The sequence below is a fragment of the Mercurialis annua genome, linkage group LG3, assembly GCF_937616625.2.
Source record: "Mercurialis annua linkage group LG3, ddMerAnnu1.2, whole genome shotgun sequence".
NCBI lineage: Eukaryota > Viridiplantae > Streptophyta > Magnoliopsida > Malpighiales > Euphorbiaceae > Mercurialis > Mercurialis annua.
The window spans coordinates 10,256,043-10,328,131 of NC_065572.1; the positions used below are offsets into that span (position 1 = coordinate 10,256,043).

The 72,089-nt window shown below is 30.3% G+C and overlaps 5 protein-coding genes, 1 long non-coding RNA gene and 4 other non-coding genes across 10 annotated transcripts; 2 read left to right on the top strand and 8 right to left on the bottom strand.

The window, feature by feature from the left end:
• Window positions 1–582: 582 nt before the first annotated feature.
• Window positions 583–3,098, top strand: LOC126675554 (uncharacterized). The gene is made up of 4 exons (XM_050370208.2): window positions 583–652; window positions 1,323–1,813; window positions 1,907–2,132; window positions 2,212–3,098. Exons 2-4 carry the CDS (start codon window positions 1,328–1,330, stop codon window positions 2,652–2,654), a joined length of 1,155 nt encoding a protein of 384 aa, XP_050226165.1. The 5' UTR covers window positions 583–652; window positions 1,323–1,327; the 3' UTR covers window positions 2,655–3,098.
• Window positions 3,099–4,747: 1,649 nt separating this feature from the next.
• On the bottom strand, window positions 4,748–6,480 carry LOC126674327 (AAA-ATPase ASD, mitochondrial-like). The gene has a single exon (XM_050368766.2). The coding sequence runs from the start codon at window positions 6,428–6,430 to the stop codon at window positions 4,856–4,858; it is 1,575 nt and encodes a 524-aa protein (XP_050224723.1). The 5' UTR covers window positions 6,431–6,480; the 3' UTR covers window positions 4,748–4,855.
• Window positions 6,481–11,066: 4,586 nt separating this feature from the next.
• Window positions 11,067–13,715, bottom strand: LOC126674335 (uncharacterized). Its single transcript, XR_007639510.2, has 4 exons — window positions 12,730–13,715; window positions 12,549–12,609; window positions 12,130–12,180; window positions 11,067–11,956 (listed from the first exon to the last, which is right to left on the bottom strand). It is a non-coding gene; the product is annotated as an uncharacterized LOC126674335 (long non-coding RNA).
• Window positions 13,716–24,639: 10,924 nt separating this feature from the next.
• On the bottom strand, window positions 24,640–28,764 carry LOC126674214 (ferric reduction oxidase 7, chloroplastic-like). The gene is made up of 9 exons (XM_050368629.2): window positions 28,419–28,764; window positions 28,126–28,219; window positions 27,843–28,043; window positions 27,479–27,713; window positions 26,543–26,870; window positions 26,181–26,454; window positions 25,615–25,870; window positions 25,101–25,527; window positions 24,640–25,008 (listed from the first exon to the last, which is right to left on the bottom strand). Exons 1-9 carry the CDS (start codon window positions 28,642–28,644, stop codon window positions 24,839–24,841), a joined length of 2,211 nt encoding a protein of 736 aa, XP_050224586.1. The 5' UTR covers window positions 28,645–28,764; the 3' UTR covers window positions 24,640–24,838.
• A 4,074-nt stretch (window positions 28,765–32,838) lies between these two features.
• Window positions 32,839–32,934, bottom strand: LOC126676030 (small nucleolar RNA R64/Z200 family). Its single transcript, XR_007640207.1, has one exon. It is a non-coding gene; the product is annotated as a small nucleolar RNA R64/Z200 family (small nucleolar RNA).
• Window positions 32,935–32,996: 62 nt separating this feature from the next.
• Window positions 32,997–33,085, bottom strand: LOC126676028 (small nucleolar RNA U54). The gene has a single exon (XR_007640205.1). It is a non-coding gene; the product is annotated as a small nucleolar RNA U54 (small nucleolar RNA).
• A 63-nt stretch (window positions 33,086–33,148) lies between these two features.
• LOC126675967 (small nucleolar RNA SNORD18) lies at window positions 33,149–33,233 on the bottom strand. The gene has a single exon (XR_007640147.1). It is a non-coding gene; the product is annotated as a small nucleolar RNA SNORD18 (small nucleolar RNA).
• A 47-nt stretch (window positions 33,234–33,280) lies between these two features.
• Window positions 33,281–33,360, bottom strand: LOC126676023 (small nucleolar RNA Z199). The gene has a single exon (XR_007640201.1). It is a non-coding gene; the product is annotated as a small nucleolar RNA Z199 (small nucleolar RNA).
• Window positions 33,361–45,805: 12,445 nt separating this feature from the next.
• LOC126673937 (thaumatin-like protein) lies at window positions 45,806–47,447 on the bottom strand. The gene is made up of 2 exons (XM_050368266.1): window positions 47,340–47,447; window positions 45,806–46,641 (listed from the first exon to the last, which is right to left on the bottom strand). The coding sequence occupies exons 1-2, from the start codon at window positions 47,401–47,403 to the stop codon at window positions 45,920–45,922; spliced, it is 786 nt and encodes a 261-aa protein (XP_050224223.1). The 5' UTR covers window positions 47,404–47,447; the 3' UTR covers window positions 45,806–45,919.
• Window positions 47,448–54,325: 6,878 nt separating this feature from the next.
• On the top strand, window positions 54,326–57,449 carry LOC126671054 (serine/threonine-protein kinase D6PKL2). The gene is made up of 2 exons (XM_050364751.2): window positions 54,326–55,209; window positions 56,495–57,449. The coding sequence occupies exons 1-2, from the start codon at window positions 54,635–54,637 to the stop codon at window positions 57,363–57,365; spliced, it is 1,446 nt and encodes a 481-aa protein (XP_050220708.1). The 5' UTR covers window positions 54,326–54,634; the 3' UTR covers window positions 57,366–57,449.
• Window positions 57,450–72,089: the final 14,640 nt, after the last annotated feature.

Consider the following 72,089-nt stretch of genomic DNA (forward strand, 5'->3'; position numbering starts at 1 on the left):
ATTTTTCATAATATTTAGCAGCGAGAAATCTGATTTCTCGACTCCAGCCTTTTATGAAAAAAAGGTTAAAGGATTTATTTGCACTTTTTTGAATGGAAAAGAACATGATTGTATTTTTAGACTTAATTAATTAAATGATTTTGTTCTTAAAGTAAAAAAATTATCGAAAATTAAAATTTTGGGGTGTAATTGAATTCAAAAAATGCCAAATTGTGTAAAATTGACAATTTTTTAACGTCGGAGTAAAATTAAAAAGGAGTTAAAAGGTAAAGGTTTTTCTTGAATCCCTTTGGAATGAATGAATTCCTTAAAAAAAGCTGGAATTCATTTATAATTCCAATTTTTTATGTTTGGAATGAATGAATGGACAAACACAATTCTTGGAATTAAAATCTGGGAATTAATGTTAGTTATAATTTTGGATTTATAAATCCAAGCAAAATAGATAGAATTTACAAATGAACAACACATGACAAAAAGAACAATTCTCTTTTGACCATAATACCCTCATTTTTTTAAGGGTTTTGTCTTCTCTTTTGGCATATTTGCCGTCACTTTCATATCACCATTCTTTCTCATTTTTTCATCTTCTCTATTCCATGTTCCACAACCAATAATAATATCTACTACAACCAAATCTCAAATCGAAAAGGTTAGTATCATCACTCATCTTTATTTTTTTAATTAATTATTTTTATTAATATTTTTTCAGATTTTTATAATTAATTAAATAAACTAGTGGGTAATTTTTAATTTGTTTTCTTGCCATATATTATGTATATAATTTTATTTATATGTGCAATTTTTAAATGGTTTGGATTCTGTATATTTGTTGTGATTGTGAAGGTAGTTGCTGAATAATTTGCGATGTAAATAGAGGCAATGTTTGTTTTCTTGTTTAATTAACGGAAAATCTTTTTTGCTACAATATTTTATCACTGTCCAATATATGTAAGGCTAAAATGTTTGGGTTTTGAATTTGGTAAATGACGGCATGAAAATATAATTACAGTGTGCATATTAAACAAGTAATGAGAAAGAAATCAAATAATTGGATAGAAATGGTTTCCTGGTTGTGAGATTTGGAAAATTGTTCAAACTGAGGAAACAAAAATAAATTTGACAATAACAGCTAGAACCAAATTGAGACAGAATATTATGTGAAAAAGCAAAATATGATTTTGCTGTCAATATTGTGTATATTAATTTTTTTTATATTGGTTGTTATTTTGTTGCTCATGTGTATGGTTGTATAATGATGTGCATATATTGAATTATTCATATTAAAGATTAATAGTAATTCTCTTAATTTGTTTATTTAGGAAGTATGAGGAACATTGACAAGAATACTTTAGCCACTTTCATGGCATATGCCGCATATTTGATGGTATTGTTGCGTATGTATAAATCTTCTAAGAGGCCATCACAAGAAGTTGATAGCAAATATTATGTTAGAAAAGAGTTGATGGAGCAAATAGAAAATAATGATGACTCCCGTAGTTTGATACGTATGACACCACAAGCATTTAAAACTTTAGTCAATATACTAAAACACAAAAAATTACTTAAAGACAATAATTATAGTTGTGTTGAGGAGCAAGTGGCCAAATGTTTGTGGATTTTGGGACGAAATGAAAGTAATAGTATTGTAAAATTTATCTTTCGCCGGAGTGGGGAGACTGTAAGTCGTCATTTTCATCATGTACTTAAGGCTATTATTTCATTAGAAGATGACTTTTTAGTGCAACCCGATGGTTCTACGATACCTTCTGAAATTTTACATAGTGGAGGAAGGTTTTATCCTTACTTTAAGGTTAGTATCCTAGAACTTTTGTTACTAATTTTATATAAAAATAATAATAAACTAAATTCATAATCTAATTAGTTTAGTTTATATAAAAAAAAGAACTGTGTAGGTGCAATTGATGGAACACATGTCCGTGTTAAAGTTTTAAAAGAAGATGCTTCAAGATATAGAGGAAGAAAAGGAATACCTACTATGAACATAATAGCGGCATGTAGTTTTGATTTAAAATTCACTTATGTATTACCTGGCTGGGAAGGGTCGGCGTCAGATTCAAGAATATTAGAAAATTCTCTTACAAGAGAGGATAAATTAAAAATTCCTAAAGGTAAATTCATTGAATTAAGAGTCATGCAAATATATTATTCATAAATAAAATAGTAAAATATATTTTATTTGACGTGTAGGGAAATTTTACTTAGTTGATGCTGGGTATCCATTAAGATCGGGTCTCATTACTCCATATCGAAGCACTAGATATCATTTGAAAGAGTACTCTATTTCTCCTCCTGAAAATGCAAAAGAGTTGTTCAATCTTCGACATGCATCATTACGAAATGCAATTGAAAGAGCATTCGGAGTGGTAAATAAAAGATTTCCTATCATAGCTAGCGGAGCAGAAGCACAATATGATGTTGACACAGTGTCTGAAATTGTGCTTGCTTGTTGTATTTTGCACAACTTTCTATTGATGTACGATCCGGATGACGATTTACTGCGTCAAGTGGATAGTGAATTACTTGAAAATTCTGTAGAATATCAAGAAATTGGAAGCATGACCAGAGATGCGGATGCCAAAGAAGGAGAACAAATAAGAGATAGAATAGCTTCTCATATGTGGCATGACTAGGTTGTTCATTTTTAGATGTGCTTTTTTATATTTTTTAAATGGAATTGTTGCTACTCTTTCTTTAATACATCACCAATGGCTACTACTTTCTCGAGCAAATAGGTAATACTACTTTCTTTAATACATCACCAATGGCTCAAACTTCCCCACTTACTCAAGAGAATGCATCATCATTTGTTAAACAATCAAGTGCACCTTCAAGAGGTACAAAAAGAAAGAAATCAGATTTAATTGCAGAAGAGATCAAACTTGTAAGCTCTTCAATGCAAGAGATTGCACAAGCAATCGTAAAGACTAGCAAGCGGGTGTATTCAACTAATGAAATTACATCGGAGCTTAAGAAATTGGGAATGGATAATTGGGAGACAATGAAAGCACTTGATTTTTTAGAAGACAATGAACATTTGGTTGGTAGATTTTTTGCATGTGATGATGAGATTAAGCTTTCTTGGTTGAAGATGAAGATGGAAGGCATGAATTAAATGGAAGACTTCTAACAAAGTATATGCTATATTTTGGATTGTACAACTTGAAAAACAAGTTATGCATTTTGATTTTGGTTTAAATTAGTAGTTTAGTGGTTTATATTATTATATTTTGAATTTGTGAAATTTAAAAAACAAATTAAGTATTTTGATGTTCATTTAAGTTAGTAGCATATGCTAGTAACTTGGTGTTTCATGTTAATATACTTTGATTTTATAAAATTTGATGACCTTCTTCTTCTTTGTATGTAATGGTCTCCCCTACATAGATCATACTTAGCAGAGAAACAGATGATATGGAAGTTGATATTGACTTAAACAGAGAAGGGCCTGCCAATAAAATGTCAAGATGGCAAGTGGGACTCGTGTGGCTATTTCATGATGCTATATTTGTTCAGTTTGCTATGCAAAATTTCCTATTGTTTATATGGAAATTTTCTCTTTAAATTATGAACAAAGACTAATAGGTCTTACACTCTCTGCTATTTGTTTTAGTCAAAATATCCATTATAATACTGAAGTGAGCATAAGGAATTAGAAAATTAGAAAAAAGAAAAAAATATCTTGAAAGGAATGGAGAAGCAACAAAAAAGAAAAAGAAAAAGAAAAAATTAGAAAATTTAAATTATAGAGCAAGTATAATTGGGGTTGTTTTTAATGTATAATAAATTTTAGTAATATTAATTTAATTTTAATTTAATTTTTAATGTTTAGTAAAATGGTTATAAGGTTAATTTAGGAATAGAATAAAAAGAATTGGATTTTAGAATTCATTCCAAACATAAATGTACAGAATTCATTTTAATTCTATAATTTACAGTTTTTTATTCCAAACAGCAGAATTCATTTGCAAATGAATTTCTGTGGAATTCATTTATAAATGAATTCCTATGAGTAAAAAGAATTGTTCCAAAGGGGGCCTAAACAATAGTTTGGAATTTGGGTAACTCTAGGTCAATTACCCGAATTCCTCCACTCATCGGAGTTTGAAGTCTTAATGACATAAATCCGTTCTCTGATCGGAGTTTGGAGTCTTGCTGATATAAATCCATCTTCTGGTTGGAGTTTGAAGTCTTACTGATAAGCACTACTAATACATTTATTGTCAAGGCAGAAATGACATAAGTGCAAAAAATTGTTTGAATAAAGTGGTAGATGTCATTTTGAATATTGTATTTTAGGTCAATGGCTATATGTGTTACTCATGAGGCATTATTTTCAGCCATCACTGACTAAGTGTCATGTTTTTTTTACCAAATCTCAGGATATAGTTAAATTTTTGTGTATTTCTTAAAGCATGTGAGAATTTAATATTTTCTTCTTTTTTTTTGACGAGAGCTCACTCACCAAAGTCGAAGTATAAGATTATTGTTAAATCCGGGATGTCCACTAGTGCCCGCAAGCCCACATACTTTAAAAATTCAGGTTATATAATGGCTAGTAACCCAGCTCCAGCCATTTTAGTTTTTAGAAAAGACGTAACCGAGGTTTGAACTAGCGACTATGAATATAGCTGAAACTTGGACTACTAGATCAAACCCGTGCGAGCTATTCGTTCTCTGTTTATGATGAGATTGTTGATAGCTTTTATTAGTTTCACTCACATAATAACTCAATTTGCTCCTTATCATACTACCAAATTTTATTTTACAAATCAAAACTAATACTTAAAACACAACTTAATTTATTTAAACCACTCTTCCCAACTTATATTTTTCAATCTGAACTCCTTTTATCTCCATCTGATATGAATCCATTTTCTTTAATTTCTTTATCTATTTTCCCATTCTCCTTTTCATCATCTTTCTCCTTCTCTTTAGCTTCTTTCTCAGCCTTCAACTTTGCTTTTTCCTCTTCTTCTTCAGTCTTTTTTCTTGCTTCCTCCTCCTTTGCCTCCTCAAGAGCAGCAATCAAATTCTTCAGACAACTCTCCGCGTCTTCCTCATCGGATTTCGGCATCAAATTCTCCGCAACATCAGCCGGAGTCATCTTAATCTCCCCCAACAATTCACTAACTCTTGAAAACAGTTCATGATCATCAACATCCAAATAATTCCTAGCCAAAACCTTCAACGCTTCGAAGCAACAATACGACATTTCGATATGTTTATCCATTCTTCCCCTTCTGATCAAAGCAGGATCAAGCTTCTCTACGTAATTAGTAGTAAACACAATAATCCTTTCTCCTCCACAAGCTGACCAAATTCCATCAATGAAATTCAAAAGCCCGGATAATGTCACTTTACTTTCTTTCTTGCTTTCTTCTTCATCTTTCTTTTTCTTCTCAGAAATCGGATCTTTACTCTCTTTCGCGTCTTCCTCATCCCCGTCTTTCGCCTTTGGTTTCCTCTGACCCGTAAGATCGAGGGAGCAATCAATATCTTCTATTATGATGATAGATTTTCCTGTCGTTTCAATTAACAATCTCCGAAGCTCGCTGTTGTTTTTAACCGTAGTCAACTCGAGATCATATATGTCGTAGTTCAACAGATTCGCCATGGCGGCTATCATAGTCGATTTTCCAGTTCCAGGAGGACCATGAAGGAGATAACCGCGCTTCCATGGTTTTCCAACTTTCGCGTAATATTCTTTCCCATTACTGAACTTGATAAGATCATTCATTATATCTCTTTTCTTCTTATCCGTCATTGCTAGCGTTTCGAAGCTTGCAGGATGCTCAAAAACGACATGGCTCCATTTGGTTGCTTTCCATCTGCTCCAATCCTGGCTTGGATTGTTAGTATAAAGCTTCCTCCGCCGATTCCTGATCGCGATCGATTTCCCTTCTTTCATCACATGATCAATATACGAATTTGTGATTAAATCTCTGTGACGTCTATGCACTGTAAGCTTGAAAAATCTCCTCTCCTCGGCTTCGGGACTGAACGAAAACGTCTGCGTTTTCGGAATCCGTTTACTCGAAGCCCACCAGATCTTAACCCCGTTATATTCGTCCGTGGTTTCTTCATAATCATCCATGGTGAGAATAACAGATTGGCTGTCGTTGATTACATCGGCCTTAAGCCGCTTGGCGCGAGTCGAAGAGTTGGTGCTGAGATAGTTCTGAATGTTGGCGTACACCTCGGTCTGTTTCATACGGTGGCCGGAGTACTCATGGAAGGTGATTTGAATGTAAGGGTAGAGAAGAGAAACCAGTTTCTGAGTGTATCTGTCGAGATAGCCGCGGAGTTGGTGAGGGAAATATTGTTGAAACATAGCCCAAGCAAACATTAGGCCAGCAATGGCGGAACCTAAGCTGGTAAACATTTCTGTAAGTGTCAATTTCTCCATTTTTAGTGAGGTTTGAATGATATAATTGAATGGTTTGTGTGGGGAGGCATTTTATAGTGAAAGAATAAGCAGAGTATGGTTAGCTTGGTCTTCAAGGCAATGATATTCTATTTATTATTTTGGCAGTTTCCGAAAATAATAGATGAAAGAAGATGGAAACTACCAAGTGGGCATTAGATTTTATTTTTTTTGGGTAAGTTCATCCGGTCTGTCACTAATCCGGATCTGACCCGCGTCGCGCACCTGGCATGGTGGTTGAGTCTACCAGTAGAGATTTTCTGCATTCACAAGAGTCGAAACCGAGACCTGACTTAAATAATACCAATCCGCTTACCACTTGAACCAAACCCATTGATAGTAGGCATTAGATTTTGATATGTTATAATTTGTCATTTTTGGCTCTCACCAATCCTAAATTTCTAGTATTAAAAATGCAAGAGGGTTTAAATTTTTTGTCAAGTGACCTAATTAAAATTAATTTGAACATGAAAGGTGTCAAAACGTCGTCTTATAGTTAACATCCGTCAAAAACTGAAAATATATTCAGTACCAAAATAAATACAAGAGGGTGAATGACAAACATTTATTTTTAATATAGAACAACTTTTGATACCTTTCAAGAGATTTTTATCATTTTAACAAGCAGCGGAACCATTCGCCGGAGGTTCACGATCTGGTTGAAATTGATCGAGACACGACTTTTAAAAAAAAAGATAAAACTTGATTATATTTCTGCAATTGGCATGAACAACCCAAATTATTATTGGAGTTTCTTTTATTACAGTTCGCTCCTCTAGTAATACATTATGTCTATGCCACTGTTAACGGATACTATCTGACTTATCTGAATTAATCAAGACAGCAAGCCAATTGATAAAAAACAAGCTTCTCTCTCTAAAATTTTTTCTCTCTCTTTTCTTTAGAAAAACTCTCATCTTCTTCAATTCTTTAAAGATGGGAGAAGATGATCTTCTCGGCTAGCCGTAAAATCATCTTCTTCGCACCCGTAATACTTATTATTATAGATCTACTATTTCTTTCAATAAATCCTTGTTGAAATTTTAATTTTGATTTGGGTCTTTATTTTGTTTATTTTTGAAGAAATAATAAGGTCTTTTATATCCTCATTTGTTTATATTTTTTAGATCCTCAAGAACATTTAGTGTTTTTTTGAACTTTAGATTCAAATTCTTGTAGATCTAAAATATGGTGAGGTTGTGGATCTATCTCTTTAGGATCTAAATGAAGATGGAGATCGAAAATAATAGGTTTCAACGAATCAAGCGGATTGACGGGAAAATTGGAAAAAGGAATCATCTAACACCCGCTCAACGAATCGTTGTATTTAAGTTCCGGGACTCAAGTTTAGATTTTTTTCTATTTTTTCGATTTTCTATAGCTTATATTTGAATTGTTGCTTATTATTTACTATCTTAAAATTAGAAAGGTCATATATATGACTTTTGTTATATGGCTTTCACTTATTGTAATTTAATCTTCATCAATGATTCTAACTTTAAAAAAAAAAAAAACAGAGCAAAATGTCAGGGTTTTGTATACAAATGCTTAATGGTGCAGTTTCTTTAAATATTTATTATTTTTTATTTTATTTTATTTTATTATAATCTACTTCAAAAAATAAAATTAATTGTAGGTAAATTTTTCTTATTGATTTTTTAATTAAACTATAATTAATAAAACTAAAAAATGATTAAAGTTACTAAAAAATGATAAAAGTTTGTATTTCTTTTAAATACTTAAGCCTATTAAAAATGTAAGTTATTACCTTTGAATAATGTAAAAAATAAATTATGAATTGATTATATATGGTGATATTTGTTTAAGAACAAATTACGTTGAAATTTCTGAGGTGTAATTAACAGTTTGCTACCTTTATTTCAAAAGTTTATTTAATGGTCACTCATTTTTAATTTCGTTAACTGAGAGACCCTTCCATTAATATAAGGGACTAAATCATTTAACGAAACTAAAACTGAGATATTAAATCGTTTAATAAAATTAAAAATGAGGGATCAAATTATTAACAAAATTAAATATGGAGTATCAAATGGTTTTAAAGTAAATGTCAAAATTAACAGAGGGGCCTAATAATTAACGGAATTGAAACCGATAAATCATTTAGTAGATTTTTGAAATAAGAGATACCGAACTGTTAATGTGGTATAACTTAGGGACCTCAAAATAATTTTCTCTTTATTTTATTATATGTTTTACTTTTAATCAATTAAAAATATTTCATTTTAATTAAAATATTAATTTAATATTTCATTTATGTCTTCTTTTCTATATACTGATCGAAAATATTAATTTAATTATACCAGATGGCTTACCATCAATATAAAATTAATAATTTTAATAATAAACAAGGTTATTTTCATTTTTTTATTTTAAAGAGCTAATAATATTTATATAGTCAAATTATTTTAGGAAAATTATATAAAACAATCAATTTTCAAGATATTTTTTTATGAAAGTTAAAATGTATAAAAAAAATTAAACAAAAAAAAAGGATTAATTAAGTAAGGACAAAGTTAGGACTTAGGTGGACCATACAGACCCCTAGCTCTACTCCGTCATTCTTTTGTCTATTACTGATGCGTTGCATAGCATGCTTTTACTAGGGAAGTTGACTAGTTGAGCATGCCGTTCACATTTTTCTTTCTATTTTGACATAATCAATCAAAAAAATCTTGAATTTTTATTTTTTTTTTATCTAATCTCTTAAAAGTTTGTTATTCAATAATTCATGTATTATTTGTTTTTTATTTAATATTTTTTTATAGATTAAAAATTGTAAGCATATAATTTAATTGATATTAAGTGATTAGTAATTTTAACGTCAAAAATGACAAAGACTCAATCAGAAAAACTTGAACAGAGAACAATATATGAAGTTTTGATTACAAAAATTTAGTCTAAACAATTAAAATTTAAGCTATGTTTATAGAAGAAAAAAAACAAATTTATTTCCAGCTCTAAATCCTTACAAAAATGACATGTTATCCAACTGTATACAGCTGGAAATTACAAGTCAACAGCAGGAGAAGCCTTGGTGCAGTAGTATGTATACTGGTAATTACAGCAGATACATCCTCTATTAATACTTTCAAATTAATTTGCATTTATTAAATTCTTTATCTAATAGGTCCGTATATTTTTATATATTTACTTATTTTTTTACGTAAAATTTGATAATATAACACATTTTTCTAAAATATCATGTGAGTTGGATATTTAAATTCAATCTCACACACGTATAATGCACATTCCTTTACTGGCCAAAAAAATTTAAAAATTTAAAGACAAACATTTGACATAAGTAATTAAGGCATATGATATGGTGTAGTGGAGGTATTTTAAAGAAATTCTTTTGAAATGGGATTTTAGTCAATTCTTTACAGATTGGATCATGCACTGTATAGGATCAGTTTCATTCTCATTTATTTTTAATGCAAAGTGCATGATTATTTTCCGCCTCAACATGGGATCAGATAAGGAGATCCCTTATCTCCCTTACTGTTGTAACATTGATGTCGATTGTTAAATTTTTGGTATCAATTGTCGTGACCGATTTTTAACCGGATTGGTATGCGCAGCGAAATTGAAACCATTCGGTAGGTACTTAATTATGAATTTGATCGACAAATAATAATATAGCAAAATAATAAATAACACAAGAAATTTACGTGATTCTGCTTTAAAGCGTACAAACACGAGCGAAAGATTCGAGCCATCCACTAATCATCAAAAGGAGTACAAAATTGGTGGAGAATCACCAAATAGAGAACATCTCTAATAAATATGCCCTTAGAAGAAAAACCCAAAAAGTGTTTAACTCTCTACAAGAAGTAACCCAAAGGGGTAAGAATTAACTTATATTCCTCACACCATATACACCCCCTTTTCCCTTTATTCACATCAATGTCTACATTGTGTATTCGGTTTTGGTGTACTCTAAAATGTGAATAAGGTAGGCTATATATAGTGAGTAATAATCTATATGGCATTAGGAATATTAATCCTAATTGGATTTATACTTCCTAATTACCAATGATAACAAAATTATCCTTCTCTCAAACACTTCATTAATAGAGTTCTAATACAAATAGGAATAAGAATTCTAGGCAGATTCCAACAATCTCCACCTTGACTTGAATTCTCCAATCACTACCACATAAGTCACTTTCGGCAACAGTGGATAACTGTTGCATAATGTACAAACACCGTTGCCGTAAGTCTACTGCAACGGTTTTAAATCAGCTACATTTGCGGCCGCTGCAATAGGTTTTAATAGCTATTGCAACAATTTTTTTATTCTATAGTAATAGAAATAAAACCGTTGCAATTAATAGCAAAGGCAGCAGTTTTAATGATCTTATGTAACAGTTGAATAATGTAGTTTAGGCAACATTTCTTTTTATAAGGCAACGGTTTATATAGTACTTTACGCAACACTTATATATACTATTTGCAATGGTTTGACTAAAACTTTAAGCAACAGTTTATATAGAAAAGATAACGGTTTTTATTTGAGGAACAGAAATTAAAAACCGAATTATTCGCTAAATTTAGAACCAGAAAACATTCACTAAAATTGGAAACATAAGATATTCGCTAACATTAAAAAACGGAAAATATTTATTAAATTCAAAATCGGAAAATATTCCATCCATTACATCACGAAAATACTCCATTCATCTATTACATCACAAAAATATTTCATCCATTACATCACAAACAAAAAATATTCACCAAAATTAAAAAACGGAAAATATTCCATCAAAATTATTGAAGAACTGCTTCCTTCTATGTTCTTCAAATTGCTTCTCGTAACCCCTCTTCAATAAAAAAAAGTGCACGACCGGGAGGCCTCTCACCTATAACAGTGGAAAAAGCATCACTTCCACTGTTTTGGAGCTCCTGTAATTTGGAGTGCACCAGAAATTAGTATTGATAAGAATTAATAAACCAGTAATTGGATATAACACAAAATTCAACAAAAGTAGAGTAGCAAAATTGCAAAAATAGAGCTATAGACGAGAAACTTACAATCTTACTTAACATGGGAACTCATCATAGAATCACATTGTAGTTGATAGTTGCCACAAATAGAATAGCTAGATCTCATATTAAACAAACAGCAAATGACCCACAAAGTCGCCCAAATCATAAACTTTTGTAATTCTAAAGTGCCATCAAATGTCCGAAAAGCATCCACAGGCGCCATTACTCTATAAAACGGGTTTTGCGTCTTTAACTTTTTAATTATAGAAATCGAATTTGAGTTTTTGGGGCGAAGCTCATACGATTTCTTCGAATCATAAACAAACGACTCAAAATTCCAAAAACAACAATTTATCTTTGTGCTTTCCTGATTAAGTTGGTTTTTACTTACTGAGCCTTATATTGTTTCTGGTGTGAAAATGGAGGCCTGCAATCAGTTTGTATTTGTAAACAGTGCTTCATTTCAATGCGTTCCAATGTGGTTGAAGATCACTTGGATACCTAAAATCAGAGGAAAGTTGTCAAAAATTAAATGCCAGAGATGAGCATTAGTTTGAAATTTCTTATCCAAAACAATAACGTTGCAACTAGATGTGCACATATACATGTATTATTGTCAACTACTCAAGACATTACAACAAAACTAACAGCAACGAATTAGAAAGTCTGCTTACCAGTGATCTGCAACTCCAAATACAGAGGCGAGGTAGATATAAATTGCATGACTGAAAAGAATGGAAAAGATAGAGATGTGTAAGTAATTAATTCCATTGCAAATTCAGGAGAAAACATAAGTCTATGTTTCATTATAGTAAAATCAAACAGATTATCATACAGACTGCAAACACAAGTCTATGTTTCATTTTCAGAACATAAGTGTGTCAGCTATCTCGATCTATGACGTCTTTCACAATCATACTCACCAATGCATCAAAGAAATCACCTAGGTTTAAACTTTGGTGGAATATGTTTAGATTTATCCTAAACTTTAATCTTCTTAAATCCCTTTAATTTTTATTGTCAATAGATATTAACAAAAAACAACATCAAATCTGTTTGTGCAGAAGGAAAAAAAATTAAGATCATTGCTTACCTCTCAAATAGCTTAAAATCTCCAAAAACAATAGCCGGTACTTGTCCCATGAGATTTATCTCTGAAATCATTGACATCAATCAATAAAAATAATGAATCTAATTGTCCAATTTGAATTTCAACAATTAATTAATTCAGAATCAACAATCACTTATCAACAAAAATTGAATAGATTCCTTACCTAAGTTTTCCTATAGAGATCATTTATATCATCAATTTATTCCACAACTGCAAGTGGATTTTTCTTGTCACAACTGTCTATATTCATAATTTTCTCTTTAACTACATCTTCCATTTCAACCTCCATCCTGCCAAAAACAGTGAGAGTTATAACCATCTGTCTTACCCACTAAGAGCAATAATCAATGAGTGGCCAACATCAGTTGCTAAGAAAACTAAATGCAATAACAAGGATATTATCTGCAGGCATAGATACGGAATATTCTCAACCTTAACATTAATAAAGGATTTGAATGAAGGAAATTCAAGTTTAACAAGAAAGTCCATCCAGGAAAGCAAGTACATCATTTACTGGCATCTAGGTGCATTCAGAGATAAAATAACTCTTCTCCAAATATATACCAACACAATATAACAACAAGCAATAATACAAGCCAAGCTACCACTGCGCCAATTGCTGGACCAGTATTTATTAACACTTTACGTGCCTGATACAAAATTGAGCTATCAAAGTAAGCATAAATTACTTCTAAATATTTCAGCTTGCTTTCAATCTAATAATAGCATTAAATATGCAAAATTATTCTCTGGAATATTGTTTTAGAAATAGCCAACGCTTATTACAATACAGGACAGGTGCAGTAACAACCACATTTGATATCAACGAATAATCCAAGAAGCTTGAAAGTTCAATCGAAATATAGAAAACAACAAATAAAACATATTAGTGTAATTAACAACAATCAGACACTATTTGCAACTTGAAAATGAATAAAGATCATAAAATAAGGATGAAATGAAAATCAGCACTTCGAGAAGCAATTGATTAGTCATAAACCTCTCGGACATTTTGGAGCATCAATTACACATTACTAAGTCATTTAGAAACTTCAAAATGAAAATCATTCATATACTGATACTTTTAAAAAACTTCAAAATGAAAATCATATACTGATACTTTTAAGAAACTTCAAAATGAAAATCATGAAAGCAAAAAACAAAATAAAGAAACTTAACTGATGATTAATTTTGGAACCGAAGAGGCACGATCGATGAAGAACAGCTCAGTGATCGCGAGAGCTGAACCACCTGCTCTGCTGAAGTAACAGATAACAGCGATGATTTCACGGCGATAGAGGCGGAGGAATGTTGTTGCAGCTGTTGAAACCCTAGAAGAGAGCGAGCGAGCGAGAGAGAGAGAATTAGAAATAGGAAATCTGTTGAAATTTGGAGATAGTTTAGATTTTAGAAGAGAGCAATTGGAACAAATTAGTGTTTAAAAAGCATTTTATTGAAATACAAGGAAGTGAACTGATCAAAATAAAAAAATAACGCACTCATCAAATTGAAGATGCATACATTGATTTTTTAAATATTTTATATTTAAATTAAGGTAACAGTTTCAAAAGTGTTGCTATGTTCAGTCAAACCGCTGCATATTTTATATCTAATGCAATAGTTTTACATATCTGTTGGTTTACGTTTTTAAATGTGCAATTTTATTAATTTGTTTGTAACGGTTTCAAACCGTAACCTTTCTGTTGCCTTATATATTCTATTGCAACAGTTTTAAAACTGCTACTTAGTTCGTGTTGCCATTGCCCCTTTATGTGGTAGTGAATAAACTGTGATTACTGTTATGCTCCACCTTCTCCATTTAAGTTCAAACTGAACTTATTCCAAAAGAGGTTCTTTGAGGAGGACCATATAAGATTCAAGAACGTCTTGAACTTGCTAAATACAAAATGACTTGAAGATTTACTATCTTCGGGTGTATCAATCAAAATTTCACGAAGTTTCGAATTTTGTTGGTCTTAAAACTGATACTAGAAATAAACGTCATTAGTAACCTATAATGATTAAATCAAAAAACAAATGTTGAGGTCGTAGCATATCCCTTAATCTTCATAAGTCGACCAACCCAATGAGCATACATCACAAGTGCAGCATCCAATCTCCATCGCCAAATAACCCATAAAACTCGTAGTTTTATATATTGAGATATCAGACATGTGCATATAGAAATCATGTTGAACAAACATTATTGTTCTAACTGCTTCATTATGCATCTTGCCCTTGATGAACCAATATCCCAAAATTCTGCATGTATTGACCGTTGCGCATAACTACACTCCACTATCAACTCAGTTGTAGTCGGAAAACCAATCGAAATTGGCACATATGTGATATGAACAACCTGAATCTGTATAAATTTCGGATAAAAAATATTATGCCTATCTCCAAACAAATTGGCTTATGAGCAATCCTATAGTGACGCCATTTCAAATTACAAACGTTATAATCCATCTTGTGTCTAAGATTGCTACTTAATCAAAACAAAATCTCTTTTTTTGCAATGTCGTGATTTTATCAAAATCTGACTGTGCCCAAACAAACTCTTCATTCAATAAACTCTTAAAAGCAATTTTTAGATTTTAATCACTAATAGAATTTCATGAGAGTATAAAAAGATTACCCCAATCATTCATTTTACAAAGGCTCTATAAAATCCTCAAATAATTGTGTGTTTAGAAAAGTCATACCTTTCTTTTTTGTAGTTTAAAGTAGCATATTAATCCCCATCACAAAAATCTCCTTAATAATTTTAATACCCAAGTCTATCTTCAATTGACGACTTTCGGCACTTCCAAATTTGGTGGCTTATCTATCTCCAAATAATCTTCTTTGTGTCAAGTAATTTCGCCTTGCGAAATCCTCCAAATAATAATTTTACCATAATAATCATAATCCATAATAAATCTGAAAAACCAAATTTGGCTCTGATACAATTGTTGTAACATTGATACCGATTGTTGAATCTTTGGTACAAATTGTCGTGACCGGTTCTTGACCGGATTGGTATGCGCAGCGGAATCGAAACCATTTGATAGGTATTTAATTATGGATTTGATCGACAAATAATAATATAGCAAAATAATAAATAACATAAGAGATTTACGTGGTTCTGCTTTAAAGCGTACATCCACGGTCGAAAGATTCTAGCCATCCACTAATCATCAAAAAGAGTACAAAATTGGTGGAGAATCACCAAATAGAGAACATCTCTAATAAATATGCCCTTAGAAGAAAAACTCACAAAGTGTTTAACTTTCTACAAGAAGTAATCCAAAAGGGTAAGAATTAACTTATATTCCTCACACCACACACACCCCCTTTTCCCTTTATTCACATCAATGTCTACATTGTGTGTTCGGTTTTGGTGTACTCTAAAAGGTGAATAAGGTAGGGTATATATAGTGAGTAATAATCTATATGGCATTAGGAATATTAATCCTAATTGGATTTATACTTCCTAATTACCAATAATAATAAAGTTATCTTTCTTCTAAACACTTCATTAATAGAGTCCTAATAAAAATAGGAATTAGAATTCTAGGCATATTCCAACACTTACTGTTTGTACTATGTGTTCAAGGACTTCCCACCATCTCACAATGGTAGCCAGAAGGAAGAGCATCCTAGGAATCCAATTTAATAGTAATTGTCCAACAATCAGTCATTTGTTCTCTGCAGGCGACTCAATAATTTTTTCTCAAATAACCCTAAGGGCAGTGAACTCAATTAAACAAATCCTCGGCTATTATGGAGCAGTTAGCGGCCAGGAGATAAACCTTCAAAATTCAGCCATCTTTTTCAATAAAAATATTAAATCTATTTTGAAAGAATCTATAATGAGGACTTTGGCTATTCAAAATATTGGAGATGAGAGCACTTATCTAGAGTTACCTCAATATATCTTGAAGTCCAAGCAAACAACTTTCAAAAATGTTTTAGCCAAGATTTAGCATAAATAACAAAGTTGATAATGTTGAAGATGTTAATATCAGCTATACTAATCTACTCAATGAAGTTTTCAGACTGCCTAAAACTATGTGTTCCAAAATTAATAGCTTGATGTCCAAGTTTTAGTAGGGACAAAATGGTGAGAAAATAAGAATTAGTTGGGTGGCTTGGGACAAAATGTGTCGCAGTAAGTTGGATGGAAGTTTGGGATTCAGAGATTTTAAAGAATTTAATCAAACTCGTCTGGCTAAACATGCTTGGAGGATTGGTCACAATCAGAAGTCCCTAATTCACAAAATACTTAAAGGCGGATATTATTCTGGTAATCATATGCTTAAGGCAAGGAAAGGGACCAACTCTTCATGAGGCTAGCAAAGATTATTTATAGTATCAATCTCCTGAATAGTGGTACTATGTGGCAAGTAAGTTTTGGTAAGGGAGTGAACCCAATTAGTGGCCCTTAGATCCCAAAAGGACACCCTTTTACTCCTCTCTTAAAAGATGGAATCACAAAGGAGTTTGTTCCAAAAATAGTGGATAAGCTGTTATACCAAGGAGGCGCTAGCTAGAATGAACCTCTTTTGCAGAGTCTATTCCAAAAGGAAGATGTAGACCGCATTCTGGCAATGTTAGTATGGCATCCCAAACAAGCGTGGGTACTTTCAGACACTAATAAAAGGTAGATTCCAGGGTTGTGAGGAGCCCATGTTTATGCCAAGGAGATTTTAGAAACAAATTTAGAACTTGAGCATCCCAAACAAGCTAAAAAATTTCATTTGAAGAGCAATTTCAAATGCGCATTCTGTTTCATTGCCCTTTTTCTTGCAGAATTTGGTTTGCATCCCCTTTGACTATAAGAACAAATAAATTCAATGAAAACAACCTCGTAGTGATATGGATGAATATCATTTTCGACTTATAGACTCTTGATCAAGGAGAGGATAATATTGTGATGCTTTGCTTCTTCCTTTGGGCAATATGGAATGAGAATTTTTGAAGCACAAAAATGAACAGAGGAGCAGACTATCTTTAATGCTTTGAGCTATTGTAGAGAATTCAGGGAGGCAAATCAAGTGTTGGCTTCTTCATCCAATAGAGGAGAAGCAAAATCAAGTTCAAAGAATACAAGTCCAGAGAATGAGTCAGAAATGGCAGGTGATTGCATTACAGTCTTCTTTGATGCAAGTCCCCACAAGGATAATAGATTTGGTTCCATATCTTGTGTGGCTAAAGCTAGAAATGGGGACAATATCAAAAAAAATCAGCTATATATCGTCATATCTGAGACCCGAGGATATTAGAGTTTGTAGCACTTAAAGATGCTATGCAATGGAGTTTAGAAAGGGGTTAAAAATATGTGTTTTGAAAGCGATGTCAAACAAAAGACTCGAACAATGCTTGAGCATTTGCCAGCTCTAATCGTCCTTCAATTTATGCATAGCGAGATTTATAGGCCGGTCAGAAAATAAGGAAGCTCATGATTTAGCCCAACTTGTTAAAGCTAGATTCTTAAAAATCTGTAACCCGCTAATATTTATATTAACGTACCATTTAGTATTGAAAAAAAAATTATTTATATTAAAACAATGATTTTTTATTAAGCAAATTAAAATAAAAGTAAAATGTTATAATTAGTACACGTTCTATGTGTATACTAGCCAGTTATAATTATGTAATTTGATGCAAGAATTATGGATATTCATATCCACTTAAAATACCATAGATGAGATGTTCAATTTTTATTAAAAAGAACACCTGAAATGAGAAAATCGTAATATAGAACTATATTTTTTTTAATTAATAACCTTTGAATTATAATTGATGATGTGTTATAAATCCAATCACACAATAAGAAAATGGAAGAAATTATCATTGGAGGTGTGCCTCTCCCCTGTCTATATTTTGAGATGTTTAAAATAGTAGGTAGAAATTTACACACCACTCATTTGGAAATGCACTCCAATATGACTTTTCAAATATGTCAATTAATTAATTATCCTAAATTTGAAAGACTAACTTTCATTACTTTCTTTCACAAAAAAAAACAAATTTGTAACTTAATTTAAAATATATAATGTGTTTTTGCTCTAATTTATTATTGAATCTTATTTACAATTAATTTATTTGGAAAAAACTGATATTGGTAATTCTATAATTTATTTTTTAGCAACAAAACAAAATTATTTTATAAAACATAACAATAGGAAAAAACTATATATTTTGGAACATTAATTAAAGAAATAAAAGTATTTTTTTCAATTCATTATTTAATTATATAAGTAAACACCGCAACTGTTTGATGTGTTTGTAATGCAATAAAAGTTATGAAATGGGATAATAATAATATTGTGCGTTGATATTTCATTTATATTATCATCATATAATAATTTTTTTTTAGAATCAATGAAATTATTAATAATTTAAAACATACATTATTTTCATTATTTTTATAAAACTGAAATAATATTTATTCAATTAATTAAAATTTTTTGAAATTTAATTAGTTGATTTTCAAAAATAAAAATGAATCTATGATTTAAAGTATTCAAATAAAAATAATCATTATTTATAATAAAAAATAAAATAATTTGAGAAAGAAGAGTCATTGTCATAAGGCCTAATCACTAAAAAACCCCTCACCTTTAAACTTTTTTTCAATTCCACCCCGACGTTGAAAATTTGTCAATTTTACCCACTTTTGAATTTTCCGTTTTCAATTGTACCCCAATATTTTGATTTTTGTTAATTTTTTTACTTAAATGATGAAATCATTCAATTAATTAAGTCTAAACATGAAATTAAATTCTTTCTTATTCAAAAAAGTATAAATAAGTCCTATATTTTTAAAAACTAACTAAAAACCATGATCAAATTAACACTAATTTAAATTCTTAATTAATTTAACTAAATTTAAATAAATTTTAAAAATATACAATTAATATATGCGAGACATGGAGAATGTTTTAAACAAATTTCCAAACGCAAAAGACGTTAATTTAATTTTTCAGGGTACAATTGAAACACAAAAATTCAAAATAGGGTAAAATTGACAAATTTTCAACGTCAGGGTATGATTGAAAAGGGGCTAAAAGGTCGGGGGTTTTTAAGACATTAGACCTTGTCATAACTGAACATAATAAAAAGCTCCCTCTATGATGACGTGGACAAACTGACGCAACAGAAGGGTAGATTCCATAAGCGAACGAACCCCCTTTAAAACAATTCCAATTGTAAATTAAAATTCATTTATAAATAAATTTTAAGTTGAAAGTATAAAAAAACTCTCGTAATTTTTTAAAAAGTACAAGACAACTTTTTTATTTTTTTAGGTACAAATCGACCCTTTCATTTTTTTTTTTGAACGAAAAAACCCTTCCGTCCAAAAATTCAAAAACATCCTTAATGTTTAAAACATTTATCAATTTTATACTTATAATTTTTTTTAGCATATTTCACACTCTTCTTCATTTAAATATCAATAATTAAATAATATTTAAAATTAAAACATTTATTAAACAATTAAACGAATTGAAACTTAATTAAATATTTCGAAACCCGATTAAATTAATTGAAACACAATAAAACACTATGAAACTAATCAAAACACATCGAAATCCAAACAAAGTTTATTTTATTTTTAATTTTTTTTTAATCTCATTCTGGTTGCCGGCCAGAGAAATCTCCTCAGGCGGCTGTTCTTTAAAAAAATTAAAAAATATATAATTAAATTTTAATTGGGTTTTGATGTATTTAATTAGATTTTAATTTGTTTAATTGGGTTTCGATATGTTTAATTATTGTAAACACATAGAATTCAACTTTTTTAATTGTGTTTTAAAGTGTTTAATTAGGTTTCAATTGATTTAATTGGGTTTTAATTATTTTAATTTGGTTTTAATTTATAATTTTATTTAGTTATTGATATTTAAATGAAGAAGAGGGTGAAAATAGTTAAAGAAATTCAAAAATATAAAATCGGTAAGTATTTTAAACATTAAGGATGTTTTTAAACTTTTCTCTATATGCCACGTCATCAGTTAAACTGAGAATTTGGACGAAAGGGTTTTTTTGTTCAATTTTAAAAGTTTAAGGGTCGTTTTGTACCCAAAAAAAGTAAAAGGGCTGTCTTCTACTTTTTGAAAAACTACTAGAATTTTTTTGTAACTTCGGCCTAAATTTTATATGAAAATCATTTACAAATGAATTATACCATTTGAAATGAAAGAATATAAAATTGAAATGAATTCCATATATTTATATTTGGAATGAATTCTAGAATTGATGAATTCGTTATAGCTTTATTTTTATATAAACCTTATAAATATTTGACTAAAAATACCTTAAGAATAGAAATGATTTTTTTTATGATATAAACTTATTAAATACTATGTATATACAAATATTCTAAATTAATAACATTAAAATCACTAATATTATGGTTAAGATATATAAAATAAATTTAGTGATTTTTAATTATTGAAAATAAAAATATATAAAAAAATGGAGATGAAAATTAGAAAAAAAAAGATAGAAAGAAAGAAAAAAAACTTATAATATAAATAAAAAGTGAAACAAAAATGAAAGAGAATGAAAATAGATAGCTTATAAAGTAAGGATAATTTGGTCAAGTAAAATTATTTTTATAAATTTTTAAAATTCATTTGCAAATTCCACCTATTTTAAAATTCATTTGCAAATTCCACCTTTGGTCAAATAGTTGGATTTATAATTTTTCAAATTGTAACTAAATCCAATTTCAGAATTTCAATTCCAAGAATTGTTTTAATATATTCATTTATTCCAAACACAAAAATTTGGAATTGCAAATGAATTCCACATAAATTTAAAGAATTCATTCATCCCAAATGGGCCCTCTGGAGAGACGTATTTAGGAGACATCTCCCCCTCTGGGAAAATGTAAAATGAGGACATCTTCCCCTATGGGGAGATGTCAAATGAAAACGTCCCATAATTGTTTTACTAAAAGAATTATCTATTTTTTTCAAAATATAAACAAAAAAAATTTTGACAATTAAACGAAATTTTGAAATTAAACAAAAAATTTAGAAATTAAATGAAAGACATTTTTGGAATTAAACAATTCTTTTTTTAAAATTAAACAAATTTTTTCTAAAATTAAACGAAAAACACTTTTCAAATTAAATGAAATAAATTTGAAATAAATTTTTGAAATTAAATAAAATTAAACGAGATTTGTTTTATCCGTTCTTCGTGTTTAAATATGGGTTGAGAGGATTTGAATTATGAATTTTAAAATTAAAAAAAAAAGACAAAAAGTAATGTTTCAGGCGGTGTGTAGTAAACAAGGGAAGTATTTAGTAATCCATTTTTTTAATCTGGTTTAGCAAAAATTGAAGGTTTTTTATCTAGTTTTCCTAAAAGTGCCTTTATTAATAGGCTTAATTGCGTAAAAAATCACAAACTTTAGCGTGTTTTGCAAATTTAACATAAACTTTCAATTTTGGCAAATTAATACACAAACTTTTGATTTTTGGCAATTTTAGCACCGATCAATTTTTCGTGAAAAAAATGCTGATGTGTACACCGGAATAACCACTATTCCGGCATCCACATCAGCATTTTTCTCTATTTTTTTGAAGGAAAATTGATCGATGCTAAAATTGCAAAAAATCAAAAGTTTGTGATTTAGTTTGCCAAAATTGAAAGTTTATGTTAAATTTGCAAAACACGCTAAAGTTTATGATTTTTTACGCCATTAAGCCTTATTAATATTGCGTGCCAACTTCGGGAGTGAATTGATCTTTCGTTCTTACATTTTTTTTTTTTTGAATTCATCGGATCTCATTAAATTGAATATGAAACGGTTACATTTGTAAGAAAGTCGGGATAATTTGAAAACTAAACCCGATGACCTGACATGGAATAGATAACATGCTGTCTGATTCGCAGACCTTACTTACGAAAATAAAAATAAATTACTAATTGTTTCGCGAATTAAGTGCAGTTTTCAATCACTCTTCGTTCAAACTTCTTCAAACACCCGCAAACTCACAGCATCCGATTCAATAACACTTGATATAACTCCTTCTAAAAAAGAGACAACAACTCCTTCTAAAAAGGAGACAACAAACCTTTCACAGAGAAAGGACAACAAACCTTTCATAAAGAAAGGACAAAATAAAACATTCATAAAAAGAAAAACAATAAAAAATAAATAAAACTAGTATATCTCATAGACGAATCCATTTTGTTACTGAAAGATCTTCAATCTATCGTCGCTTCTTGATAATTGAATTGTGCTTCGTGATAAATTTTAATCCATCACAAAAATGAAAAAGAATTGGCTATTTATTATATTCTATAAAATGAAAATAACATAAATAAAAGGGGTGGCTACCGTCAATAGAAAAATTACGCCATTGACGGCTGCCGAAGAAAAAAATAAGAAAAAAGCTATAGGCGGCTAGGGTTTGTTAGAGAGAAAAGAGAAGAGAATGATGTTTTTAATGAAACTAAAAATTTCATAATAGGTTTATTGTTTCTTTCGTTCTTACATAAGCTGTCAAGAAACGAAAAGAATAAATAAAAGGTCAAATGTCGTAAAAATATCAAACCTTTTATAAAAGTTTCACAAAAATCTTGACCTTTCAATTTTGTCGATTTTGGCCAAAAACAAATTATTTGGTTTCAATTGTGGCCAACTCTCAATTTGATTTCAATTTGCCTATGTGGCGCCTACGTGGCATGCACATATATTGAAAGGTCAGAAGTTTTGTGAAACTAAATAATCCATTTTTGGCCAAAATCGACATAATTGAAAGGTCATGACTTTTGTGAAACCAAATAATTAGTTTTTGCCAAATCGACAAAATTGAAAGGTCAGAATTTTTGTGAAACTTTTGTGAAAATTTTGGCCTTTTTACGACATTTGACCTAAATAAAAAGAAGACAAATGCTAATTCAGAGTAACGTGTTATTATGTACTTTCAGTAATTTGTCCTGTTGTTGTATATATATTTTAAGGCATTTATTTTGGATTTTATTAGAAAGTTTTAGGAAGTTATGTAGTGTCAGTTATTAACATTTTTATATTTAAATTTGAACTCACGATCTTTACACGAAATTTCATTTTAATGACAACCTTGCAAATTGCAAGTTGCCATATAAAATTATGATCTTTTATTATTTTCAAATATATTATTTCAGTGTTTTTTTTAGACTAAGTTCTTTAATAAACCATTAACAAAAATCCAAATTATAAATGGACACCAAATATCATTATCCTTCAGTTAGAGTATATAGGATTAGAAATTTTTAATTAAAAAATACACCGAATTTTACTTTAATGATAGATTTGAAATAAAATGGAAGGCCGTGATTTTAAATGTCAACTTTTAAAGGTCGTGATTAAAATAAAACTTTGTGTAAAGGTCGTGATGAAAATAAAATTTTGTGTAAAGGTCGTGATTTTTTATAAAATTAACCTTAAGATGAAATGACAGAAATAAGATATATTTCATCAAAAAAATTCTTAAGAGATCTTGGGATTCTCTCTCAACGAGCCCTCAATTCACTTAATTAAAACTGACTATTTTCTCAACAAAAAAAAACTTTTAATTATTTATTATAATTTCAAAAACTAGATAGAACTCAAATAAAAATATTAAGAAAAATTATTTTTGAATTGGAAAAAAAAATACTGTATTATCAAATAGAAGAAAAGAAAATACTAATAAAATAAAAAAAATCAATAAATATAAAATTACTGAAAATGGAAGTTAACTTGATTCAACTTTAAATTTAATTCTTCAAAAAGGAATAGAAAATAAATTTGTATTTTTTTTTAATAATTATAAATTTGTATTATGAATAAAGAAAACGAGAATTATCATAATTAAATGTGTTTTTTTTGGTGTTTTTCTTTTTAAGTTAGTTGGGATATTTTTGGAAAAGAAATATAATAAAAGAAAAGAGGTAGACTCAAATTAAGAAAGAACAGTTGTGTTTGTTTGTATATAGTTCCCACTCACAATAAACTACTTACGTACATTTTTTTGAGATTTTTTTCCCCTGTAAAGCTCTATTATATGTATATAGTAATTAAGTATTCCATTTTTACTATCGATTACCGAATAAAATGGTGCATAGACATTCCATTTCTGTAAAATTTCAGAACGAAAATCACTTATTTACAGACATGTTGCACATGTGTACAAACAAGGCACCAGCTGAAGCATATTAACGTACAACTACTGAAACAACATTGTAAGCTACCACAGACCTATACATTTTGATACTAATGACGCTGAAGATATTGTAATACATTAGAGTTCAAAGCTGTGGCTATGGTAATGAAAAACTGGGTCATCGCATGCTCTCCCGAAATTCTGAGACCTAATTTCTCCCGCAACAGCTGCCCCGAGAGTGGAAGGACCGCATGCTATCACTCCTACATCAACATAACCCCATCGCTTTGATATCGATCCAAATATCTCTGCAGTATGGAGAACACAAATTAACTATTCAATGCGATCACAGGAACATGACGTACAAACGCCTTCATCTAAGTATTGCAAATGAACATACCTTTGAAGTTTGGCCTTGCACCATACTGTATTGCATGATATTCTCCACACAAAATCTTGTTATATCCTACTTTTTCATTGTTATGCACTTTGTCGGCCTTAATCGCGTCTTCCTTTTCTTCATCCACGGCCCGAAATTTCATTTCCCACAAATGCCACAAAGCAACAACACAACCCCCAAAGACCAGAGTACTTGCAACCATACATGCTATAAATATAAGTCCTTTGTACCACCATGACTTTATGCTATACTTGTTTATGTAGTATGCATCGACCAATCCCGATATGACAACAAATCCGATAGAAGATAACATAATATAAAGTCCTGACCATATGTTATCACCTGTGCCGACCAATACCGACATGCCACATCCCTTGGGTGAGGGGACAATAGAAGAACTTGTAGCCTTGTGACATATTCCATCTTCCTGTCGTAATCATTCAAATACAATCTAATTAGCACGGAAACGGAAACAGGAAACAAGAACAGACACAGGGAATAATTAACTACTTACCAATGGAGGATCTGTTTCACGAGTGACATAAATATGAATCTCCAGATCAAGTTTTTCAGAGAAATATGGACAAATTGACTCCATATCGATGCTCGACAGAAGAGGAAGCTCATTTGACCTTTTCACAGCCCAAATAACCATAATATTTTTCGGTAAACAATGTCTTTTTTCATTAATACGGTGCAGAATGTCACTCAAGATCGCAAGAAATGGTGAAATCCCTATTCCGCCTGCTACTAAGATGAGGTTTTCATACCTATGAAACAAAAGTTGGCCAATTTCAATTGATCATCAATTACAGCGAATCCCATTTAATTAATTTTCACAAAACTATATTTCCAAGCAAGGTTTACCAACTTCTATATCATTTCTGGTTGGACTAATTTAAATGATAACAATATTGCAAAATCCTATATATTGCACAGAAACTTTTCGTGTGGTATGATTAGGCGTTTCATTTCATTTATGACTACATAATGAAAAATTACTAATGGAGAAAGCATTAGTGAAACCAATATCGTCGTTACTAAAAATATTATGTAATGTTTCGAGATAAGGATACATACATCAAGTGATATGGTACTTGATGCCCATATGGCCCCTCAACAGAAGCTGTTATCTTAAGATTTGGTTGACCCTGTGCTGCTGCTATTCCTGCCTCGGATCGGTTTATGGTAATGTCTCTAAGCTTCTCTGTCCATTTTCCGAGAACCTTGATGAGAATAGATAGATGGTGTTTCCCATCCAATGGACTAGATGAAACACTGAAAGGATGCCATTGCAGCCATGACAATTCCCGAATTTGAAGAAAAACGAAACTTAGAGCGTTGTAGCGCAAACCTGTACATATTATCAAAAGTAAAAGACAAGGATTGAGATGGATATCTTAACATATGACAAGTAAACAAGAGACAAAAAGTATCATTACTTTGTGGTTTTGAAAGGACTAATTCCACAGTTCCGCACGGAAGGCACTTGGCTGAAATGACCTCCACAGTTTTTCGTGATTGGCAGAATCTCAAGAACCGATCGAGCATGTAAAGAAATATTCCACCAGCAGCCATGCTGAAAATAAAATCGCCAACGTGGAATGCGAAGAAGAGGATAAACACCACATATAGTTGATGGCTGTAAAAGAACAGCTCAAAATTCCATGTTCTCACACCAGGAAGTGATGTCACCCACATAATAAGTCCAGCTAAAAGGCTGATAACTCCTGCAAGATTCGCGATGCCGACATCTTTCCACTCCAATATCTACATTTTACAGAGGAAAAAAGTTCCCTTCAGTGAGCTGATCAAACCCTGGACTCTATTTTTAATACCATGCAAATAAATGATGCAAGTAATACTTTCATTCATTTGGTAAAGGACGAATCATAATTAAATACTGACTATTCCACAAAAGTAATACAGTGAGATAAATTCATATCTGATCAAAAACTTAAGCCAATGAAGGAGTCAAACTTGACCATTGATGGCTAAGAATTATATTAGAACATGATATTGCAGGAACCTATGGCTAGTGGCTACTTTATGACCGTCAACAGTTATGTTCTCATTATATAAAGTATACAGAAAAAACCAGATGAAAAAAGTGTTCACATCTCTGTCTTCTAAAGTGTAAGAAGTTGGCATAGTAATTATAAACTTGAACATTCTGAAAATATCCAATTAACAACACAAAACTGGCAAATGCATCTATATTTTCAATATGAAACTCTACCAATTAGGAGAACCAAACATAATTATTAAAATGAAAAAGATAAACTATCATCAAAAGCTTGGAATCTGAAAGTGTTATGCATGTATAAAAGAAGCAGCCGAATATACGACATCTGAGAAAATCAAGCATGAGCACTCACCTCATGAAGGAGGTTGCCTCGCATTGCCCATCCAATTATATAAAGTAGTCCATGGAGAGTAAAAAGCAGCATGGTCAAGTGTCCTAACCATACATGGTATCTTGTAGCATGCTCAAAAGGGATATCAATGAGACGGAGAAGAACTGACCCTCGTGTAATTGGAAGGAACAAAAATGCCAGGCAAAATAATCCAATCATACCAAGTCGAAGTCCCGTCAATTCTATCATCCAAATGCTGGAAAAAATTGAGTCAGAACATTAACTTATGGTAAGTATGGAGACAGAGGACTTTGCAGAATGTTCATTATTGTTGTTTCTTCTAGTAGTTGGATAGATGCTTTAAGGACAAAAGGAATTTTTTTACCTTGTGTCTATATAAGAAGTTACATGCCATTCAGAAATAAGACTGAGATTCCGAATGGTATACGCGTATGTAGCCCAAACGATGTATACAATAAATAGGAGTATCCCGATGAACTCAGCAGCCGAAACAACGCCAAATGGTCCATCCACAATAACAGGAAACGTCCACAGACGGACACTTGGATGCCTCGGACTATTCTTTCTATAACCAAAAACAAATTCATGTTATGAATAAAAGGGTCTAATGAACAAAAAAAATCAATAGTAAGAGGTGACAAACATACTGGTGGAACTGTTCTTCTCCACAGACAATAACAAATGCAATGGCAAGAAATGCAATAGCAAGAATTGGCCCACTCAAGAGCATGAATAAGCTTCCTGCAAGTCCAATTTCAAGACAAATTATCAACTATATATCATCACAAGAAACTATAAGAATAATTATACAACGGAACAGTTGTGCAAGTTGGAATATTTAATGTTAATAAATTAAACAACAATTAAATATTTCCGGCTGGCACAACCGTTGCAGGGGATAAAAACTCGACCGAAAATCAAGAAAAACAAATGAAATCACCTGAGAGACCAAAAGGAGTTCCCTCAGTGGCACCAATCAAATTCTCAAGCAACTGGTTACCAAATTGCGTCGGATAAAGAAAGATTAAACAAACCCAAGAAACAAAAATCACCCACATCACAATCTTGAGAATCCATTTCACTAACAATACAAACACATCTCTCTTCTTTACATAACCACCGCCGTCGCCGGAAAGAAGCGGCTCCTTGGCTGAAATTTGATCCATAAAACTGAACCTCAATGTGCAAGCAATCCAATTTCAAGAAGACAGACATATAAAGCAACAGAAGAAGTATAATACCAAAGGTGGTGGAACCCATCACCCACAAATATGAACCACTTAATAAGACTAATTATCAAGATTTGAGGAATTTTTAGTGCAGAAATATCGAGACAAGTGAAGGAATTTCATAATTGTATGGTATTGCATTAACGTAAGATTGTGACAGTGATTGAGAATTTGAATTGATGGATGATCCAACGGTAACCACTCCACTCAATTCAGTTTTATTAGTGAAGTGTAATTAATAATTATCTTTGCATTTTGTTGTATTTATGAGTTTGAGGCTGGAGCAATTATGCACACGAAAACAGAGTTAGGACCATGGAAAATTCATGTCAACCTCAAACTTTACCTCATGGCGACAACAACTGTCAATAATTTTGGTTTAATGCCTCATTTGACTCCTGATTTTATATCATTTTACACATCTGGTCCTTTATCTTTTAATTTGACTTCTCTAACATTTTAACTTTTAAATAGTGCCTTTTCAGTTTTTATAATTTTCGACCCTTTCTTGTCCAACTGAGACAATTCGTTTGATTATAACTTATAAGCCACAAAAAGTGCGCAAACAAATCTTTTAAATGGCGTGTTATTAGTGACGGAATTAGAAATTTTATTAAGTTAGATGGAAATATTTTTAGTTGAACAATTTGTTTATCGGCTTTTTAATGGCATTTGGGGCTTTTTTCTTTGTTTTTAACAATTTTACTTTTTTTTGGTCAATTACCAAAAGGAGCAAATAAATTGCCTAAAAGGGTAGATACACCAAATAACGGTATTTCTGATTTTACTAAAGACTTGGTCCCCTGTTTGAGTTAACAATTTTACTTTGATGCTTGTATTTAAATCGTAATATTGCTACTAAATTAAGAGTTTTATTAATTAGGGATCCTATCTTATGATACAGTTAATTTGGTTCGAATTTGTATATATTAGTCATTGTCCTGTAATTGAGAAAATTAGGAAAAATACTCTATTTTCTAAAATAATAGTAATGTTTACCTCAACAAGGAAAAGATAGAAAAAATACCTCACTTTTTTAGCACCTTTATTTTTTTACTCTAAGCTCTTTTTTTATTATAATAATACTTCTTTTATATTATTTATTACTCTAAGTATTTATTTTATTACTTTAACACGTGTATTTCCTTTTTGTTCTCTGATTTCTTTTCTTTCCTCTCTTTTCTCTCTCTTTCTCTCTCTCTTCTTCTTCTTCTCCATTTTCTTCTTTCTTTTTATTTTCTTTTCTTCTTTTTCTATTGTTCCGCCGTTGTTCCTTTATCGATCCGCCGTCGTTCCGCCATCACGCCGCCGTCGATCTGCCATCCCGTCGCCATCATCGATCCACCGTTCTTCCATATTTAGTTTTAGCGATTTTTTCTTAAATTTTAGTGATCATTGCGATTTATTTTAATTCTCAGATCTATAAAAATTGCTCTTTATTTTTTTCAGTTTCAGATCTAAAAAATAGCATAAAAAACGATTTTATAATGGAAAAAATGATTTTCTGCAGAAAAATTAATTTTCTGCAGAAAACAGCGTCTGATTATCATATCGGTATCACTATGATATTATCATATCATTATCATAACACTGTAAAAAAAAATTGTCAAAAAAAATACTTGATTATCATATCGGTATCATTAACGTTAGCATATATGTATCATAATATTATCATATCAGTATCATAATATTATACGTTTGTGATAATAGTATGATAAGGTTTATGATAATAGTATCAAGAAAAGTGATTGATTATCATTCCGGTATCATTAACGTTAACATGTCTGTATGATGGTTATCATATCAATATCATAACATTATACGATTATGATAATAGTGTGATAAAGTTATGATAATAATGTGATGCAGTTATGATAAAAGATAAACAACGTTATGATAACAGTATGATAAATTTGATGATAATAATATGATAAGGTATATTAAAATGTTATGATATAGTTATGATAAAGTACGTTATGATAATGTTATGATAATATACTGTTATGATAAAGTACGTCATGATAATGTTATGATAATATAATGTTATGATTAAGTACGTCATGATAATAGTATGATAATATACTGTTATGATAAAGTACGTCATGATAATGTTATGATAAACGTATGATAATCAAACATTTTATTCTATAGAAATTTTTTTATTTTCTGCAATGTTATGATAACGAGATGATAATGTAGTGATAATGATATGATAATCAGACACTGTTTTTTCGCAGAAAATCGTTTTTTTTTTGCAGAAAATTATTTTTTTCAGATGAAAATCGTTTTTTCTACAGATTTTTAGATCTAAAAACTGAAAAATTGTAAGATCGATATTTTTTAGGTCTGTAAGTTAAAGTAAACCATAAAAATTACAGAATCGATAATTAATAATAGTGGAACGACGGTAATACGACGGCGGAGCGATGGCGGAGGTGATGGCGGAGAAATAATGAAGGAGGGAACAAAAATGGAGAAAAAAGAACCATAGAGAGAGAGAGAGAGTAGGCTGTCATTAATGTAAGAGTAAAATTCTGAATATTTTGCCACGTAGAGTACAAAAATAATTAAACAAAAATCCTGAGGTATTTTTAATATCTTTTCCACACTGAGGTAGTATTTCCTATTATTTTAATATTTTAGGTAAACACCTAATAAGCCCCCTGTAATTTATGAAGCTTTTTTTTTGTTTTGGTCCAAGATTGTATATCATGTTTTCTTTGATATATATGATCTTGTGGAGAGTAATTTATGAAAGTTTTTTGTGTTTAAGTAGATAACCATCATTTTAACTAGCTTCATTATGATTGTAATGACAAATACATTAAATCGTTGTTGTCTAGGCCACTTTTACTGCTTGTTAAAATTTTGTATTTTTATTTTTTACACATTTATTATGTAGTTAAAAGAATGTGAAATTGTTAGGTCGTGGGTTCAAATTTCCCACAAACCTATGAAGAAAAGTGCTCTTAAAATGGTATTGTTACCAATAAATTATAACTCGAATGAAATAAACGCTGGACAATAAATTGTTAGATCGTGGATTCAAATTTTTCCGTAAATGCTCTCCCTCTCTAATTATAAAAAAAAGGAAAAAGAATGGCGTTGTTATGCCGTATCCAGGTATTTGATTCAGCTGTTGTGGTACTTTTCTAAGTAAGTCTTGAGTAATATAGCAATGCTCTACTCTTCTCGTGATAGGAGGATAAATTGTTATTTCAAAATGAAAATCGCATATCTTTTTCACAAATGTTATGTTAGTTCAATGTTATAAGCCTCATTAAATTTGATAAATCATAACATCTAGTTTTCACCTATTTTATACCAAACAATATAGTGTTTTGTAAAATTTAGGGAACAAAAGTGATTGATCCTATTTTGATGATTGTTTATTAGTGGCAATGTTATTACAGTGCATCCTCTTATATAAAAGATCAATCATTCAGAAATACCCATTTTTTTTAACTTTTTTCCATTTATAGCCCAAATTTTCAAAATCATCAAATATACTTCGTATTGTTCTAATTTGGCAGCTTAAGGGATTGTAGGTGAGGATCCAAAATTTTAGCAGAAGGTACAACTAGCAGCTAAGAATTTGACACTAATAAGAACTGCAAATTTAACTCAGTCACTGACCTTTTCAGAGATTAGCAAGAGTAAAACTACCTAAACTTCCAATTTCACTCTAAATATGATTAATATAATTTAAAACTAGCTCATATCAAAGAAAACGCATTAAATAGATTTAAAAAAATGTACCAAAGGCAGGGAACCCAGAAAATGGAAATAATCTGGAAATTAAATATGGAACCCCCAAAACCAATTGGAAATAAATTTATGTATGCCTCCAGAACAAAGCCCTCAAGAAATTAATCCTAAGATCTACTCTTGAAGCTGAAAGAAGAGGCAGATTATATAGCAATCTTTTATGAAATATTTTGCCAAATGAATATTTTATATTGCAGATTTTGATGATTTTTTAATATTGTTAACCAAACTATCATTTATTCATCTTTAATCTCTTTTGTTACGGATAAGAGCATTCTTAAATTAATTTTTCATGCTAAATAATTACTAAAATTTATTATACAAACCACTAACTTTTTTTCATACTAAATTAAACTATACTATATAGTGCTCAGAAAATATGAAATTTCTTCTCACTGATTTGAAAAATCTCTGAAGTCTGACATGTGAATTAGTTTTCATATAATCATCATAGCAGATGCCTTAAACAGTATAATAAACAAAAAATAAATCAAATTCAGAATTCAAAAATGCAGAAAAATAGCTCTCATAAATTGATTTAATTTCTGCTCATATGAATTCATCAGAATAGCGTATATCACCCTAAATTAGGGCATATAATCATAGAGCCAATCAGTTTCATTGCAAACAAATTGAAAAAATTAATAAAAAAATTTAAACAAAAAATTAAAGAGAGATCAGATAGTGTGCTAAAATTAGGTAATCAGTCATGGTGAAATCAGAAACACGGACCAATTAATTTTTCATCATCACATCTCTCAAAATTCTTTAAAAAAAAATTAAAACAGAGAGATTAGAAGTGAATAATCATCAGAGACTTAAATACCAAGAATCACGGATTAAAATCCATCATATTGTTGCAGTTTTTTTTCTCATCTCTTGATCATTCACAATTTCTCATTCCAAAATACAAAAAATTTAAACTAAAATGACCAAAAAATAAAAGCAAAAAAAAAGATAAATACAAACGGCGGCGGTAGATTGTTGTCGAGGCTGCAGATTTATAGAGAAAGAAGGATGATTGAAGAAAGAAACCCTAAATTAGGGTGGCCTTATATTTGCAGCAATGGGAAAAGGCTCTGCTATCATCACGTAATGGGCTATTTGGGCCAATGTCTTCATATTAGGAAGGTATCATGTTTTTTTTTGGGCTTCTTACTCAAATAACCAACATTCATGTTTGATTTACTTTTATACCAACACATATTTGACATTTTAAAACTACCATATAAGGGAGAAATTATTACTTTTATACCATCCATATAAATAAAACCCTAATAACACAAATCTTCATAATTACAATTATTTTCTCTCTCCTCAAATTTCTCTTTCCTTTCTCTTTCAATTCACCTTTCACACAAATTTCAGATTTGTTCTTCGCACCAATCCGCCTCCGCCGTTCCGTTTTTGCTGTTCCATCTTCGTCGTTTCGCCTCCGTCGTTCCACCTTTATCTCGCCGCGCCATCTTTCTTTTCTCTTTTTGATTTTAGATCTGAAATTTGCTGTTCTTTTTTTTTCATTTTCAGATCTGTAATTTATTTATTTTTTACTGTTGTTTTCAACCATTAAACATGTATAAAGATTATCTTTAAAGAATCTAATACTCATTTCATGTAATGTAGAATAATTTTGTGATTTTATGGAATAAAATTCTGTTATTTCTGCATTTTTCTTGTGTTTCTGCGTTTTTTTTAATTCTGCAGAACGTTTTGTAGATGATGATTAATTGCTGAATTATTGTAATGTTACAGTGTTGTTGACTTTATGTTGACTTTATGTTGATATCAACTGATTTTTTTTATTTTTACATTGACAACTAAGATAACATTGTCTGTGAAATAAACTAAAAAAATTAAATTAAATTAAATTGAGACTAGATAATGATATGATAGCATCGGGGAAGAAGACATATAATGATGTTGCATTATTGTAATGTTACAATGTTGATATGGTGTTGATTTTCGGTTGATATTTTGTTGATTTTAGCATCGGTGAAGAAGACAATAATGATGTTAAATTATTGTAATGTTACAATGTTGATCTTATGTTGATATAGTGTTGACATGGTGTTGATTTTGATATAGGTAAAAAATATAAATAATGATTTTGAATTATTATTATATTACAAATTTGAATTTATGTTGATATTATGTTGATTTTGTGTTGGTATTTTAGATTGAAAAAATAATTTATTGATCTTTGATTAATTTAATGTTGATTTTATATTGATATATATAAAAAATAAAATATATAATAAATAATAAATTTTGATTAATTATTAGCAAAATAAAGGTAAATAAATATTAAAAATAAAAATTAGTGTTAAAAAGATTTACAAAATTAATACTATCCAGTTTATTAAATGTTGTTGATATTATGTTGATATTGTGTTGATATTAAAACTACAAAAATGTCAACAATAAATAATGTACACATGTTGATTTTATATTGATTTTGTGTTGATTTTGAGTTGATATTTGATTAATTTTAATGACAAATAGTATACACATGTTGATTTTATGTTGATTTTCTGTTGATCTTCAATTAATTATAGGGATATGTGCATGTTAATTTTAGGTTGATTTTAGGTTGATATCGAGTTGATTTTGCGTTGATTTTGATTAATATAGCTTAAATAATTGTACATCAATAAAATTCAACATTGATTTTATAAAAAGTTTGTACGTAGAACATAATATAAGGAGCAAAAAAACCAACCAAATTTCAAAAATGCCGAAATGAATTTAGTATATTCTAATAAAATAACACTCTAGAAAATGAAAGTTATATAAAAATGGCTGAATACCAATAACATATGTTTATGTAGGGAATTTCAGAACGTTTACCGAGAAAAAAACACAAAGAGATCAATCATTCAAACAAATATGTGCACTCCACATTCCATCCTGCTGCTTTTCTAATAAACATCTATTCCGCAAACTTACAGGAGGCATTTATTTCATAGACGATATTATCTTGTTTGTCAATGTTAAAATAAAAAAAATTAGTTGATATCAACATAAAGTCAACATAAAATCAACAACACTGTAACATTACAGTAATTCAGCAATCAATCATCATCTACAAATCGTTCTGCAGAATAAAAAAACGCAGAAATACAACAAAACACAAAAAAATGCAGAGTTAACAAAATTTTATTACATAAAATCATAAAATTATTCTACATATCATGAAATAAGTATGAAATTCTTTAAAAATACTCTTTATACATGTTTAATGGTGAATAAACAGTAAAAGATAATCAAATTACAGATCTGAAAATGAAAACATAAAGAACAAAAAAATTCAGATCTAAAATCAAAAAGAGAAAAGAAAGATGGCGCGGCGACAAAGGTGGAACGACGGAGGCGAAACGACGGAGATGGAACAGCAAAAACGGAATGGCGAAGGCGGAATGGCGGAGATAATGAAGAAGATAACTGAAATGTATGAGATAATGGAGATGAAAATTTAAACGAATGTGATAATGGAATAAAGCGAGTAAGAACGTGGAGCACCAGAACTTTGATCGCAGAGATCGTGGAGGAGCAGAACGAGAATCACGGAGAAGAAGAAGAAGAAACCGCCAAAATCAAAGGGAAAAAGAAAAAACGGTAAGAAAGTTATAATTCAAAGCAATTAGGTTATAATTCTTATTTTGGGTGGTGTGAAAAGTAAACAATAAGTTGGGTCAGTATAAAAGTAAACTTGGCCCAAATTTAGGTATATTGGGTAATTAGCCCTTTTTTTTTTGGGTCAATTCTATAAAAAATCACGAATTTTATACGAATTTTCATTTTAATCACGACTTTTAAAAGTTGTCATATAAAACCATGAACTTTTATTTTTTTTAATATATCACGATTAGTTTCTTGGTGTATTTTTACATTTCATTTTTTTTCAAATCTGCCGGATTCCAGTGGACATGTCACCAAAAATACACCAGAAATTGATTTAATGATAAATTTGAAAAAAATGAAAGCTCATGGTTTTATATGTCAACTTTTAAAAGTAATGATTAAAATGAAATTTCTGTAAAGGTCATGATTATTTTATGTAATTAACCCTTTTTTTTGTCAAATTCTAAAGTTTCATTGAATGAAACGTGAAAAATACAGAGATATCAACAATTTTGAGTGAGACATTCAATAAGAGAATGATGAGAACTGCAAATGCAGTCATCGATAATGGCTCTTTTAGCCACCAAATGAGCCGCCCAATTACATTTGAAATCTAATTATCGAGAATCAGAAAACTAGATTTATATAACTACTTCGGCATCTCTGCCATTAGTAGAGGAGGAATTAGCAGCATCAATATCATTCAAAACTAGATCATCATATGTTGTGAGTAACACCTCTTCTATCGATATCCGAAGCGCCAATGAGTATTACAATCGATACTACTACGCCAACATAGAGCCCCAACCAAATTTATATTACCTGCAAAATTACTAACTACAAAAGATCCACTAGATAAAACAAAGCCATAAAAAAACTATTAGAAAAAAATAATGATACATAAAATAAAGTAATATATAAAAAGGAAAAATTAATCTAAATAAAGTAATAAAGTAATTCCACATACCTGTCTTTGGAGTTGAATAATTCTATATTCCATCCAGAATCCAAGATATAGCCAAATATATAAATTTTACTTGTTAGAGCATCTGTAATGGGCACTTTAAAAATTGTATAAAAAATCTAAAAGTTAAACAATGCTTTAATGGATTATATTAAAATAAAATAAAAATCGGTTTCTTCAAATTTAGCGAGTCAAAATAAATTTATATTTTAGAAAGCACAATATATATTCTATACTTTATTACTTCTTTCCAATCAGTTAACTTTTGCATTTTCAACTCTATAATTTCTAAAATTACAAATTCGCTTAACTTAGATTAGTTTTTTATTCATTATTATTAAAAAAAATCTTTATTTATTCAAATATGATTTTTAATAGAAAAAATACCATTAAGATGCTCTAAAGTGAAAGCGCCAATAATGTGATATATAATCACGCCAAATTAAAATACTGTAGATTTTAGAATGGCCATTATGCAATTTTTTTAGCAACCAAACATGGACAAAAAAAATAAAAAAATGGACAAAAGCATGATAGTAAATTTCAAAAAAAATTAGAGATACACACCATCTATTTTTGCATATTGAGAAGAGAAATGTGGAATTTCATAACTTAAGTATATACTATTGTTGCTAAGCCATGGAAAATTTGCCATGAAACTTTGATTTTCCAATTTGGCAATCACCCAAGAGACTAATTTTTATGGAAACCAAATCAGAATCATTAAAATTCTGATGATAATGATGATAATAATCACCATTTTGAAAAATAAACCCACCCTTTGAAAATAACCATCAATTGAATTGTTCAATTCTTATGTTTATAAACAATATTGAATAAAGGATTTTGAAATCATATAAATTACTATTACTTACGGAATGTATATGATATAATGGAAAGAGTAGGAGAAATTTTACCAAGTGAAGGGAGATTTTGAAAGTGTGGTTTTCAGAATTTTCACCACTTTTTGAAAATAACTGTTTGAATTAGTCGGGACATGGATTGGATGTGAAGCGATGAATTGTTGAACATCGGAAGAAGACCAAGAAGGAAGAGTTTTGCTCTTAAAAGATTCTCATATGAAACGAAGGTATTATGTAAGTTGGGCTTTTTATATAAAAACTATTTTTTTATAACATTTTTTTTTTTATTTTTTTTTTGGCAAAATAGCAATTATATTAATTTCGGTAAATAGAAGTACATAATGTTTGTGAGAACTAGATAACAGAAATTACAATAAAACTCCTAAAAAGGAGGATTTAAGGACTTTTTAGCCACTTCAGGCCATCCAATTACACATTCGCTTAACATATAAAAGTAAGCGAACGGTATAAAATTATGACTTCTATTATTGATGGGATATCTTTCTCGACTTATTCCAATGTCTTCGCAACTTCGGGTGATATTATTCCTGAAAGAAAATGAGAACTACAGTAAGTGATAAAACTCAAAATTTTCATACAAATCATACCAACAACTGTTACTATATTATAACTGCGTCAGAACTTATCTTGAACATTACAATAGAGGCCTTCATCAACGTACTTTAACCTCACACGGAGTACAATATCCTCACTAGAAATATAAAACCTCACAAGGAGTAATTTAACCTCACAATGAGTACTTTAACCTCACAAGGAGTACTATAACTTCACAAATTGATATGATAAATTTTATATATAATAAATGAGATTTAAATAGAGTAAAAAATAACATATAATTATACAAATATTTAAAAATAATATATAGTATGTAATTTAAATAATAAACTTTATTATAATGAATTTGATTTAAATTGAGTTTTCAATAGTTAGAATCGTGATATTTTAACAAATTGTTACTTTATATCATCAAATGAAGAAACATTTTTAAAAATAGTTAGAAATTAATTTGTATGAATATCTATTTTTGACAATATTATTAACAAATTCAGTAAATGAAATTAAAGGGAGTTATAGTTATAATTTAAAATAGAAAAGATTACAATTTTTGGAGGCTAATAATGAAATTGAAATGAGAAAGAAAAAATCTTTTATAGAAAATCAGAGGAGATATTTTCATAAGTGGGCTTCGAATTCAATATTAAGAGTTAATTTAACTTTTGCAAATGAAAATAAAAAATATATTTAGAAGCAAATCAACCAGGAGCAATATATTTAGAAGTAAATCAACCAGGAGCAATATAAAACATCTTTCATTATTATAGCTTAGATTCCTTAACAAAACTTCATTTGATTATATGAAATTTGGTACTGTAAATGGTTTTAAACAATATTTGTGATTGTCAATATACTGTACATAAAATTAAAAGATTAAAACATAATAATATATATGATTAGTGTTAAATGCAAACCTGGCAATGAAAGGACAGGAGCAACAATATGAAAATAATGATGCTGGAATTCGAGACTTTTAAAAAAGGATTACCATAATAAGATTAATTATGTGGGTATTCCATAGAAACAAGAGTAGAATAAGAAACGAAAAGAGAAGATTAAGATAGAACAAAGAAAACTAATGTTCCATTGCTGTAAGAGAGAAAAGAGGCGGGTATGAGACTAATTTAATGGACAAAGAGATCAAATCACAATCGTAAACCTACCAATTGCAATTTGGTATCTCATATTTAAAATGTAAATTAGCACTAATCATAATAAAACTTTGAATAAACCATAATATTAATAAAATACAAAAGAGAAAGGAGTAAGAAATACATTACAGTGTTAATTTCGCAGTCACACCAGCAAATGATCGGTGGCTGATGCATTCTCTCATCGACGCCATTGCCCAATTCACAGGAAACATAAGCCCGTGTTGGCCTTTATTTGAAGCGGTGTTGGAATACAAAGACCCAATTTGATGAAAGGCTACCATCAACAACGGAGGTTTTTCCTAGTCTAACTGTAATGGGTCCTTCACAAAACGAAGATGGAAGCGGTAGCGGTTATTGACGGTTATTACAAAACAGCCGGCATGATTTTACAGTAACAAATTCTTCTTCTCTGTACTAAATTCTATAATCCATAATCCGCATTTCCGTCAGAAAAGATTGTAAAGAAAACTCCAGTCAGTATTGCGTAACTATAATTAATTTTTAGCAAATAATGATTTATTTTTTTATTAGCTCTTCTAAATTTTTACATTACATACTAACTTTTTTTTATACTATTATTTGAAAAAACTTTATTTTTTATATTAACTTCCATTTTCAACATTTTATTTCATCATTTTTATTTTTTTCACCATTATATTCCTGCATTTAATATTTATCACATATTTTATTTTTATTTTTATTTTGATTTTTTTGATTTTTTTTTTGATTTTGACTTTTTTTTATTGTTGATGTTTTTTAGTCGATTTTAATATCAACACGAAATCTATGCAAAATCAACATATGTAATAAACTAACTAATTTAAATTTTCAATATTTTTTTGCACTAATTTTTATTTTTTTTAACATTTTTTTAACTTTATTTCACATATAATGTATTTTTTTTAATGTTAAAATCAATTAAATATCAACATAATATCAACATTGTAACATTACAATAATTGAATATCATTATTGTCTTTTTACCAATGCTGAAATCAACAAAATATCAACCGAGAATCAACACAATATCAACACTGTAACATTACAATAATTCAACATCATTATTTGTCTGTTTTCGCGATGTTGCCATATCATTATCTAGTCTCAATTTAATTTAATTTAATTTTTTTACTTTATTTCACAGACAATATTATTTTATTTGTCAATGTTAAAATAAAAAAAATTAGTTGATATCAACATAATATCAACATAAATTCAACATAAAATCAACAACACTATAGCATTACAATAATTCAACAATCAATCATCAACAACAAATCGTTATCAACATTGTAACATTACAATAATTCAACATCATTATTTGTTTTCTTCCCTGATGCTATCATATCATTATATAGTCTCAATTTAATTTAATTTAATTTTTTTAGTTTATTTCACAAACAATATTATCTTATTTGTCAATGTTAAAATAAAAAAAAAATCAGTTGATATCTACATAAAATCAACAACACTGTTACATTACAGTAATTGAGAAATCAATCATCATAAAAAAATCATTTTGCAAAATAAATAAAACGCAGCAGAATTTTATTCCATAAAATCACAAAATTATTTTACATAACATGAAATGAGTATTAGATTTTTTAAAGATACTCTTTTATACATGTTTAATGGTGAAAAACAGTAAAAAAAAAACAAATTTCATATCTGAAAATGAAAAAAAAAATAAAAAAATTCAGATTTAAAATCAAAAAAAAAAGATGGCGGTGAGATGAAGACAGAACGACGGAGTTGGAACAACGAAGGCGGAACAGTGCGCAGATCTAAGAATTGTGTGAAATGTGAGTTGAGAGAGAAAGGAGAGAGAAATCCAAGGAGAAAGAAAATAATTGTAATTATGAGAGTGTGTGTTATTAGGGTTCTATTTATATGAATGATATAAAAATAATAAATTCTTTCTTGTATGTTAGTTTTGAAATGTCAAACATGGGTCAGATAAAAGTAAATCAAAATCTGAATGTTGGTTATAAGTAAAAAACCCTATGTAAGTTTCTGTAAATTTTAATCCCAATATTGATAAAAAAAAATTGTCTAAAAATGATATGGCAACAAAAAAATTAAATTGTCTATTATTTTTAATAAAAATCTAGAGATATTTAAAAATTAAATGTAATTTTTAAGATTTAATTATTTGAGATTGCACATATTAGATTATGAGCGAGGATTGTGAACTGTTCGCAACATACAAATTAAAATTTTGACAAATGATGATTTTGTTGAAATTTTATTATTTGATTGGGGCAGTTTAAATTTATGAGAGTATTGTGTTATTGAAAAATTTGTGTTGGAAAAGTCAAGATAAGTTGAATTAGTTTGTTGTAAGTAATTATAACTCTTTGTTAAATTTTTAAAAATTATTACTTTTAAAAATAGAGTATAAGTTGAATTAAAACAGATAGTGGAATTGTGAGCAGAGCGGGGTCCGGGGCTGCTCGCCCAAGGCTTATGGCTGATTTCTCGATTTGGAAATGGTTTGAAAAATGGAGCCGCCACCTATTTTAAATAGGAAATGCCTTTTAACCGACTAGATAGCCTTATTTGCCTCCGGTAAGACTATCGTGCATCAGATTAAAGACTACGGTTCGTGGACCTCCCCGAGACTTTTATGCTTGACTTATCTGTTACCGGATTTATTTACTGGACATATTCGTTTTATATCTCATCTCAACAGTATATTCAGTCCATAGAATATGAAAGCTGTAAATAAACAAGTATGAAAGCAATAAACACGTTTGACGCGCATATGACTCGATCTGGACTGGCATTTGAGGCAAGTAGTAGGTACTCCTAAATGTACATCTAATATTAGAGGTTTCTAGCAAAAAGTCATAAGTCTAACTGGGCTAGATTGGTTACATGCACAAAGTCTAAAACCAGATGTATAAGTGTGATTTTATTGATTCTACCAGGCGAGTCTTGAAAAACCTATAAAACCATTTACTATATTTTCGTATTAGTCATACGATGTCTAAGTCAGGGCTGAAATTGCGTTAATGGACCAATTTTAGGTGATTAATCCTTTAACCGGTTATTATTGGATTTGAAATGCTTTTGGAAAGCGATAAACAGTATCAGCATACACAAGGGCAGTTGGATATACATACAAGGTTAGGAATACTTTTAAACCTCGTCGACTCGGAGGGGCTGGCACTCGGTTCGATTTGACCGTCGGTCCGGTCAGATCGAACTCTCGGTCAAAACACGGAAGTTGACCGGCTCGTCAATACGAAACCACTGATTTGGAGTCTGGTTGAACCCGAAATTTGTCTGGAAGTTGCTGGTTAGATCGGATCTGATTCGATGGGCCTGGTTGACTGGGCAGATTACAATAGCGAGCTTCGAGGCCATAATAATATCAGGTTAAGCCCATTTACTATTACAAACAGATTCTACAACTAAAATAATATTTCTGGAATCAAATTGAGTCTAATTCGTAGTCTGGATGAGTCTGGAAACGCATTTGGAAGTTTGGATTGAAGTTTGAAAGATCTAGGAGCAAATCTAAGAAAGGTTGAGGAACGACGAACACGGCGCCGGTGTGATTGCCGGTGCCGGCAGGATGTAGTGGCGGCGCCGCCGCCTTGTTCTGGCGGCACCGCCGGTCTGATTGGCGACGGCGGCACTACGGAGGCAGCAAACAACAGCAATTTCCAGCATCCGCTTTTGAGCGTTTTTACATCCTCACAACTATCAAATTACAGTAATTATTAAACTAAATATATTATGTCAAATAGACTTGTAATTAACCTAAACATGCATTATAAGCAGTTTTAGTGTCTAGATTTCTGGATCTAAACATACAAAACATATTAATTCATCTATTAACATGCTTTTTAGTCAATTTTCATGACAATCATGACAATATTGTTAAAACTAGCAATTATGGCAAAAATATAATTTAAGCAATTTACAGTAAATTATAGCCTAAACATGCAGTCTAAAAACATGAAATCTAGCAATTCCAAATAATCATGGCAAAAAGTGATGGAAAGAAGATTAGAGTCCTCAGAGATACCGGTCTGAGTCCTTGGCTCGTTTGCTGGCGAGTGGATGCGGAATCCATCTTTGAATCTGTGCATGGTTTGCGTTTTTGGAGAATCAAAGCATTTTTAGTGTTTGAGGACTGGATTATTCGTGTATGTGTGTATGGTGGCCGAATTTTACTATATAATTTTCTAGGGTTTGTGTGCCGCCTCTAGTCAAACTGGCTTAAGGCTGTATTTATAGGAGAATGGGTGACCTAGGGTTCCCTAAAATCTTCTAAAATATTCTAAAATCTTATAGGGTTGAAAGAATGTGAAGTGATAAGCTTTTAGGTATTAAAATTAGCCAAAACACTACTTTTAAATTAAATTTATACTATATTATAATCCTGAACTCCAAATAAACATTCAACAATGTTTTGCCAAGTGAACTCTTCTACATTAGTCATGTGTATAAAATTTTTCGTTGTCCATAACTTTTCATTGTACCTAACTCTTAAACACAGTATAATTATCTTGATTGTCCATAACTTTTCACTCCTCAAAAATTTAACTTTCTCACTTAAATTCTCTTAAGCACACAATTAAAATCTTATATTACACACATCTTTTCATTTTCCCAAAATTCTTTGTACTTCTTTACTATTCACACCATTCTTGCCTACAACTCATCAACACCATATATATATCTGCTATATTCATTCAAAAAATAAACAAATTTTTCATTTCATCAAACAACAAATTTAAAATCAGTGACATTCAATTTAGTGTCTTTTTAGCCTATTCTGCACACAATAGTATGTTTGATGGAAAATATATGATTTGTACTCTTGGTAAGATGTTATTTTTTACTTCTATCTCACTAAAAAAAATATATGATTTTTTATTTTGCTTCTATCTATAGCAACCAAGATAAGCAATTTGCATACATATTGGCTTTCTCATAAGACTTACTCAATTTTCATAATTTGTAAAAGAATTTAAATTTGAATTACTAATTATATTCTTTTATATAATTCCATGAACTATAAATATTGATAATATAAAAAAAAATTATAATATCATATTGTAAAATTTATATATATTAATATAAAGTATTCATATTGCATAACAACAACAAAAAGTCATAATTTAAATTCTGCAAAATTTATAAACGGATGTTATATTTTATATCAATTGAACTAACCCTATAGTGTATTATTTTTGATAATATGATCTAATATATACCCAATATTTGGTGTTCTTTCTTTTCAGTTTTTGAAATATTTTATATTATTGAATTTGTACATTATATATTAATATGGGAATTTAGTTGATGTTCAGTTATTGGTAATTGCATGTTTCCATATCTGATTGACTTATTATACTACATAATGGACAAATTAATTAATAATATAATATATATTTTTAGATTACGATGGAATTATTTCGTTACCTCTCGTATGTTATTTTACTTAATCTGTCTTCCAATTTAAATTTTTTTCTCACTAATTATTCTCAGTGGGTTAATTGTATTTTATAAGTATTCATTAGAATTATAAAATACTAAATACCATAGATTAAAAAATAAATTCATTCAAATTCGTATTAAAACTTGATGACTAAGTAAAAAAGTGCTAAAAGTATATTTTGATATCCGAAAGTGTTAAAAAAGGTTCCTTGAGTCCTATAGGTTTGGTCATGGTCAATTTCAGTCTGTCAAACTTACAAATTTGCCCATAAACTTCTAAAATATGGCAATTAGTTCAATTTCTAGACTTAGATTATAATTTCTTTGGATTTGTATGGATTATTTACGCCTAATTACGTTTTAATCCTCCAAGTTTGCAACTGTATACAGATTACGCCTGCTTAGATTCCAGCAAACAAATCGAAAACTCGTCACCCGAACGGATTTCTCTGGAAATCATCATTGAACGCTTCAGTTCCTTATAACTTTTTATCTGTTCGAAAAATAGGTGTCTACATGCGTGCAAATAAAATCTTTTACAACATGGGTTAGTGGATGTTATTTTTTTAGTTTTTGATGTATTTATGAAATTTTCCCAATTTGCTTTCCCCTTTCAATTTCATTATTCTCATGTAGTCCATCCGGTTTAACAAAATGCAAAAAACGTAAACATATATTGACATTACAATACAAAGATGTAACAAAGAAATTCATTTATTTAATAAAGTAAAGTTGAGGCCTATTTAAATTAATAATATAGACAGCCATCCTTTATAATCTAATTAAAAAACAAACTGAACCCACATCCAATCTTATATACTCTCAATAGGATCACCAGCACCCCATGATGAAGGGCAAAATGTTATAACATACTCATTAGATGCACAATTAACCAAAGGAGAAGGTGAATCAAAGGCGTAGCTATAGTAATTGGGGCAAGCGTCCTTGAATATCTTTGAGTAGACATTTGGTTTACATTTTTGCGGAGTTCCATACTCATTCCTACAACAAAATGAGTCCGAATTGAAAGCCAAGCAACCGCTTTTGCACGCAACAACATCCCCATTGTCATTAACAACTTGTAATTCATACGGACACGATTTTAATAAGCTTTTTAAGCACCCGTTAATGGTGCATTTTGGCGATAATTGCTTATTTGTGATTGAAATAGGAATGTTGTATCCATCAACTAAGCTAATATCGTAGAAATTTGGCTGTCTTTTGTCGGCTTGGAGAGATATTTGTACTAATGTAGCTGGTGGTGTGCCTATTAGTCCGTTACATTCTAGTCGTCCGTCGCAATCGCCTGTTTCGCAAGCGGGTTGCCAGTTAGAGTTGAAGTTGCAGCCCGTTCGAGCCCAAATTCGACCGGTCCAATCCCATGGGGCATCTACGCGCTGTATTTTGCCCGACGGAAGGTAGAATCCTCCACGGGCTATAACAGGATGGCCTGTGTTGGAGGCAGTTGCTGGCCATACTGGAAAGGGGCATTTGTTGTGTAAATAGAATGTTACTTGGTGTGCTAATGCTGGCCCTGCATGGTCCGTAAACTATGAGTCACTTGGTAAGGAATACGACACGATAATTATTAAAAATATTTTATGAAACATATACACAAAATATGATAACAAATAAATTCAAGTCATATAAAACATTTTTTTTTAATTTATTTATACATGATGATTTAAGAAAAAAAGGCTGGAGCTGTGTAATAGAATTGAAGCTATCTGACTACTAAAACGGTATTTTTAGAGTAAGCTATAAATTTTGTAAAATAATTTCAGTTAAGTTTTATTAACTCAAAATTAACTTCGACTCTATCTTAAAAAGTGTTTGTATCTTATCTTGAATGTGTTAGACTGTTAGGTCATATTTTAAAATATAAAAATAAATAATCTAGATATATATATATAATTCGTATAATGTATATTTCATAGGTAATTTGTATAAATAAAATTTCATTTTATATTATGATTTGCCACCCTCAAACTTTTAAAATTTGCTTCCTCATATATAATGTATATTGCGATTTGACCTTTTCAAGTTAAAATTTCTAGCTCTATAGTGAGTATACATATTATTATATGGAAATATATATGTTTTATAAATTCATACCGATGAGATCTCCGTCGTTCAATATTATGATAATAAAAAACGATTAATACGTTTTAAAAATCTGAATGGACGCACCAAATCAAAAATAACAATAACGATAAATAAAAGACTCCGTACCAGATAACGAAGAATGCAAGATCAAAATGAGAAAGAAAGCAGCAAAGTCCTGCAACAAATTCATCTTGATTCTTGATTGAAATTTAGTGGAAGGAAAAAAGATGTAGAAACTCTATTTATAAATGGAAAATAATAATAAAAATTATGAAAATGTATACTTCATTATCTTCAATTGCACTTCAAGATTTGATAAATACAAAATCTTTAGATATAAGAAAGAGCAGCACGACTAAAGTAATCAATTAACTAATTTCACCATTATCCTTCCTTAAAAGTAAACCAAGCAGCTGCATTATGTGACAATTTTATTTGGTTTAATAAAAATGCTAAAAAAAGTGGGTGAGATTATATATAACCAAACCTTTTAAAGTATTAAGTTAAGCAACTTTTCCATAAATACATTTTAAATTTAACCATTCATTCATTTCTTTCCTTCAAAAAAAATATTGAATTGTTTCAATTATGACCATTTTATCAATTGTACGCTAATTTTATTAAATTAAATTTTAATTAAAATATATTAAATTTGATTAAAATTAAAAATATTCAAAATAAATTAACATCTTTATTTAGATAAATGGCTATAATTAAAAATTAAAAATGCAAAAAGATTAGAATTTGTATGTTTTAAAAAAATTAATTAAATGGGACCTCACTTGAGAAGATTTACCATTTTTAAAATATTAGGCAATTTTGATTTGACATTTGCATAAAAAAAGTTTAGTTAGGTACGAAAATTCATATTATGCGTTGTCAATTTTTCTTTTTTCTTTTATTTTCAAAGATAGCAGTGATATAAAATGAAACTTCAACCATACTAATAGGAGTAGAAATACTCCTATAATTAGGTGTATTTTGATTCGGTAATTTCGTGATGTGTATCGTTTTTGTTTTGTTTTTGTTGTCTTAGCTTTTCAGAAAAATATGCAATTATAATGAATATCGGAGCGGTTTGGTGTAAATCAGAAGTTGTTGAAAATGGAGGAGAAAAATAAAGCACTTTGACAAAGAGAGAGGAGGTGTGCAAACGCACCCCCATGAGCAAAGGGTGTGCGAACACAAACCTGATCGATGTGTGCAAGCAAAAATATACAAGGACTTGAAGCAAGAATTTCAGTTTCTGTGAAGAAGGAATTGTGTTAACGCACAATTTCAAGCAAAAGAGAAGTGTGTGAACGCATGTTCCTAAGTGTGCGAACGCACGATTGTCAAGAAATTACTACTGAATTGGATAAAAAAAATACCTCGAGACAGCTCTAATCACCAACTATCTTAATGACACTTTTAGATTTTCACTATTGCTCGACTTAGAGTCATTCTTGAAGTCGGGAGACGTATATAAACAACTGTTCACTTAGAAGTCAGGGTTCGCTTAATTTGTATTAGACCTAAACATTAGTTTTAACTTAGTTTTGAGTTTTGTTCATCGTTTTAGATTATTTTCTGGATTATTAAACTATTTTGTATTGGCAACCAAGTGAGAAAGGTACGACAATTGTTGAGAGATCCATTATTATTGTTTTCTTTTTAACTATGAATCATTTATACTTTATTATTGAATTTTCTATAGATATGAGTAGTTTAACCACTTAGTGAGAATTATTGATTGGATTTATGCTTGTTTAATTGTGTGAATGTATGAGTAGTTGTTTAAATTGTATATTGTTTATTGTTCTTAATACTTAGTTTAAACTAATCACTTAAACTATTGTCATGTGTTTTGATTCTGACTTGAGATAATAGAATTGAAATAGACCTACATAATCAATAATGTAGGAGTTAATAATACGATAGTGAATTAACGAATATGTGTTCTTATGATTTGCTGAATAAACATCAATTGATTAGTTAATTAGATTGATTATAACACGAGAGCGAGTAATTTTTCTGTTAAGTGATTATTGCATATTTTTACCTGTAACGGCTTGAGAGAGCGCTATAGGTTCTTTCGATTCCAAACCGTAAGTTGACAATGAATCCATAACCCATTAGATGAATAGTATAATGATGATTAATAATCCCCGATTTCTTCCATTATTGTTTTAAACCTTATTTTAATTACAACTTTAGTTAGTTTAAAATATAATTACTATTTAATTGTTTCTGCAACCTTCAATTATCTTTTTGGCTATTCAAATTGAGTATCAAATTGAGTGTATCTAGTAGCTTTTCCTATGGGTACGATATATGGAATTCACAGTCTATATTACTTATCAATTCTGTACACTTACGGATTTTTACCAACAAGTTTTTGGCGTTGTTACTGGGGAAAGCATATTTTTAACATCTAAGTTAGGATGGCTCGGCTTGATTTAGTCTTTATTTTCTTCTTTTATTGTGTGGGATTTTGTTGTTTGTGTTGCTGTATGTACTCTTCTCGTAGTGTATGCATAATACGCAACGTAAATGACTATTCCTAGAACCATTTCAACCGGATCTCACCACTTTTGGAAAAAGCGTCAAAACATCTGTTCAAAGGAACACAAATATGGCAGACATAAGGGTTAATCCACCTGGTCTCACAAATAATTAGGGGGATGACAGAGTAAACCCTCGAGGCGAGAATCAGCAGAATCAGCAGGGGCAAGGCCTAAAAAACAGACAGAGGCAACCACCTCTGATATAGTACTTCCAGCCGAATGTGGGCAATACGACTCATGGTTATTTTGCACACCCTGACAAATAACTTTGAAATCAAAAGAAGCATCATTCAGGCTCACTGTCAGTTCTATGGGTTATAAAGTGAATTCTCACATGCATCTCAAACTTCTTGGAAGTTTCTAGCACTTTCAAGCTCAACAACATGACAGAAGATGAAGTTTTGATGTGTCTATTCTCATTCTCTTTGAGGGATAGAGCAAGAGTTTGGATTCAATCTCTACCCAAATAGGCATTGATACATAGCAAGATTTGGCGAAGGTATTCCTTACCAAGTGTTTTCCCACGACAAAAACTACAAAGCTTACCAAAGATATCATGCTCTATCAGCAAAATGATGGGGAATCATTGTATGATGCTAGGGAGAGGTAAAAATAGTTATAGAGAAATGTCCCCATCATAATCTTACGAGAGAAACTTTGATCCATACATTCTACAATGGTGCAAATGTAAGCCGAAACTTCTTCACATCGGATTTTAAAAGACCCTTCTCTGAAATTAATGAAGTAGACGAAGCCTGGAAGGAATCGATCTCTTCCATAAGAGTTTTGAGCCGAATCTCCAAGTCCCCACCTTTTTCTCCAACCGAGAAACAAAAGACCTCAACTGAAGAATCAGAGCCTCGCGTCCATTCGTCGAATATTGAAGCTCTGTCTTCTAATATTCCGAGTCGGCAAGCAATTCCTTCAACTCCGCAAATTTATCAATAGTGGACTGACGACATTTCTCTCAGACTTATATTGCCTGGACCAACTAAATCAAAGGAAAAGAAGAACTAATAAAAAAAGATATAAAAAAATAAAAAATAAAAAGCGAAAGCTTACCAAAAGATTACTAAGGCGTACGGAATGAACGAGATCTTCACCGAAATCCCGGTTGAGATGCCAGTATCCTCGCCTATGGTCAGATTCTCCATGAAGGCACTGAGATCATCAGGATTCAAAAGTCGAGGTGGGTCTTGAGCTTCAGCCCAACTCACATGTCGGGCATGCTGTCCGAAACTAAAGCCTTATCTGAGGACTTACTTGATCTCTTGCGTTTCTTTCGAGAAGGCTTCGCTTCAATAACAGTATTGGGTTTAGTTGAATCAAGAACACCCTCGTGAACCGAACCGGCTCTCTAATAGGAACTGATTCCTTGGTAAGATCGGGAACCTCCGAGATATCTAAGAAGGCACCTCGGTAGAAGGATCGATAAGGGACGGAGGGTCGCCGGTCCTTGCTTCACCCACTGGAGTTAAGATATCAACTTTAAAATCAGAAAGGAGGGTACTTAGTTCAGTGGTCATCCTATAAATAAAATAATAAATAAAGTTAGAAAAAATACCTCTAATATTAGGGTCTGCGACGGGCACGACACCGATGACTGAGATAGATGTCTATCAAATTCGCCCATAAAGGCTTCTTTGCCTTGCATTCCGCTAACAAAGCGGAAAAAAAATCGGACGTCTTGAGTCAAAGAAGAAAAGGAAAGAGAAATCTTCGAGGTATAAAAACCTCGGTTAAAAGTAGAAAAAGATGGATGAACAATACAAAAAAATTTCGGAGTCCATTTCTTAAAAGAGTTCGGAATATCAAACAAAGATTTTGCTGGCTTACCGCCATCATATACAAACATTTCGCCTACTCGTTGCAAAAAAAACGTAGAAATAACATAAAAGATTAATAGAAGGGAGAGCCCACGAGCCCTACAAGATTCTATGAAAGAAACGAGGACTTGGATGGCGTTTGGGTGAAATTGCTGGCGGAATCTCCAAACCTAGACAAACCTCTATATTAAAAGGCTCTAACAGAAGGCTAAGTCAAGCAATGAAGTGTTCCTTAAAGAAAACTACTTTGTTGAAACACTTCAGAATTTGGTGAGCCTAAACGACGTAGTGGATTTCCTAAGTTCAAATTCTTCATGAACTTTATAAACATCGGCAATATTGAAAATCTCTTCCAGTCAAAGGATACTGATGGTATGCTCTACCTTTTCTCCAGTGTTTTTTTATTTTTCCCACCTCACTGGACATTTTAAATGTTTTTGGGGGAAAAGGAGATAATACAAAAAAGTAGAGATAAATCGAAGCCCTAGCGGATCATACGACACAAAAGTGAAAAAAAAAATTCAAAGGTTCAGAAGAACACCGAGAATAAAAAAAACAAAAAATCAATTGAAAAGGCAAAAAGCATAAAATACCTGAAAATCAAATAGAATGGGCTGAAGGAAAGATAGGAAACGACCCGAAAATTAGGACAACGAGAAATCTTGGAGAATAAGAGGCTGGAAAAACTCGAAGTTTCTAAAACTATTAGAAGCTTTATGAAACGAAGAAATAAAGTGAATAAAAAAAATAAGAAGAAGATGTATATAAATGTTGAAGTACGAAACCAAAACAAATTAATGATTGCGGTTAGGGAATCGAAGAGGCCGAAACCCTAAAAAAGTTAGCACGTGGCAAGCCCGAAACTGAAAAGACTCGCCTCAACCAAATGATGAAAATACACAAGCTAAAATCAACATAAGCATAAATACTCCGATATTAGCTTACCTGCGGGGGGCTAATGATGGAAACACGTTTTATCAAAACCACAATAGTGAGTCGCGTCCTATGAGAGTTCAGCCATGAAGCTAATCTCAAGACTCGTCTCGAAGTAATTAGCATTGCGTATCGGCATGACTGTATTCTGAAAAATTTGCCTGCTGGAAAGCATGCTCATGCAGACTTCGCTCGAGAAGATATTGGACGAATCTTCAAGGAGTCGGCAATACGTAAAGACCAAACTCTAAAGACATAAACCTTGTTAAGAGATCGAATCTAAAGTCAACGATAACGCTATAATCACAGAGAGCATATAGAAGATAAAATCTTATGGATACATTAAAGATAGTCTCTTAAACGGAATTAAAGACTAATACATAAAGATATTCCTATTTAATACTCTTTTCTAAATAGAATAGCGAAGATCACGCTACAAAGTAGGGATATACTTTCTAAAGAAATCACTTTCCTTCTAAGATTCCATTAGGTCAGATCTCATTACTATAAAAGGAGATGAGGTAATGCCAATACATAAACACATTCAATGTATTATTTTTCCAGCTTAAGCCTAAACAAACTTAATCATCGAGAGTCAATTAGTCAACTACCGTCTGATTAGCTATCTATCTTATTTTATAGGTCACAACCGTCGATTGGAACACACAATCCATCATTAATGATTAAGTGTCCAAAAAAAATTGCTTAATAATCCAATGTATCAATTTGTTTAATTATCTAACAAATTCAAAGAGAATTAGGTGGTTAGTAATTCACTAAATTAGGATTTTTTTAGTCTTTGTAATAACGAAAGAGAGGCAGAGATTAGTGATTTCAAATAGTTCGAATCATAATTAGTATGAGCTTTTAATCCATGATTTAAATAAGTATACAATATAGTATTAACTTGATTTCTATTTCATAAGTTTACAATTTTTATTAAATTAAATTTTTAGTTAATTTTTTTTAATTATTAATTTAATTATAAAAATTTAAAAAGCTTTCTTTTATAACTTAATAATTCTAAAATTTAATTAATGTAAGAATTTCTATTCCTGAGGATCGATTCTTGGATTTTTGAGTTTATATTACTTAAGTTGATAATCATACACTTGTAAATATTAAACAACACCAATCTTGAATTTTCTTTGAGTCGATTTCGAGTGATTCACGAGTGACCCAACTCATTTACACCGTTAACTGACAGACACATGTATCATTTTAGGATTGAGATTCCCTCAAGTTCATTTTGAAGTTGAGGGGTCTTGTTTATGATCCACACCGTTCATTGTAAAATAAACGGTGTAGATAAAAAAAATACCATTTTAATCAAATTAATCTACACCGTTCATTTTACAATGAACGGTGTAGATCGTAAACATGACCCCTCAAGTTTAAAATGAACTTGAGGGAATCCCAATCCATCATTTTATTACTATTCGACAAATCTCTAAATGAGTCCGATTTTTATAGATCAAAAATTCTACTTTTCTTAATTTCTATCAATAAAGACAAATCAACTTCAAAAAGATTTACAATATTTAATTAAAATATTGATACATAAAACTAAATGCACCTCTAAAAATAAGTTCATCATCACTAAATCTATCTTTAAAATTAAAAAAATCCAACCATGACTAGATTCAAAAAGATAAAAAAAAATTAAATTTTTTAAACATTTTTTTTTTTAAAACATAAACTCAGCAATATTGGCTCCCCAAACACATTGAACATAAACCAAACTCAGCAATATTAGCTGAATGCTGTTTTTTATTTCACTCTAAAGTTGTTGGTTTTAGCATTTTACAAAAACCTAAAGGCTTTTGTCTTCCTCGTAAACTCAAACTCTCTCTCTCCTTCTCTAACCAATAAAAATACTAAAATAAAACCCCAAAATCTCTCTCTTATTATCACATAAATCTGATTCAAATTTGAAAGCCGTTTTTTATTTAATCTTTTTAGTTTTAACTCACTCTTCACTACACTACTTCTGTTATGTTAAGCCCGCTTCTCACTCCCCCTCTCTTTGACCACCTCGGTCACTACACCACCACCATCTTTTTTCACTCTTAACCAGCCCAAAACCAACTCAAATTCTCCATCATAACCCTTAAACATGAACCCAAAACTTGACAGTAATGGAGACACTGATCAAGATCTCAGTATCAGCACCAGTGTTAGCACCAACTTAAGCAATGCTAGTAGTGGTGCTATCAGTGAAAAGAGTAGTTTAGATCCAAATGAAGTTAGTTTCAGACATTTTTGTCCTTCTAAGCCTCATAAAGGGAATGATATTAAGTGGGATGCAATCCAATATGTGAAGTGTAACAGTGGTAGTGATAAAGATGGGGAGTTAGGGTTAGGGTTAGGGTTAGGGCATTTTAGGTTACTGAAAAAACTTGGGTGTGGGGATATAGGGAGTGTTTATTTAGCTGAGTTGAGAGAAATGGGGTGTTTGTTTGCTATGAAAGTTATGGATAAAGGGATGTTGGCTGGGAGAAAAAAGTTGATTAGAGCTCAAACTGAACGGGACATTTTGAGTTTGTTGGATCATCCATTTTTGCCTACTCTTTATTCTCACTTTGAGACTGAGAAATTTTCTTGCTTGTTAATGGAGTTTTGTAGCGGTGGTGACCTTCACAGTCTGCGGCAGCGCCAGCCCGGCAAGCATTTTAATGAGCAGGCAGCAAGGTAAATAGCAGTGTGTGATGATGAATTGTTTGTTTTCTTCTTTGAGATTTGTTTATCGAGTCCTACAGTTCGGGCGTTTTTATTTGTTTTGTTTTCGAAGATTCTTTTGAAACTCCGAAACTTTATATTTATAATAGATTTTTGTAAGAAATGTTTGTTTTACCGTTTTGATATTTTTCGTTTGAGCGTTTTTGTTTTCGTGGTATATAAGTGCTAGTTAATGTAATAGACGGATATGCATTCGGTATTTTGATTCGATTTGATTGTGGAAATGTCAAAACCGATTGGTTTTTGAAGGAAATAGAAAAAAATATTTAATATCTAATTAATTAAGAAATATCAAAATAAAAAATGAAATTTAGTTCATTACAATATACCACTCATTTATTTTTTAATCATTTGAGCATATACGAAGATAATGTTATTTTAAAAAATAATATATCATAGATATATTCTTTTGTGTTTTTAGCTTTTTCTGATTTTTCCAAATTGAAAACTGAACCAAACCGAAAACTTTTACAAATGTGTGATATTGAAACGAACCAATCATTTTTGGCTTAGTTTGTTTTGATTTTTTGACCGGTTCGGTTCAATGCACACCCCAAGTTACTGAATACCAGAAAGAGAGGTGGTAATTGCTGGAACTGGAAATGTACTGCTTGTTTTCATTAATACATTGTGTTATAACTTGCAAAATTACTGTTCTGAAAAAGGTTATAAATTTTTGTTCATTGTTGTCAATTACTGATGCATGAGAAGGAAATTAAATAGTGGCCAGAAATGATATTTCAAAAATTAAATCTGAGTCTGTACTTGATTTTGATAATAATGACTGCCGCCTGTTGTTCTGTTGCACAAAATTAATCTGTCAACTTACAATATCATTTATGCTTCATTAAATAAATGGAAATACATTAAATATCACCAATCTAGTAAATCTTATTTTGGTTTCTCATTGTAATTCTAAGTAGTATTTACTGTCAGCTAGCTATATTACACGGAAACTTATCGAGTTATGCATTTTGGTGTTCTGTTTCCATTTCCGAAAATTACACTTTTTCTTATCATTAGGAGGAATTGAATCCGACAATAGCAAAATGCTGCTCAGGGCTTATACCATTTGAACTATAGTTTATTGGTTCTGGAAATTACTTGTAAAATTCAAAAGATTTTATATTTATAATCTAATCTCGTAAAATATATTATTTCGCGGTTTTCTGTTTCAGCTTTTTGTAAGCCTAATGCTATCTTATTGTTCTAATAGCTGTCTCTGCAATTCTTACAGGTTCTATGCATCGGAAGTGCTTCTTGCACTTGAGTATTTACACATGTTAGGTGTTGTGTACAGAGACTTGAAGCCTGAAAATGTATTAGTTCGGGAAGACGGGCATATTATGCTGACGGATTTCGATCTGTCGCTAAGATGCCTTGTGAATCCGACACTCGTTCAGTCGAGCAGCGAGCCATCCTGTATCGAGCCATCATGTATTGATCCATCCTGCAAATTACCTGTTTGCATAGAGCCTTCGTGCTTGCAACCATCTTGCTTTAGGCCTCGATTTTTCAACTCGAAAATGTCAAAGACGAAGAATGAAAAACTAAATGTGTCAAATTCGAACTCAAACTCACTTCCTGTACTAATTGCAGAACCGACTAATGCTCGATCAATGTCATTTGTCGGAACCCACGAGTATTTAGCTCCCGAGATAATCAGAGGGGACGGACATGGGAGCGCAGTCGATTGGTGGACGTTCGGAATCTTCTTGTATGAGTTGCTATTTGGTAAGACACCATTCAAAGGGTCTGGAAACAGAGAGACCTTATTCAATGTAGTAGGCCAGCCTCTAAAATTTTCTGAAGGATCATCATTCTCTGTTAGCTCTTCTGCTAAGGATTTAATCCGCGGTCTGCTCGTAAAGAATCCGCAGAAGAGATTGGGTTTCAAAAGAGGTGCAACTGAGATCAAACAGCATCCGTTCTTCGAAACTGTTAACTGGGCGCTCATTCGAAGTACTCGTCCTCCTGAGATTCCGAAACCGGTTGATCTTTCATCTTTGAATCATACATTGGAGTCGTCTTCCGTGGCTAAGAACGACAAGGGAACCCCCGGATCCGATAGATCATCAGGTCCTTATTTAGATTTTGAATTTTTCTAGTGAAAATTTTGTAGAACTGTAGGGCACATTATCATTTGTGTACTCATGTTCTCAGTTTTTAAAGGAAAAAAAGAAGTTTCTTCATGATAGGTACCTTTTTAGTGTCAAATAACTGGAATTGGATGGATAGCTAATTTGCTCAAAAAACATGCCTTTCCCTTAAAATGCTTGAAAAGGAGGATAAAAATGAACCAACTTTTATTGCAATTTGCAGTGTTTTAAAAATCAAATCCGTGGCCGAACCGGTATAGCTACCAGCTCCCGGTTCAACTGGATTAATTATCAGTTGAACCTTTTGAAATTAAATAAATACGTTTATAAATAAATGTAAGACTGTAAAACAATAAATAAATGCAATTAGACCTATTGACTTTTGTAATTTTAAAAAAAATAGATGAATAATAGCCAATTTTATGAAAGGTAATCAATTTTTTCAGTTTTATGGTTTATCGAGCCGTACCTTTTCAAGTTCAAAATCGTCAAATCACATTTTGGGTTTTTAAAAGGAAACAAACTCGTGGCAGAACCAAAAAAATTTCAGTCACGGCTAAATTTTATCTAATCATTTAGTTCATTTTTATCCTCTCGGCAACTCGGGCTGAACCTTTCTATATAGCTCTAGTTTCACTACGCATAATTTTTACTTCATTCAATTGAAAAATTTCGACGGCAGCCCGAGCTAAAATCTACCCATGCTAAGTGTAGTAGCGCCTCTGAACCGAACCAGAATAGATTTCGGTCCGATTCTTTAAACATTTATAATTGTTGTGAATTATATAGCATGAGATATTGTTGAAGGTGGTCCAAGTTGTGGTGGTGGGTCTTGACTAGCTTTTCATATTCTATTTTCCCTTTTGCATAGTCATTGTTTGTCTGAAACCAGAATTGACTCTGTTATTCTCAAAAACATTTTTGTTAAAGAGAAATTGAAAGTGGACAACTCTTCTAAAAGCTTTTTACATTTCTGTAGAGACTTTGGATGCATATTGTAATGATTTCATGAAGTGTCTATTTCTTCTTCATTTTTTTGTTCCTTACATCTTTGCTTTTAACTGTTTTTATGGTTGCTAGAGATTCTGCTTCCTTCGATTGTTGCCCAGCGGCAACTTTCAAATTTTTCGAGCTCAGTTTGAGTATCAAAATGGAGAAATTCTTAGGTACACTAAGTCCACCACGTTATCCGTAGACTAAGTCAATCATGTCATAACACCTTATTAAAATGAGGCTATTCTTGTAATATCATTATTCAAAAGTGTATGCAAATAACAAACGAAATTACAAGAATACCCTCATTTTAATGAGATCTTATAATATGATTGCCTTAGTCCTCGGATGACGTGTTAGACTGAGTATACATAAGAATTTCTCATTAAAATGATATGTGGCATACCCGATGCATGAGATAAACACTCTAAATAAATAAGTCGGTGAAACTCGCAAGTTTAGACGAATTTCTGACACACATAACACTTTTTTTTTGTTAAAGGCTAAAATTTCCATTAGTAATAATGAAAGTTACATAAATGAATAGTTTTTCATCGACTTCAAAGAAATTATTCTAAAATAATAATGAGAGCTGTTTTAACACAGTCATCGAATGATTTTTATATTTTATAATTTAAGTGTAGGTTATCTTAATTGATTGAATTCTATAATGGATAAAGGGTCAATCCAGTCATTGAATTTGCAATTTTGACTCAAATAACTCATTCTCATCAATTGAAGATAATGTTTTCTATTTTTAGCTATTAGAGACTATAATGATCTCTATTTTAGGTCAATTAAGGATAAATTAATTAAGTCAATTCAATCCTTACGTTGTTCACATTATATAATTTTATTTTTAATTAATCCAAAAATAAATTAATCAAAATAGTTGAGAGTGAGTTATTTGTCCTCGAGTTACAGATCAGAGAACGGATCAACCCTTTACTCATTCTATAATATAATAAAGAAATATTAAATGCATCAAATGTGATAATTTATCAATAACTATTTTTATTATGCTCGAGTTTGATCAATCTCGAACTTGGTATAATCTGGACACAAAATCGGCTCGACTCGACTCGACTTGCTTACAACCCTACCTACGAGCTCTAATATTCTGTATACCTCTAACCTAATCACCAAAAAATAAAATAACAAATCTGAAAAGAAGGAAAAAAGTTGAATGCTTTATTATTGTTTTACAGTGACCAGACTTTTCTTTAAAATGTACATTCTCAACTTTAATCATTGTAGACTCTTGCTTCTTGGGTACTGATAATAAAATTGAGAGTTTTTTTTGAGATAAAAGAATGATGCCTGACAATTTAAAAACAAATTTAAACTGACAACTTTGTCTTTGCAGTTTCTCATATTCAACTGCATTTTTTTAGTTGTATATTCATCCACCATTCATTCAACTTTAGAACTTACTTCAAAACAATCTAGTCTATTTAATTTTTTAATAGACACTTCAGAGATTATAATAATTTTCTCTTAATTTGCAGGTTCTCACTTATAATAAGCTGCAAATACTTTAATCATTAGACCACCATTAATATAGGAAGTTGCAGATAACCTTTTGATGTTTTTCAAATTTCTGTCCTCACTTTTTTTATTTAGAGACTTTTTTAATTAGATTGAGTATATTATATTTAGGAATTTAAAATTTAGTTTGAGTAGTTGGATACACATTATATTTTTATTGGTCAAATAAAAATGATGTATATATATTTAATTAGATAATATAAATGGAGAAAGCTATCCGGATAGAATATATGTAGATAGAAAAATTTAAGTTGGTCCATTTAATATATAAATTAAGGATATCTATGTCTTTTTAATTAGAGCAAATTGCTCTTAGGTTCCTACATATGCCTTTTATTCATACTTTTGTTTCCCTTATTTAAAAAATGAAACAATATGATCTTTTATTTTAAATTTTTTTAACGTTTTAGTCTACTAAATCGAAAAAAAAGCTAAAGTTTAATTTAGTCTTTATATTTATAGTTTTATTATGTATGAATAAAAGTTTTATATATTATAAAATTTAATGATTTTGTGAATTAATAATTTCAATTTGATTTTCCATATTTATTAATATTTTATTTAAAAAAAATGTTTTTAATGTTTTTTTTAGGTTTACAAAGTAAATGAAGTAAGATAATTAAAAAACTATGAAAAATAAAAAAATGTATGAAAAATAAAGTAATTTAAATTTGATCTATTAAGCCATTAAATCTCATATAAATATAATTAATATTTATGTTGGTGTCAAAAATAAGTTTAATAATAGATTTGTAAGTAAGATTAATTTTAATTGAAATAATCACCTTGGACGGTTAATTATAACTGCTATTTTTATTTTTGAATTTAAAACTGTAGGGTTGTTAATTCAATCGATTCTAATTAATTGATTCACGAATCTAATTATTTAGGGATCATACAATTTGAGTACACTTTTTACTATGAAATAGGCTACATATTACATATTTACATAAGTAGGAAAAAAAACATAAAAACACAATTAATATCAGGAAAATATAAAAGCAAACTAACGAACTATCTGCGGAATACCATATTACCAGACCGGATCTTATCCTCGACAAAGCAAGACAAACCCAGAAAGCGAGATCAAATTTATACGACTAACGGTAGAAAGACACCCCACGCCACCCAATATTTGCAGAACTCAATACCCAGAATAACATAACATCAACCTAACCTTACATGCAGACTCCGACAGAGGATAATCTAATGTCAAGAGACATCCATAATATTGTCTGCACAGTTTAAATAAACTTCAGACATTTTTGATACTTGTAGAATAACTACGAAATCCAGAAATCCACGCAATAGGATGACCCTTGAAAAGGCTAAGGGGATGATGTTCCCTCCACAAACCTAGAAAACACCGAATATGACAATTACTAGGCATCCATACAATAGGATGGCCCTCGGGACGGTCCAGGGGATGATATCCCTTCAGCAAACCTAAAAAATACCGGACAGGATAACGACTAGAGGTCCAAGTTATTAGATCACTCTTAAAACGACTAAGAGTTTATAGCTCCATTTCACAGAGCACACAACGGGCAGGCGTATAGTAAACCAGAACTAGGGGACATGGAATTATAATCATGCAATAGAACATGTAATGCTCAGACTAGGGCATTAATAAACCACTGGCGAGCGAGTACCTCTATTGGTGAATATCTTTGTTGCCTTTCAAAAAACGAGCTTCTTTTTTTACAAGAATTGACCTACTTTGTTGATTCATGTTAAAAAGGACGCAAACTGTAGACACCCTTTTTCGGACAGGTGAAAAGTAATAAGGCACTAAAACGTCCAATAACGATTTCTAGAGAAATTTGTCCGGGTGACGAGTTTGTGGTCCGCCTATTTGAATTCAAGCATGCTAGATCAGTGCGCAGTTGTAAATTTGAACGATTTAAATGTAATTAGCCGCGAATAGCCTTTAAAATAAAAGATTGTCAGCCAAGTCTAAGAAATTGGACTAATTATAATATCTTAGAAGTTTATGGACCAATTTGCAAGTTTGATAGACTAAATAGGCCATACTTAAACCCTTAGGATCTTAGAAGCCTTTTTTAACACTTATGGGCACCAAAATAGCCTTCTAACCCTTTTTTTCATGCCATATACTCATTAATGCAAATTTAATTAATTAAATACTTAGGACAGACATTCAACTTAATCTAAATACTAAGTTGCACTCTCCATGCACCTCTAACACTCACTTATAGACTCCTAATCAAACTTAGACTTTAGGTAGCACTAGGTTTAGTCAAACCTCTTTAACACAGCCTAACAAAGGGTCGAACCGATCAAACCGGAGGAATCAGAACGCATAGAAAATCATAGACAAACCCTAAGAATTCCTTAGTTTGGCCGAACCCCACACACACCAGTCGATCAAATAAGCTAAATATGCTTCAATTAGTCAAGAACGCACTGTTGCACATCGATCCTAAGCTGGTAACTACATCTGGGTCGTCAAAAAACGAGCCAAGGACTTAAAACAGTACTTCTGAGGACCCAATTTCATCTTTTATCACTTATTCATGTTTATATGTCAATTCTGCATATTTATGCCAAAAGTTGCCATTAGGAGCATGTTAGCTTATTTTTTAATATTTTTTCATAATTGCTATGTATTTAATATTTCACCATGAGTGCCATGAAATTGATTCAGTAACATGTTTACAGGATGTTTCCACCAGTTCTAATCATTATTTATAATCCTATTCGAATATGATGCTTAGAATGTATGTTAGGATTTAAATTGTCATATTTGCCATGTTTTTAGTTGTTTTGTCATGATTTCCATGAAATCAGCATAGGAACATGTATTTATGATGTTTAAGTTAGTCTTAAGCATTGTATTGCAATGCTTGAACATTCCAGCATGTGTTTCCTTTGTTTTCTGCTTGTTTTGTGTTATTTTTGCATGAAACTGAACCAAAACGATGAACTCCCGCAAACTGGGCATGATGGTGGTGCCGCCGCCACCATATGATGGCACCAATGTTCTTCAATTCTAGACGCTCTAGATCTAGACTCGATTCAAATCTTCTTTTTTGTTTTCAGGTTCGTTTGAATTTAGAATTGGGCCCTGTTTGAGCCCACATATTTGTAATTAGTTGAAGGATATGATTTAATGTTGCGATGGGCCAAAACCAATTTTTTTCAGGCTCAAAGCACTATTTTTTAATCTGTCATGCCAACCGAGCCCTTAAACTTAATTCCGTCGGAGATAAAAATATTCCAGAATCAATTATGTGTTCGTTTGAACTCAGTTTAAACCAGTGGATCTGTATCAACAAGAAGAAGAACCTCCATGTTTTGACTAAGTCCTGATTCTGATCACATAGACTGCTAGATGACAGACGAGTGCGAGACACTTTAGGTCTACAAGGTTAAAAAATATTTCTAACTGATAGATCCGGATGTCAGATGTGGTTTGTGACTTTGGGATTAGAGTATCGGTATTGGATATCAGTTTTAGTGGTAAATAACTTAGCGCATGGGCGTTTGTTCATTCAGATTGTGTGTCCTGGACTTATGAGTTTGTGGCCCTTTTATAGTTTGTGACGTGCCTTGCCTTCTTTTCTTTCCTAACCGATATGAGATTTTATGGTTCTTCCGTTTTGTCTCTATTTATTTATATATTCCATCACTAACCTTGTATGCGTATCCAACTGCCTTTATTTATGTTTGCAATGTTTAAACACTTTCTAAAGCATGTCCAGATCCAATATTAACAGGCTAATGAACTTAACCACATTAACTTAACACTAAATCCAGCAAGTTCAGCAGATCACCTAGAAATCATAAGGCTGTCATGAAAATGTAAATAATGGTTGTGTAGGCATTCAAAATGACTTAAATAAAATCAATTCACTTATACATCCGTTTTAGGCTTTTACATGAAAAACGACTAAGACCCACCACATTCTGTTACATGATAGAAACCACCAGGATTAGATGTATGCTTAGGAATATTTGCTACATGCCAGTCTACACCGAGTCATATGCACGTCTCACATGATTTACCGCTTTCCAAATTTGCTTATATTTATGATATCTTATGGACTTCATGAATGATTAATATGAGATAACCGCACATGTCATGTAAAAAATGATGTGGTCGATAAGTCAAGTATAAAAGTTTTGGTAGTGCCCATCGAACCTAGTTTTATTGTCTGATGTAAGGTATACTTACCCATAAGCGTGAGAGATCTATCCAATTGGTAAAAAAGGCATTTTCTAGCTTAGTTAGTTGCTGACTCCATTTATTTCAAAAATCTTTCCAGATTCGAGTCAGTCATAAACTTGGGCGAGCAGCCCTTGAACCCCGCTCCACTTTCTTATATGTTCTATGAGTGTATGGGTTGAATCAAAAAAATCCCTCAAGTTCGCCACTGCGCACTGATCTAGCACGCTTGAATTCAAACATGCAGATTGTTAGTTCGTCACCTCGAGTTTCTCTGAAAATCATCATTGGACGTTTAAATTCCTCATCACTTTTTACCTGTCCGAAAAAAAAGTGTTTATAATAGGTATTAATATAATAAAGACATATTTTAGAGTAAAATGTAAGAAGTCCAAATACCGAGAGTATTTTTTCTAATTTTTAGCATGTGAAGGTATTAATAATAGGTATTAATATAATTACGATTATTTTTAAAAATTGAGTACTTTTTTTTAAATTTTTCTATAAAAAAATACATGGTTACTATTCTTGAGGCTCGAATCAATAATGCCATTTGCAGAACCTTGGATTGTTTATCTCCTCTCTCTCTCCATTTCACCGCTACACGTCTTCTATTTTGTTTTTCTATTATGTTTCATTCTATCTGAAACCGTTTTCGAATAATTTTATATATACGTGACAGTCATATATTAAATACATGTATTTAACTTTTCGCGTTTTTACACTATGCAGCCTAAAAAGAGGACAAAATTTTTGAAAAAAAATTTAAGCTACAAAATACAAAAACGAAAAATGTTAAAATTTGTTTTGTAATGTTTGAATAATGGGATTAAATCGTTAAAACATTGACACTTGTTTTGCCAACATCTTTTTATATAATAAGTTATTTGATATCTTAGATAATTTTTATAAAAGATTATTTATTTTTGGAAAAAATATAGACAGCAAGAGAAAGGTTTCTATAGATTGTTCGCCATGTGAACAATAATTTTATAAATTTCTTGTATAGCAATGCAATATGAAAAATAAAAAAGAATCATAAACGACTACAAACTCTATTTATGTTTTCTAGGAATTTTAAAATAAATTTATATTTATATTTTTTCTTTAGTTTGTAAAATATTTGTCATCTAAATTTAATCCAAATTAAGAAAAAGACATTTAAAATTAAATATGTGTTTTTAAATGAATACTAAAATTGGTGAGATGGGGGCATGTTATTATAAAAGAAAATATTTGTCTTAATTTCTTGCAATTTATTTTTTTGTCTGTTACAAAAAAAAATTAAAAAATAAACGTGACATTTTCTATCTCTTTGTTTTTTTTTTTGAGAAAATAACAAGAAAACAAGAAAAAAGCCTCCACATTTCACATAATGCAATTTTAATAAATTTGTTTATTTTGGTACCATTTTTGTTACAAAAAGTACCAAGTATGAGTGTTTTATTTCATCCAACAACATCTTCACTCTTTACCCAACACGTGTCCAAAGTAAAAATTAATTTGAATATTTTTTAACACGTGCTGACCTCATCATGAGGTCAGCACGCCTATGTATGTCAGCAAGTGCATATGCACCTGCTGTAATATATGACCCGCGCGTGATGCGCGGGTCATTTAAACCAAATTTCAGGTGCACCAAAGGGTGCACCTGATACCATTTTTTTTGTTTTAATATAAATTATATATTTACTTAAATTATATAGAAAATTTATTTATTATATTTTAATTTAAAAAATATTAATCTTAATTTTAAATTTTAAAAATACAAATATATTGCTTTTTTTGTTTATATCTTCGATACATATTTGATACGTCTCTGACATATTATACCCCCTCCGTTTTTATTTAATTGTTCATTTAGCCAAAATTGTACATAATAAAAAAGTGAAATTTTTGTCTTATATATATCGGCAATGTATTAAATATGTATCATATATGTATCAGAGATATATCAAATTATATGTTTGAATTTTTTTCAATTCTTAACGTAATTGACAATAGTCATTTTAAACACGTATAAATTATGTATCAGAAATTTATTACACATCTCAGATACATAATTTATACATGATAGATACATATTTGATACATTATTGAATTAACTGATTAATTTGATTGGTTCGTTTTTATATTTAAAAAAATTTATAAACATATATGTAATAATACTAATTAGTTCATTTTAATTAGTATTATTATATTTATTATTTTGTATATATTTGATCGGTTTGGTTTCATGGTCTGACCGGAAGCCCAAGGTAGAAGAAAGGAAAAAAAGAGTAGAAGTGCAAAATATTCGATAAATATTTGATACTATGATACATATATGATACATTTTCGATACATAATTTATACATGATAGATACAAATTTGATACATTAATAGAATTAACTGACTAATTTGATTGGTTCGTTTTTATATTTAAATAAACTTATAAACATATATGTAATAATACTAATTAAAATGAACTAATTAGTTCATTTTAATTAGTATTATTACATATATGTTTAATTCATTTTAATTAGTATTATTACATATATGTTTATAAGTTTTTTCAAATATAAAAACGAGTTGTTTTGTTTATATTTGGTCGGTTCGGTTTCATGGTTTGACCGGAAGTCTAAGGTGGAAGAAAGGGAAACAATGAGTAGAAATACAAAATATTCGGAAAATATTTGATACATCTCGGATACATATGTGATACATTTCTGATACATAATTTAGACGTGTTTAAAAAGAAAATTATCAAATTACGTTGAAAATTGAAAAATTATCAAATTACGTTGAAAATTGAAAAATTATCAAACATATAATTTGATACATCTCCGATACATATATGATACATATTATATACATCGCTGATACATTTTTGATTTGTCAAGTTCTATAGTTTCAAGGACTGCCATTATTGGAGTATTATTTGTAGAGTGGATACATATCTGATTTATTCAAATAGATCATCGTCAAATTCTATAAAAAAAATATATAACATGATAGACACATTTTTTTAAATGTATTTAATAAATGGCTTAATCACCAAAAAATGCCAAACCTATACGTCTTGTGTCAATTATAGCCAAACCTTTAAAAATCACCAGATTTAGCCAAACCTTATATGTTCTGTTTCTTTTTTAGCCATTTTTGAATCGAACCGGTTTTTATGACACCGTGTCGTCCACGTCACCGCCAACTAAGCAATTGGCTGGCATGACAACTGAAATATTTAAATAAGGTTTGGCTATAATTGACACATAATGCATAGGTTTGGTATTTTTTGGTGAATAAAACTAATTTTAAAATTAAATAATTAAATGATTAATTATATTATAATAAAAATCATATATATTTAAAAAATAATATTTTTATTTAACGCTAATTAAAATTAATTTATTTTTTTACTAAATTTAAATAATTCTAATAAATATTTTTTACATATTTGATGGATATATAATTAATTTAAATTCTATTAAAAACAAAAAATGTCATATTCATCTTAAAATTTATTTTTTTTAAATTCCAGTCGTCGGTTCTTTGACACCGCTGTCGTTTGAGACCCATTTGTTCGTCTTCCAACGAGCAATCTGAGAGTAATATACACAACAAACATACGACAGTGTTCGTAATTAAACTATACACACATAAATATAAAAATAATCACTGAATATACTGCTTATTTAAAGGACGAGTGTAATTATTTTCTCATTTTTTTTCTTTAAAAAGTGAAGCTCATTGTGGTGTAATCAATATATATCATGATGTTTATAAGTATAAACGCATATGTTATTTTACTCGGCATAGCCAAAAACTTATCTTAATTTACACATAACTATTTTATTTATTACCTAAATCCAGTCATATCAAGATCTCAACAATATTAAAAATAATAAATCAAGTTCAAAATCATCATGAACATTAAATCCTTTCACCAAATTTAATTCAACATTAATTCCTAAGTAATATATTAATTCATTTTTTTAATTACATATTCATTAAAATATATTATAATATAAATTTATTAGGTTTAATTAGGTTTAATAAAAAATTAAAATTAATTAAAATTAGTATTAAATAGAAAATATTAATTATTTTTAAATATATATAAATTTCATAAATGATATAATTAATTTACTAATTATTAAACTTAAAAATTGGCTTGAATTTAAAATTAGGTTTATTCACTCAAAAAATACCAAACCTAGTTTTTTTGTGTCAGTTATAGCCAAACCTTATTTATATATTTCAGCTGACATGTCAGCCAATTTCTTAGTTGGCGGTGACGTGGACGACACGGTGTCAGAAAAACCGGTTCGATTAAAAAATGGCTAAAAAGGAAACAGAACATATAAGGTTTGGCTAAATCTGTTGATTTTTAAAGGTTTGGCTATAATTGACACAAAACGTATAGGTTTGACATTTTTTGGTGATTAAGCCTTAATAAATACATCGCTGATACATAATTTATACACGATAGATATATTTTTAAAAGTATTTAAATAGATACATGATAGATACATTTTTACTAAATTATATACTGTACATTTTTTTACATATATTTGTTTGATACATAATTATTTATTGTAGTTAATTAAACATATATGTAATAATACTAATTAAAATAAATTTTTCTAGTGCTTATTTATTTTTAATAGACTATATTTAATTAGTTGTTGTATAAATATTTTAAATTATTTTATATATATTTTAGATAAATTATTTTTGATAAATTTTTGATATATTTTAAATTAGTTGTTATATAAATTATTTATTTTATTTAAAAAACAAAAAAAAAATATATAAAGCCATTCTAGTGCACTGTTCATAACAGTGCACTAGCATGGCACAGTGCACCACTTGGTGCACTGTTCACGCGTCAGCGGGCCTGACGTCACCAAGGTGGTATCTACGAAATAATTTTTGTGCACATGTAATAAGTCTATTTTTTGTTGTAAAGTGTGAAAATGATGGGCTCCTTTTTTATATTTTTGTGATATTCTTTTTTTTTTTTGAGAAATCTATTTCCTTAGTTCTTTTTTTTTTGTTTTTTGAGGGAATTTCCTTGGTGCTTTGCAATGTTTTTAAAACCGGACCGGAAAGCGAACCGGCTTTATCGGGGGTTTATGGTTCGACCGGTTCAACTGGGTTGGATCAGATTTTTTAATTTTAATATATATAAATTATTTAAATTAAAATATACAATATTATAAATTAAAGATATGATAAAATATTTTATATTAATGTATTTTTAAAATTTTAAAATTTTATTTGTAAAATATTAATTCTAAATGAACACTTTTTGAGAGTATATAAAATACGTATTTATATGAAAGAAAAGAATATTTTTTTATTTTAATAAATAATAATTATTAAATTAAGATTATATAATAAAACTTTATAAATAAAAATATAAAAATATATTCAAATAAAATTAAATATTAAATATGTAAAATATAATTTTAATTGATTAAAAAATGATGATATATTTAAATAAAATTAATTATTAAATAATAATGTTGTATTATATTTGTAAAATAGAGAGGAGGTGTGTTGGGAGCAATGTTTTTAAAACCTGACGAGAAAATAAATCGGTTTCATGGGGGGTCCAAAGTTCAATTTGAATTTTTAAATTTTAATAATAAAAAAATCTATGAAAAATAAATTTTTCCATATTTATATGTTTAATTTTAAACATAAATTTAATTTTTTAACAAAATGAATGATAAAAATAATTTTTTAATTAATGTAATAATGAAATTAATATGTAGTATTAATTAAACAAGTCATACTAATTTTATAAGCAACCTAATACTTAATTCAAAATTTTCGTTTAATAAATATTAATTTTAGATATTATATTATTTGAAATAGAAAAAGAAAATAATTTAAATGAAGGCAAAAGGGTTAAAAAAACCCTAAGTTTATGCCTGAAGATTTATTATGTCCCTAAACTATGACTCGGTATGATTCAGCCCCAGTACTTTTTAAATTGGGTTAATTAAACCCTTTTTGCCGAGTCAGTCTATTTTTTACTCTGCACCGTTTGTCATCTATTAACTCCGTTAAATACCGTTGGACCCTATTTAATACTGTCAACAGTTCTTCCCCAATTACATAAATCGTTTTTGCCAATATAAACCCTAATTTTCTACCTAAATCAAATAAATTAATCTAGATTCATACAATCAGATCAAAAACCCAAGCCTACAACAGACGTAAATGGCTTCTTCATCTTCAGTTTCAAGAGCAGCATCTTCAAGGGTTAGAGACATGAAGTTGGTGACTGTGATTATGTACCTCGGCCAATAATTTGTAATTGTGGGGAAGAGACATTGACGTACACTGCCTGGACGGAGAAAAATTACGGTATGAGGTTTTATGGTTGCCGAAACTATCAGGTGATTTTTAAGTATAATTCCACTCTCTGACTGATCAGCTACCTCCTCATCTTCACCATTTTCTGACTGATCAGCTACCTCCTGGCTGAACAGCTACCTCCTCATCTTCACCATTTTCTGACTGATCAGCTACCTCCTCAACTTCTACCTCATGAAGTCTATCCCCATCAAGAACCTCTTCTACCCTTTCCTGGTCAAGGCCAACTTCTACCTCATTAATTCCATCCTCTGTCAAATCTATGACTGCCTCACCAGCAAGATCCACTTCATTATCAGCAACATTGCTACCATGCCATAGCAATGTTCCAGGACATTGTGTAAATACAGGTTCATCCACATCATGATCAACATAAATGTCCAGTTCAAATGCATATAACACATACTTCAAAGCCTTCCTAATATCATTGTCATTTTCTACCAAAAACAGACCTTGTCCTGATGGTTTCCCTGGTTTACACAGAAATAACCTTCTAATATATGAGAATCCTGAATCATCTCTATATTTTGCCCTAATACCATCCACAGACATATAATCAGAATCAAAATCTTCCTTTTTTATCCACAAACCCATTAACATACTGCAAGTCTGGATTAGATACCCAAATGACCCCATAGTGAAAATTAATATCCACAAGCATTCTGCCATTAACAAGAAGAAAAAATTACAAAACAGAACCAACATCTTATAATCATCTAACAAGAAAAACCCATATGCAACCATTAAACCTAAATTAAAATCATAAACTCACACATGCAACCACTCAGATTATTTTTTAAACAAAATACTCCACATTCAGTGACATTGTAAAAACCCAGATGAAAACCAAAAAAAAAAACCCTAAAATTAGTGCATTTATTAGGCAAATACTTTGAAAGGAAAAATACATACCTTTGCGTTAATGATTTATATATTTTTCTTCAATTCAATAATGTCTTCTTTGATTTGGTTGTTGGAGATGTTGTTCGTACGGCTAAGAGAGTTAATGACTCTTCAGTTTTGTTTTTTTAGAGAGAAATGACAAGGGATGTAATAAATTAGGGTTTTAAAATAATGCCTAACTGATTAAATTGGGGATTTTAGAAATAGGCGGGTTATTTGCGCTCTATGAAACGGAGTTAACAGATGACAAACGGTGCCGAGTAAAAAATAGACTGACTCAGTAAAAAGGGTTTAATTAACCCATTTAAAAAGTACTGGGGCTGAGTCATACCGAATCATAGTTTATGAACATAATAAATCTTCAGGCATAAGTTTAGGGTTTTTTAAACCCTTTTGCCTTAAATGAAAGAGAGATGATGTGTATTGGTATTAGGTTCTATTAAGATGACATAAAGTAAAAGTCTAATCACTGTCAATTGTGGCAAAAAAAATCACTGCCAATTGTCAAATCATAACTCCCTTTGAAAACATGCTATATTCAAAAACCGGAGCTGTCCGGTTTTATCCATAAACCGGATTTTCCCAGTTTGATCCGATTTTTATACGATTTTTTAAATGATGAATTTTTATATTCAACCGAACCAGACACATGACCGGTTTATAGTTAATCCGGTCTGATCAACCAGTCCGATCCAGTTTTAACAACATTGGTTCTTTGTAACATAAAAAAC

Excerpts from the sequence above, each read along its gene's own strand:
- LOC126674327 (XM_050368766.2), bottom strand. The coding sequence starts at position 6,430 with ATGGAGAAATTGACACTTACAGAAATGTTTACCAGCTTAGGTTCCGCC.
- LOC126673937 (XM_050368266.1), bottom strand. The coding sequence starts at position 47,403 with ATGAATTTGTTGCAGGACTTTGCTGCTTTCTTTCTCATTTTGATCTTG. Across the intron at positions 46,642-47,339 it reads CTTGCATTCTTCGTTATCTG|GGCCAGCATTAGCACACCAA; the intron begins GTACGGAGTCTT and ends CGGACCATGCAG.
- LOC126674214 (XM_050368629.2), bottom strand. The coding sequence starts at position 28,644 with ATGGATCAAATTTCAGCCAAGGAGCCGCTTCTTTCCGGCGACGGCGGT. Across the intron at positions 28,044-28,125 it reads GGAGAAGAACAGTTCCACCA|AAAGAATAGTCCGAGGCATC; the intron begins GTATGTTTGTCA and ends TTTTGGTTATAG. Across the intron at positions 27,714-27,842 it reads ACTTCTTATATAGACACAAG|CATTTGGATGATAGAATTGA; the intron begins GTAAAAAAATTC and ends AATTTTTTCCAG.
- LOC126675554 (XM_050370208.2), top strand. The coding sequence starts at position 1,328 with ATGAGGAACATTGACAAGAATACTTTAGCCACTTTCATGGCATATGCC. Across the intron at positions 1,814-1,906 it reads GGTTTTATCCTTACTTTAAG|AACTGTGTAGGTGCAATTGA; the intron begins GTTAGTATCCTA and ends TATAAAAAAAAG. Across the intron at positions 2,133-2,211 it reads TAAATTAAAAATTCCTAAAG|GGAAATTTTACTTAGTTGAT; the intron begins GTAAATTCATTG and ends TTTGACGTGTAG.
- LOC126671054 (XM_050364751.2), top strand. The coding sequence starts at position 54,635 with ATGAACCCAAAACTTGACAGTAATGGAGACACTGATCAAGATCTCAGT. Across the intron at positions 55,210-56,494 it reads TTTAATGAGCAGGCAGCAAG|GTTCTATGCATCGGAAGTGC; the intron begins GTAAATAGCAGT and ends CAATTCTTACAG.